Source organism: Choloepus didactylus, chromosome 8 (genome assembly GCF_015220235.1).
Source record: "Choloepus didactylus isolate mChoDid1 chromosome 8, mChoDid1.pri, whole genome shotgun sequence".
Taxonomy (NCBI): Eukaryota; Metazoa; Chordata; class Mammalia; order Pilosa; family Megalonychidae; genus Choloepus; species Choloepus didactylus.
In genome coordinates, this window is record NC_051314.1 from 88,228,030 (window position 1) to 88,300,118 (window position 72,089).

Consider the following 72,089-nt stretch of genomic DNA (forward strand, 5'->3'; position numbering starts at 1 on the left):
TGTGGAGTGGCCCCACCAATAGGTGCAGCAAGCAAGGTACCTAGATGATGACCACCACTACCAGGGTTCCTTCTTCTCTTGCTTTGGCTTGGCTTGCTAACTGTCTCTTCTGCTTGCTAGCGAGAATGCACCTTGAGCTGCTACTACTTGCTGGTTACCTTGCATTTTAAGCTATGCTCCTTTGTGCTCCATATGCTGACTTCTCTCAAGTCTCTCTTGTAGATTTAACTGACCTAAGTCAGAAATTTCATGACTGGATTTTAGCCACAGGAGTATAGGATTGAGGCCCTGGATCATGTGTCTCAACCCGGACCTATCTGTGTGTTTCCAGTTGAATTATGTTTCTCACTCCAACATAAGCCATGACTTATGCCAGGCTCAGGGGAAGACTCTTACCCTGTGACCACTGGTTGTGTGTTTCAATCAGGCCTTGGCCCCTATTCTATACAGTGCTTATGGGAAAGACTGGCACACTGGGTGAAATACTGGTCCATCAAGCGATCACTCATGAGAGACAGACAAAGAGCAATTACTATGTGGCATGCTGAGGTCATACTCCTAAAAGCAAATGGCTCACTACAATCCTGCAAAATGCCTTTGTTGCTGCTGCTTGAGGAAAATTTTGTAAGATCTCAGAGAGTTTAATTGAATCAATTCATAAACTGGGGAAATTCCAATCACCACAAGGTAGGAAGGAATTCCGCTGAACAAAGAGAGCAGTGGGCTTTTATAGACAGAATGAGGAGTAATTTGCAGGGAAATTTTCATTAGTTAGTGCAGAACACATTTCCTAATACGGTTAGTAGATGATGCTTAGCATAAGCAAATTAGCTGGCATAGGAATAGTGAGTTGGCGATAGCTGATTGGCTGATTTAAATTCTGTTTTCTCGGCGAGCTGGGCATTTACAGGGAATAGAAACTTACTTAGATTTTGGTTTTGTTGACATGGAGCTTAGCATGTATTCCAGTTTGCTAAAGCTGCTAAAATGCAAAATACCAGAAATGGATTGGCTTTTACAATGGGGGTTTATTACACAAATTTATAGTTCTAAGGCCATGAAAGTGTCCCAATTAAGGCATTAATAGGAGGATGACCTCTCTGAAGAAAGGCCAATGGCATCTGGGGTTCCTCTGTCATATGGGAAGGCACATGGCCAGAGTCTTCTGGGCCTCTCCTGGGGTTGGTTTTTTGTTTCTGTTGCTTTCTCCAAAATGTCTCTGGGCTTCTGTCTTAGCTTTTCTCTCCCAGCCCCTTTGTGTCCTTGCTGGTTTTTCCCAGGGCGTTTCTCTCCACGTGTCTGGGGATCCTCTTGCAGCTTCTCCAGGGCAAACTCTGGATTTCATCTCTCAGCTTCTCTCCTCGTTCTGGTTTCAATGGCTGTCTCCAAAATGTCTCTGGGTGTTTTCTCTCTAAGCATCTCTGAGCTCTCTTCAAAATGTCTCTGCCTTTTAAACTCTCATAGAGGACCCCAGTAAACTAAGACCCACCTTGAATGGATGGGGTCACATCTCTATGGAAATAATCTAATCAAAAGGTCCCACCCACAATTGGATGGGTCACATCTCCATGGAAACAACCTAATAAAAAGATCTCACACACAATAAATCTGTACCCATAAGATGGGATTAAAAGAACATAGCTTTTGTGAGGTACATAATGGATTAAAACCAGCACAGCATGGGTGCCTCAATTTGGGTCTACCAGATTTTATTTATCATGCTCCATGATAGAAGAATTCCAATGTAATCAACTTGCTACCAGGTGGCTGACTTGTCCTGCTGGATAGTGGTGGCATACTGGGGATTTGATGCTGACCTCTGCTGTGGCAGACTAGTCATTTAGCAGTAGCATTATCCAGGTCAGCCTTGAAAAGGGGAAGTCCATGTTGTTGATTCTATGCATAGACTCCATTGCTGTCATGAAGGTCACTTTTTTCGGGGCTCATTGAACAAGCACTGGGGTGGCTGGAAAAGAGATTGACTAACATCCACAAAGTACATTTCATTTTGTCCACCTGATTATTAAGAGCCCCCTCTGCCATGGATATTCACTGATGTCACAAATATCTTCACGTCCTTCCCCATTCTGAGAGTTCATCCACATATCTCTTCCTGAGAATATTCTGTCACCAATCTTCCAATGCTGTTCTTTCCAAATTTGTAATGATCCAACAAATCATTAGCAACAGTCTATAAATAAGTGTAGATGCATACTTCTGGGCATCCCTCATGTCAGACATAGTGGACAACTAAGTGTACCATTTGAATTTCTGCCCAGTGGGAGGATTTTCCTTCATGACTCCCCTTCACTGTCACCCACCCCTGATAGGAGTTCAACTGTTCACTTTCAGGTGGTCCATATTGTGCAAACTCACCTGTAAACCAGATTTGAGTTTTTTCATGCTCAATCTTTGGAATACTCCAAGTACAGATTGAGGGAGAGGATGCAACAGGTGGATCCAAAACACATTCTCATGCAAATAACTCATGTCCTCCAGATCTGCCATGGCTGGTCTCTTATGAACCATTTCTATTTCATGATGAATTTCTGCTGCACATGGCTACATTACGGCTAAGTGGATCATACAACACCCAGTTCATGATGGGAAGCTCAGGTCAAATGGTCATCTGAGGTCCATGGTTGGGCATTCAGACTACCAAAGCCCAGCAGCAAGCCAGAAGCTGTTTCTCAAAGGTAGAATAATAATCTTCAAAAGAGTGTATAATTAAAAGTTGCTTCCAAAACCTATAGATCTGTGCTATGATTTTCCTATTGGTGCTTCCCAGAAATTCCATTTGCATCTCTATTTGATAGACTTTATGTATTTGTCTTCTGGTAGAGTAGAGTGAACTTGCTGTAGCCCTTCTCTTGCTATAGTCTCCACTTGAAACTGGCAGTCTTATGGTGACTGGAAATGGAATGAAGTGGTACAAGCAAATGCAATATTTGTTGCCGCCAAAATCCAAAAAAAAAAAAGGCTTTAAAGCTTTGTGTCTCCTTTTTTTTTGTGGTAAAGAGTGCAAACTGAAACAACTTATCTTTTTCCTTGGAAGGTTTATCTTGACATGCTCCAAATAACTGAGTGACCAAAACTTCACTGAGACGATAAGCCCCTTAATTTTTGTGTGGTTCATCTCCTTCTGGTTCACAGAGTCTTACTAAGGAATCTAAAATATTTTCTACTTTCTGCTCATCAGATCCAATCAGCATAATGTCATCAATGCAGTGAAACAAAATAATTTTTTTATCAAATGTCAAGTTCATCAAGATCCCTGCAGACTATTTTATGACACAGAGCCAGAGAATTAACATGGCCCTGAGGCAAGACTGTGAAGATAGTCTGTTAGACCTGCCAGGTGAAAGCAAATTTTTTGATGGTACTTGCAAGTTAGTACAGAGAAAAAGGCATTAGCCAGGTAATAGCTCCCTGCCATTGTCAGGGTGCATGTTGATTTGCTCCATTAAAGATTCTACATCTGGCTCAGCAGCTATAATTGTAGTCATCATTTAACTAAATTCATGATAATCTGTGATCATTCACCAAGAGCCATCTGAAACCTGTACTAGTTAAACTGTGAGTTAAATGGGGATTTAATAGGTATCACCAGCCCTGATTCATTCAAGTCTTTGGAAAAATTTATGTCTGCAATTCCCCTAGGGATGGTTTACTATCTTGCTAAAGAGAGGTTAAGTCCAAAGACTTCCACTTAGCCATTTCTACCACAATGACCCTTATCATCTAGGGTCAGAAAGCCAATGTGGAGATTCTGCCAGTTGCCAAGTGTGCTGGTTTGGATGTATTATGTCCCCCAAAATTCCATTATCTTTGATGCAGTCTTGTATGGGCAGGAAACGTATTGATTGGGTTGGAGAGTTTTGATTGGATGTTTCCAAGGAGATGTGACCACTCAACTGTGGGCAAAATCTTTCATTGGATAATTTCCATGGAGGTGTGGCCCCAACCCATTCAGCATGGGCCTTGATTAGTTTACTAGAGCACTATATAAGCTCAGACAGAAGGAGCGAGCTTGCTACAGCCAAGAGGGATACTTTGAAGAACACATGGAAGCTGAGAGAGTAGCTGCAGATGAGAGAGAGTCTGAAGATGGCCGTTAAAAGCAGACTCTTGCTCAGGAGAAGCTAAGAGAGGACAAATGCCCCAAGAGCAACCGAGAGTGACATTTGAAGAGGAGCCGTGGTCTAGAGAGGAACATCCTGGGAGAAAGCCATTTTGAAACTAGAACTTGGGGCAGATGCCAGCCACGTGCCTTCCCAGCCAACAGAGGTTTTCCAGATGCCATTGGCCAACCTCCAGTGAAGGTACCCAATTGTTGATGTGTTACCTTGGACACTTTATGGCCTTAAGACTGTAACTATGTAACCAAATAAAGTCCCTTTATAAAAGCCAATCCATCTCTGGTGTTTTGCATTCCGGCAGCATTAGCAAACTAGAACACCAAGTATGTCTATTCTAATTATCCATTCAGAAGCTGCGGAAATAACCACGAAGTGATTGTGAACCAACTGGGCTAACTGTCAACCAGCCTTAGGGTAAGACTCCCATTTCTCACCTGACCACCCTAAGCCTCTCACTTTGACTGATGGACCACAGTGATGTTTCAGGGTCCCAGAAATTAGCAACAACTCAGAGTCAATGTCTAGAAATTTCCTATCACATCTGGTTATTACCTTTTTCCCAATGTGTAGTCACTCTAGTAAATGACTACAAGTCCCTCTGGAGAAGGCTTAGGGGAAGATTTACAACATGTACTTGAGTAAGTGGTGTGGAGTCCTTTCTCAAGGAGACCTGGCCTACTCTCAATCAAGGGGCTATGGGTTTGTGAATGGACTAGGTCTGAAAACTTACTGAAAAGCCATTATCCACTGTGGCAACTCAAGTCAGGCTTTTGGTTACCAGATCTAGAGTTTTTTCCTATTATATAGATGAGGAAAGACTCTAGTAGGATACCATACATTTTGTCTCTAGGGAAACCATTACCAATTAGCCACTGGCAGAGATCTCTGAGGGTCATAGCATTCTGCTTACTTGTATGACTCTGCTGCCCTTTACTGTAGGTGTACTGCACTGGTTTGAAACTGTTTTATACCCCAGGAAAGGCCAGGCTCTTTTAACCTAGTTTGTGGACTTATTGTGGGTGAGACCTTTTGATTAGGCTGTTTCCATGGAGATGTGACCCATCCAACCATTGGTAAGAGCTTTTGATTAGCTTATTCCCATGGAACTATGACCCCACCCATTCAGGGAGATTCTTAGTTAGAACACTGGAGTCCTGAAAAGAGCTGGGAGTCCTGAAGAGAGCTGAGAGCCCAGACAGAGCCAGACACAGAGAGATGCTTTGAGACACAGATAGAAAGACATTTGGAGATGCTAAATTAAGAGATGAAATCCAGAGTTTGCCCCAGAGAAGCTAGGAGAGGACCCCCAGACACTTAGAGAGAAATGCATTGGAAGAACAAGCAAGGATGCACAGGAGCCAAGAGAGAGAAGCTTAAAGAGACAGAAGCCCAGAGACATTTTGGAGAAAGCCATTTTGAAATCAGAATCTGGGAGCAAAGGACCAGCAGATGCCAGCCACATGCCTTCCCAGTTGACAGAGGTGTTCTGGGCTTTCAGCCTTTCTTCAGTGAAGGTATCCTCTTGTTGATGCCTTAGTTTGGACACTTATGGCTTTAGAACTGTAAATTTGTAACCTAATAAATCCCCTTTATAAAAGTCAATTCATTTCTGGTATTTTGCTTAATGGAAGCTTTAGCAAACCAGAACATGTGCTCACCTTGTCTTCAGTGGTTAAGTGTTGCCACTCACCTCTGCCACTCTGGAATCCCATCATTCCCACTGAAATCAGGAAGCCAACCTCAACAGTGGCATCCCCTACTGTCATACAGGGGATGACAAACACAGAGCAGTTCAAGGATTCAGGCATACCCCTTACTAATATCTTTCTCAGTGACTTGGTGAGGAGAGTGTCCTTTGGGCCTTATTGTGGAATGCAGTTGAGGCTTGGGTGTGAGTATCGTACATGATAAATTAAGTCCTAAATTTCTGAATTCCCTCTCTTACATCATACCAAAGAAGCACTGGCATTTCAACATCATTAACTGTAGCCCAATGGTTCAAGATTCAGTTACCCAGACAAGAGGTTAGAGCCACCACTAGCAACATGAGCTGACTCATTAAATCTAGAACCTCTAGTAAGTGCACCCATGTCAATGAATTTGGCCCAGTATGGTGCTATATTTTGCCCTCCTTAGTCTAACACTTTCAGAATCCACTCCTGCACATGTTCCCAAGTCTCTGCTAGTACATGTTCACAAAATCTTGCAATTATTTTGGTGTGTAAGCTATATCCTCCTGAGTCATACAGTGTACTTGTGCCTCTGGAGCAAACTGAGATTTGACTCCATTGATGGGACTGGTGACAACTAGGGAGTGGTAGTGATAGATTTTGAAGAGAATAAATATCCCCCTTCATGGCCTCTGTCTGCCCCTGTTGAGATTATCATGGAGTTTCAAGCAAAAGAAGATTAGTGTCCTCAGACACCAGAGGATAAGCTACTACTCCACTGGCAAAGGAGTGTGACTGGGATTCAACAATGTCAGTTTGACCTATATCCAACCACATGTCCCACTTCTGAGTTTCAGGATTTCTTGATCACATCCTCTTCCAATCTATGCCCTAACTTTCATTTAAGAAACTTGGTAAGACTATTAATTCAACTTTCACTGTGCTTCAGCAACCCAAACAATTAAATTTTGTGTCTTAATTTCAGCAACATCAGTTCTATGGCTAAAAACAATATGACATTTCTTTCAGGACTTGATTAGTTTCAAAACTGTTTTAGTATCACCAACTTATGTATTAGTTTCCTATGGATGCTTTAACAAATTACCACATACATAGTGACTTAAAACAACATAAATTCATTCTCTCACAGTTCTGGAGTCCATAAGCCTAAACTCAGGATCGCTGGCCACAATCAAGGTGTCAGCAGGGCCACACTCTAGGGGAGGGAATCCATCCCTTGCCTCTTCCAGCTTCTGGTAGCTGTTGGCCTTCCTTGGCTTGTTGCAACGTCACTCCAATCTCTGCTTCCGTGGTCACAATGCCTTTTCCTTTTCTGTGTGTCAAATATCCCTCTGATTTCCTCTTATAAGGACACTGATGATTGCAATTAGGGCCCACCTGGATAGTCCATGATCATCTCCACATCTCAAGATCTTTAACTTAGTCCCATCCACAAAGTTACTTTTTGCCATATATGGTAACACTGTCAGGTTCCAGGGATTAGGACATGAATATATTTTTGGCAGAGGGAGGGGGGCAGTCACTATTCAGTCACAGGGCTATCATGGAAGCTTTCTGGTTCTCAGATCATGACTTGAGCTGAAAGTTAAAGGTCTTAATCTTGTCATTTTCTTTCTCTAAGCATTAAAGTTCTCTAAGAAGAATTCATTCCACCACAGTCATTAGAGTCAACATTACTGCCAAGTTAGTTGGGTTCCCAAGGCAGGTTCTTCAGTTGACACTACATTGCAATCAACTGCAGGTGATAGCTTGATAACATATGATATCATATGTTATCAATGGATTACAAGCTCCCCATTTCCCGTTGACAAGAAGCTCAGCACTGCACTCAAACTCAAGAGCATGACCAAACCAATTTCCAAATCCCATCTTTGTGGGTCTATCTTCCAGGACCATTCCTAGTACTACTTTTTCAGTGAGGGTACAGTAAAGAGACAAATCACACAGTAATAAGAACAGGGAAAGTGTAATATAAAGAAATATTACTACAACAGGGAAATGGAGTAAGAGGAGATTGGCAGGAAAGGAGTAAAGACCATTCTAAAGAGCACAGAAATAGCATCCACCACTTCTAGGACTGAGACAGAGCACCCAAAAAAGAAATAAATCTGAAAGAACTTCCCTCCTCCCATCCCCTCAACCAGTTCAGAGATCCAGACTAGATGGCAGAGAAGTTAACTGAGGCTGAAAAGTCAACTGGGTGGGTACCAGAGAAAGAGACTCACAGGGAGGCACCAGACAAGCAGCATTTGACTGCAAAGAAACCCACGGGGTGCCAAGGGAAGCCATTCATGCGAGGTGCTGAGCCAGACACTACTGGAGCCAGTCACTTCAGAAGCCATGTGAGTTGCTGGAGCTGGGCACTGTATAAGCCACATGCACTGGAAGAGCCTGGCACTTCAGAAACCATGAAAGCTGCAGGAGACTGGTGCAGAAGCTGCAGAAGCTGAAGACACTGCAGGAGCCTGCATACAGAAGCACACCAGAACCAAGAACCCCTTCCTCTACCAGTATCCCTCTATAGCCCTCTACTGACAAAGGTTAACATCAAGTCAGCTGGCAAAGATTCCAACTTCATTACCACAGAACAGGCAATGAAAGGTGGGCAATGAAGGGGACAATACATGTAGAAATGGCACAATCAACTTGGGAAAGAATTGACATCCTTACAATATTATGTTTTTCAGTCCACTAAAATTAATTTTGCACATGAATTTAATTTCTCTAAGTAATGTATTATAGCTTTCTGTGAGGGGGTATTGAACATCTTTTTGTTAGATATATTTTTAGGTGTTTTGTGTTTGTTGATGCTATTTTAAGTGACATTTTAAAATTTCATTTTCTAATTGCTGCTCATTTATATAAATGCAATTTAAATTTTGTATATAGCTCCTGTGTCTGTTAAACGCTAAATTCACTTATGAATTCTAACAATTTATCTGTAGATTCTTTTCACTTTTTACACAGAAAATTGTGTTATCTTTCATGATGGCAGTTTTATATCTCCAATTCTTATACCTTTTATAAGCTAGGTATTTCTGGTACAATAATGAAGCTGTAACTCCAGGCATCCTTGTCTCATTACCAATCTATGAGGAAAGGATTTGAACATTTCACCATTAAGTATGATGTTTGCTTGAGGTTTGTAGACACCCTGTAGCAGAGTAAGAAAACTCCTTTTTATTCTTAGTTTCCTGATAGATCTTAAATATGAAAGGGTGAGGAATTTTATCTAATGCTCTTTTTGCATCTATTGCTATTATCTTATGATTTTTATCCTTTAATCTGTTATTATAGTGAATTATATTGATTTCCAAATATTAAACCAATGTTGCATTCTGGAAATAAATTCAACTAAGTCATGTTCAATTATAGTTTGTATCTATTACCAGATTAGATTTGCTAATATTCTGTGTAGGATTTTTAAATCTATGGTCATGAGTGCTATGGACTGAACCATGCCCCCCACAAAACATGTTCAAGTCCTAACTCCCAGTCCTGCAGATGTGAACTCATTTGTAAATGGGATCTTTAAAGAGTGTATTAAGGTGAGGCAAAATGAATCAGGGTGGGGCTTAATACAATGTGACTGGAGTCCTTATAGGCAGAGGAAACTTGGATATGGTAGGAGGAATGAGGAGGAGACTGAAGGAGACAGATCATCATGAGATGCAAGCAGGGACTGAGGTATAGATTTCTGACAAGCCACCACCAGAATGCTGAGACTTTAGAGAAGGCATGGCCTGCAGATACCTCAGTTTTGGACTTCTGGCTTCCAAACCTTGAGATAATAATTTCCTGTTGTTTAAGCCAACCAGTCTGTGGTATTTGTTATGCAGTCCTGGAAGACTAAGGCAATGAGAGAGACTGGCTTGTAATGATTTTGTCAGGTTTCAATATCAAGGCCATGTCAGCCTCGTAAAACAAGTTGGGAAGTTGTTCTTTGTAGTCTACAAGAGTTTGTTTAACATTTATGTCATTACTTTCTTAAATGTTTGGAATATTAATTGGCAAATGTTCCAGGCCTGGAGTTTTCTTTGTGAGAAGGTATTTAATCATAACTATTCAGGACTAGATACAGGATGATTCTAAATCAGAAAGTTTAAGAATTAAAAAAAAAAATAGAAGAAATCTGTCACTTAATTCATAGCGAAATTCAGATCATCAAAGACAAAAAGACCTTAAAATTTGTCAGCGAGTAAAAAAATTATTATCTACAAAGAAACAACAATTTGACCAACAGGTAATCTCTCCACAATAATGAAGCCTAAATAGTGGTATATCATCTTCAAAATGCTGACAGAAAATAACTGTGACATAACCCAAGAAATTCCATTTCAATGGTGAGTGTAAGATTAACTTTTTCAGACAAACAAGTTCTGTGAAAATTCACTTCCAACAGATCCTTTTCTGTGGGCATTTTTTGTAACCTAAATAGCTCTGCCAGTGTGCATGAAGTTTTCACCACAGAGGGGTGACCTAAATCTACAAAGGTCCCAGAGTCTGACTTCCATTCTTTAAGTGGAGCAACTTTGTCCAATTTTAGTTCCACACAGCTAGTGCTGAAGCTGAACCAGCTCAAAACAAACAGTAACAGATTTCAGCTTAGAGTCAGGTCTAGACAATTATAATTTATCAATTCAGGATTCAAAAACAAACAAACAAAAAACATCAGTTTTCATCAGTAGCAGCAAAGCAAGTTGCTGTAGGGCCTGACAGCCATGATCCAATTGCAAGTAACAAGCAAGGTCTCTTAAGCCCTTTTTATCTTCTCAGTCTTAAAATCCAAATGGACCCATTCAAAATAAACACTTCAGATTGGAAAATCATCAGCTTCTAAGGGTCAGATTTTATTTTACAATTTATAAGCTCTGATTTTACAAGAGCTTATTAGTAATCGAAAGTGCATTTTAAAACTTTTGGAGTTCTTCATCTAGAGATTTCCTCTCTTCGTGTTGTCTCCCTTTCTCCAGAGGCTCTGAAAAGCAAAAATCATAACAGAAAATATCAGTTATGGAGAATTATTCTGTCTCTAAGATGCAAGGAATTTAAATTCCAACCTGGCCACTGGCAGGGAAAGTTGTGTTTCACTAACACTTTTTCTTTGCAGCTTTGACTGATTAGGATGGTCCCTCTTGCGCTTAGGAAATTGCAAACATATGATATTTTAGATCAATTTTTATCAAACATCTAGTTGCAATAGCTACAAAATTAAAAGCGATTTTTAATCCCATTTTTCCCCATTGTAGTAAATAAAGTATTTACAGTGATAACATTATAGCTGCCATTAGAATGTAAGGAGGCTACTGCTGCAGCAGGGGCTGGAGTGATCAGGCATTCCTTTTCTTTTTTCCCCACTTCTGACAAGATAAAACTTTGCTCCAACCCTGAGAAGTGATTTAATCTTTTTTTCCTTCCTCTTAGAGGGAAGAGCAACACAAACTTAACATTTTTGGCCCACCCAAAGCTCACCTTTGGGAATATATTGGCTCTTTCTTCTCCCATATGGAGAAGAAAACAAAAACCAGAGGCATCACCAGGGCTGCACTCTTATTTTCCCCTCTCTTAACCCAGTACAGCCAAAAGGAGCCAGAGGATCTAGCAAGCCAATGCTCCTTGGGTGGTATCAGGCATTTACAAATTCCAAAGGCAAGTTTTGCCTCTCACAACAGACAGCAGTTAAGCTGTTGTTTCAGATCACGAGTAATTCCACAGTCATCAAGGAACCACAAGTTCATCATCACCAGCTCCTTCATCCTTTATTTTCCAAAATCATGCTTTTGTGATATTTCAGTGGGGCAGAATCTGATCTAGTGAATCCCCTTATGACACACTGTGTCTGAGGTACTCAAGACCTCCCCCAGGTATGGCATTCAATGAGAGGACTCACAGGATTAAGCAGAAAGTCATACTCGTGGCTAAGATTTATTACAATGGAAGCATACAAAGCAAAAGCAGCAAATGAAAAGGAGCATGGGGTGAAGTCTGGAGGAGTCCAGACACAAGCTTCCAAGAGTCCTTTCCCAGTGGAGTGACACAAGGTGCAAGTAATTCCTCCAACACTGCTTGTAACATGTGTGAAATGCTGTCTGCTAAATTTGCTCATTAAAGACTCAGTGCCCAAGGATTTTATTGGGGGCTGATCATGTAGGCACCCTCTGTCTATCACATACCAAACTTCCAGACTCTCAGAGAAAAGCAGGTGTTCAGGATAAACCATATTGTTGGCACAAACAGTTTAGGCACAATTCAATATTCCCAGTTAGGTAACCCTACTGAAATCCAACCGCCAAGGGCCAACCTTACAAGCAAGACTTTCTAAGGATAGACGTCTCAGGCCTCCTATGTTAACTTTTTTCTGCACAGTAGGTGTGGCCTTTTAAAAAGCTTTTCAAAATTTTGAGCAGAGGTAGAATGTGCAACTTCTTCATCACTGTTGTTGCACTTTAACTCTTCTCCCCTTCCTACATGCAAAAAGTAGAAGGAACTTGCATCACTTTGTGACCTCATAGAGCAATGCCTCCCTTTCAGCCTGGACACTTGGTTATATCTGGACTGTTACATTAGAGATAAGTAAATGTCTTCATTATTAAAGTCACTGTATTAGTGAATCTCTTTGTTAATAAATCCTTACTCTATTAATATTGTGTATAAATCCAAACAAATATTACAAATATCAATGATAAAAGTGCCTAATTTGTGAGACTGAATTTTTAAAAATAGTGCAAAAACACAGCATAAAAGTCAGAAAATGGGTAATTAGAATTAAATACTTTTAGAGACCTTACATTATTCATGAGTGTGGGAAAATAACTTTTTTAACAAATTAAAATTTTTATTATATAAATTCCATACAATAAAATGCACAGATTTTAAAGTGTATAGTTTGATCAGTTTTACAAATGGATACACCCATGTAACCATCACACCAATCAAAATACATAATATTTTCATCACCCCAGAGAGTTCTCTTTGGTCCCTTTCCAGTCAGTAACCTCTGTCCCATCATCACTCTACCCTAGAGGCAACCCCATTCTGATTTCTATCACCATAGATTAGATTTTTCTGTTCTAAAACTTCACATAAAAGTTTGTATCTGGCTTCTATCACTCAAGCAATTGCTTTTGAGATTCATCAATGCTGTTTTGTATATCAGTAGCTCATATTTTTTAATTGCGGAGTCAAGTTCCATTTATGAATATACAAAAATTTGCTTTCTCGTTTATTGACAGACATTCTAGTTTGGTGCTATTATAAACAAATCTGCTATAAATATGCATATGTGAGTCTCTTTGAGGACATGTTTTTATTTCTTTTAAGAAAATAACCTGGAGTGAGTGTGCTGGGATATAGGAAAGGGAAACAGTTAATTTTATAAGAAATTGGCAGACAGTTTCCGAAAGTAAAAGTACGATTTTCTATTCACACAATCAATGTATAAGAATTTCATTTGCTCCATGTCCTCACCAACACTTGCATTAGCCTGAGGACTAGTGATATTGAGCATTTTTTCATGTGTTTATCCCCATTTATATAAATTCTTTGTGAAGTGCCCTGTTCAAGTTTTGCCAATTTTAATTGAGGTGTTTTCAGTTTTTATTATTAAATTATATAAGTTTTTATTTCCAGAAACAAGCATTTTATCTGATTTATGAACTGCTAATATTTTTGACCAGTCTGTGTCTTTACCTTTTGTTTTCTTAATGGTATCTTTTGATGAGTTTATTTTTTTATACTGGTTGTTCCAGTTTGCTAATGCTGCCGTTATGCAGAAATGGATATTGGCTTTTATAAAGGGGATTTATTAGGTCACAAATTTACAGTTCTGAGGCCATAAAAGTGTCCAAACTAAGACATCAACACGAAGATACCTTCGCTGAAGAATGGCAGATGGCATCTGGAACACCTCTGTCACCTGGGAAGGTACGTGGCTGGCATCCACTGGTCCTTTGTTCCCAGGTTCTGGTTTCAAAATGGCTTTCTCCAAAATGTCTCTGGGCTTGTCTCTCTTAGCTTCTTCAGCTCCTGTACATCTAAGCATCGGGGTCCTCTCTTAGCTTCTCCAAAGCAAACTCTGGGTTAGCATCTCCACACGTCTCCAAGCATCTCAAAGCATCAGCAAGCATTTCTCCAAAAGTCTCCCTCAGCTGCTCTCAGCTTCTTCTGTCTGTGAGCTCTCTTAAAGGACTCCAGGGATTTAATTAAGACCCACCCTGAATGGGTGGGGTCCACATCTCCATGAAAATAATTTAATCAAACATTTCCACCCTAACAACAGACTAATCAGTCTGCCCCCACAAGATTGCATTAAAGAATATGGCTTTTTGGGGGACATAATGTATCCAAACCGGCACACTGATGAAATCCAGTTCACCATTTCTTTTTAGTTAAAGCTTCTGTGTTCTTCTCTAAGAAATGTTGACTTTCTACAAAGTCATGAAGCTATTCTCCTGTAATGTTTCCTAGAAATTTAGTTTTAGCTTTCACATTTAAGTCTATGACCCATCTCAAAATAAGTTTAATGCATGGTGTGAGGAAGGAGTCAAGGTTCATTTTTTCCACATGGTTTTTTGGTTTCCAGAATCATCTATTGAAAATATTTTCCTTTCCCTATTGCATTGCATTGGTGCCATTATTGGAAATCAACTAACGGTATATTTGTGGGCATATTTTTAGACTTTCTCTTCTGTTGCATTAATCTATTGTATATCTTTTCATCAATACCACACTACACTGATTATGTACTTATAAATAAGTCTTGAAATCATATAGTATAAGTCCTCCAAATAGTTATTTTTCAAAAATGTTTTGGCTATTCTAGGTCTTTGCACTTCCATATAAATTTTACAGTCAGCTCGAGAAGTTCTACCAAAAAAAAAAAAAAAAAAAAGACTGCTGCATTCTTGGTTAGGACTGCATTTGGATCTATGCATAAAATCAGGGAGATTCAGCATCTTAACAATATTGAACTTTCCAAACTATGAATATGGCATATCTCTCCATTTGTTTAGGTATTCTTTAAATTTCCTTTGGCAATGATTTATAGTTTTCAGTATAGAGGTCTTGAACACTTTTATTAAATGCATTCTAAGTATCTTATGTTCCCTAATACCATTGGATATTGTGCTGGTTTGGATCTGTTATGTCCTCCAGAAAAGCCATGTTCTTTTCATCCACTATTGTGGGTGCAGACCTATTGTGGGTGGAACCTTTAGATTTGGTAGTTTCCATGGAGATGTGATCCCACCCATTCAAGGTGGGTCTTAATCCCCTTGCTGGAGTCCTTTATGAGAGGATAAAAGGCAGAGACCTTTTGGAGAGAGCTCAGAGAAGCTGAGACAGAAGCCCAAAGACATTTTGAAGAAAGCCACTGAAATCAGAAGCTAAACCTGGGAGAGAAGGATCAGCAGAGCCAGCCATGTGCCTTCCCATGTGACAGAGGAACCCTGAAAGCCATCGGCCTTTCCTCAGAGACAGCATCTACCTCTTGATGCCTTAATTTGGACAATGCAAACAACAAAAGTCCTAGTTTCTAATGAACTTCTTTTAGAGAGCCTGTGTCTGGATCAAAGACCAAATGATTGCAATTCAGCCACCCAGTATCTTCTTGCTTATATAATTAATGTAATGCTCCCTTAACAAAAGGTAACAACAGTATTAAACTGAATTGGGAAAAATGCAGGCCAAAATCCTCACAGAAAGAATACAAGTGGATATGGGCTTGGAAAATACTTTCCCATTTCATGTTGTCTTTCTCACAAGAACAGCTCAAATAGGCACTCTATGTTGCCTACCTTTTTACTAACTGGGGAAACTCCTGCAGGAAGGTTAAACAGTGCAGCCAAGTCTGCAGTAGGAGAATCATACTGAAAGAGACAATGGAAATCACACTTTTGACTGCACTTGAATATTCACTTACCCCTAGGGACCACACCTGTATAAATTAAACACGATTTAGAGCACCCCTCTTAAGAAATTGCAGAGCAATTATCATTCTTAGGTATCAGATCAACCCTACAAATGAAAATGATCAAGGTGATTTTCTCCAATCTTGTCTCTAGCACATCTTTCTTTGAAGGATACACAGTGAGTGTCCCTCCCTTTTTGACCATTTGCAGTTTAGAAAAGGGAATTTAGAGATGTGAGCAGAGATTATTCAAATGATGACAAACAAATGATAACAAGCAGCAAAGTAAGTTACTTTTTGTGAGTGAAGTAGGTCAAATGTAAGATAATTCATCCACTTCTCCCCATTTCCACTGTCACCACCCTAGTCTAAACGAGTAGAAGTGACTTATGAGCTGGAGAGCTCATGCTTTGTCTAAAGGGACAGCCACTATAAGTTTGCTGCCATCCATTGCAGAGTTGCCACACATACAGTTCATGGTGTGAGACTGCTGGGCTCTGTCCCTTAGGTCTTGGAAAATTTCCTCAGACAACCCATTCTTCCCCCAGAAGCCAGTGTGACCTTTTTCATTAATTTTTATTTACAAATACTCTATACCCACCACACCACTCCCAACCCCTTGTAACCTCCAATCTACTTTCAGTCTCTGCAAATTTGCTAATTCTAGTTATTCCATATAAGTGATAGCATATAATATGTGTCTTTATGTGCCTTATTTATTTCACTGAGCATGTTAAGATTCATCCATTCACAGTCTATGTCAGAACTTCATTCCTTCTTATGGCCAAATAATATTCCACTGGGTTTATGTACCACATTTTGTTTATTCATTCATTTGTTGGTGGAAACTTGAGTTGTTTCCACATTTTGACAATTGTGAATAATGCTGCTATGAACATTGGTGTACATATTGCCTCTGTTTTCACATTCTTTGGGTATATACCTAGGGATGGAATTTTCAGGTCATGTGGTAATTCTCTATTTAACTTTTGGAGGACCTGCCTTATTGCTTTCCACATTGCATTTTACATTCCCACAAACAATGCACTAGAGTTCTAATTTCTCCACATCCTCTCCAACACTTGTTTTTTTTTTTTTAATAAATCCATCCTTGGAGGTATGGAGTGGTATCTTGTTGTAGTTTTGATTTGTGTTTCTGTAATGGCTAATGATTTTGAGCATCTTTTCATATGTTTATTGACTATTTGTAGGACCTCTTTGGAAAAATGTCTATTCAAGCCCTTTACCCATTTTTAATTGGATTGTTTGCCTTTTGCTTTTTGCATTGTATAATTCTTAATATATTCTGGATATTAAGCCTTTATCAGATAGATGGTTTGCAATTATTTTCTCCCATTCTGTAAGTTGTCTTTTAAATTTCTTGATAATGTCCTTTGATGCACAAGAAGTTTCCAATTCTGATAAATTCAAATTTTATTTATTGTTTCTTTGATTGTTTATGTTTTTGGTGTCATATCTAAGAAGACATTACTGAGTCCCAGGTCATAAAGATTTGCCCCTGTGCTATCTTCTAAGAGTTTTATGGTTTCAGCTCTTACATTTAGGTCCTTAATCCATTTTGAGTTAGTATGTGTAAGGTGTGAGGTAAGAGTCCAACTTCTTTCTTTTGCATGTGGATATCCAACTTTCCCAACATCATTTGTTAAAGTGATTATTCTTTCCCCATTGCACGTACTTGGCACCCTTCTTGTAAATTACTTGGCTATATGAGTGTGGGTCTTTTTCCGCACTTTAAATTCTATTCCATTGGTCTACATGTCTATCCTTGTGCCAGTACCAGGCTGTTTTGATTACTGTAGCTTTGTAATAAGTTTTAAAATCAGTAAGTATAAGTCCTCCAAACTGATTCTTTTTCAGGATGGTTTTGGCTGTTTGAAGCCCCTTGCAGTTCCATACGAATTTGAAGATCAACTTTTCCATTTGTGCAAAAAAGGATGCTAGAATTTTTGTAGGGATTTCATTGAATCTGTCTATCTCTTTGGGTAATATTGACATCTTGACAATATTAAGTCTTCCAACTCATGAACATGGGATATCTTGCCACTTATTTAGGAGTGTTTTAGTTTATAGTATGCAAGTCATCCACCCCCTTAGTTATATTTATTCCTAGATGTTTTATTCTTTGAAATGCTATTGTAAATGAAACTGTTTTCTTAATTTCCTCTTTGGATTGCTCATTGCTAGTGTACAGAAACACAACTGATTTTTGTATGTTGATCTTGTACACTGCCACTTTGCTGAACTCATTTATTACCTCCAATAGTTTTACTGTGTATTACTTTTGATTTTCCATGTATAAGATCATGTCATCTGCAAATAAAGATGGTTTATTTCTTCCTTTCCAATTTGGATAGTTTTAATTTCTTTTTTTGTCTAATTGCTCTGGCAAGAATTTCTAGTACAATATTGTTAGCAGGGATGAAAGCAGGCATCCTTATTTATTCCTGATCCTAGGGGGAAAGATTTCAGTCTTTCACTGTTGATTTCTATGGCAGTTGTGAGTTTTTCATAAATGGCTTTAGCAAGGGAGAAAGTTCCTTTCTATTCCTAATCTTCAATATTTTTATCAACAAAGAGTGCTGATTTTGTCAAATGCCTTTCTGCATCTTTTGAGATAATCATATGAGTTTTTCTCTTCATTCTATTTATGTGATGCATTACATTGATTGACTTTCATATGTTGAACCACCCTTGCATTCCTGAGATGAATCTCACTTGGCCATGGAACATAATCTTTTTAATATGCTATTGGATTTAGTTTGCTAGTATTTCGTAAAGGATTTTTGCATCTATATTCATAAGGGAAACTGGTCTTCAATTTCTTTTCTTGTGATGTCTTTATCAGGGTTTGGAATGTTGACCTCATAGAATGATTTATGAAGTGTTCCCTCCTCTTGAATTCTTTGGAAGAATCTGGTCCTGGACTTTTCCTTGAGAAGGTTTTCGATTATTGCTTAAATTTCCATATTGTTATAGATCTGTTTGTTCTGGTTTGCTAATGCTGCCATTATGCAAAATACCAGAAATGGATTGGCCTTTATAAAGGAGGTTTATTTGGTTACAAATTTACAGTATGAAGGCCTTGAAAATTTCCAAATTAAGACATCAACATGAGTGTACCTTCAGTGAAGGAAGGTCAATGGCATCCAGAAAACCTCTGTTAGCTGGGAAGGCATGTGGCTGGCATCTGCTGATCCCAGGTTGTGTTCCAGCTCATCTCTCTACTCCTGTGCATTCTTCAAAACGTTGCTCTTGGGGCATTTTGTCCTCTCTTAGCTTCTCTGGGGCAGAGTGTCAGAAAAAGTCTGCTTTCAGAGGATGTCTCCAAAATGTCTCTCAAAGCTGCAGCAGCAAGCTTCCTCTGTATGAGCTCTTATATAGGACTCCAATGATTAAATCAAGACTCACGCTGAAGGGTCAGGGCCACACCTCTATGGAAATAATCTAATCAAAGTTATTACCCACAGCTGGATGGGTCACATCTCCATGGAAACAACCTAATCTAAAGATTCCAGCCTTATCAACACTAATACATCTGTCCCCACAAGATTGCATTAAAGAACATAGCATTTTGGGGGACATAATACATCCAAACTGGCACATCGTTGATGTTTTGTATTTCTTTTTTAATCAGTCTAGGTAAATTCTGTGTGTCTAGGGATGGTTCCATTAATTTATATTACCTAATGTGTTGACATACAATCGTTCATAGTATTCTCTTATGTTCACTTTTATTTCTGTAAGATCAGTAGTGATCTCACCATTTTCATTTCTGATTTTGGTTATTTGTGTCTCTTCTCTTTTTTCTTTGTCAGTCTAGCTAAAGGTTTGTCCACTTTATTGATTTTTTTTCCCAAAGAACCAACATTTAGCTTTACTTATTCTCTTAATTGTTTTTCTATACTCTATTTCATTCATCTCCACTCTAATCATAATTATTTTCTTTCTTCTGCTAACTTTGGGTTTATGTTGTTCTTCCTTTCCTAGTTCCTTAAGAGGTGAGGTTAGGTTATTGATTTGAAATTTCTTCATTTTAACTATAAGCATGCATAGCTATAAATTTCCCTCTAAGTACTGCCTTCACTGCATCAAATAAGTTTGGGTATGTTGTGTTTTCATTTTCATTCATCTCTAAGTATTTTCCAGTCTCCCTTGTGATTTCAGCTTTAACCAATTAGTTGTTCAAGAATGTGCTATTTAATGTCCACATATTTGTAAATTTTCCAGTTTTCCTTCTGCTATGGATGTCTAGTTTCACTCCATTGCAGTCAGAGAAGTTGCTTTGTATGATATCAATATTTTAAAATTTATAGATATTTTCTTTGTGATTACCATGAGGCTTACACTTAACATCCTAAATTATTCACTTCACATTATATGGATCCCAACTTAACTTCAGTAGCCTAAACATATGTTGTTCCTGTATTTCTCCATCCCTCCACTATGTTGTTTGCATCTCAAATCACATCTTTATAATTTTGTGCTCAGTAACAAGGGTTTATGATTTTTTTTGTGCACTGGAATTTTAAGCCATGTAAGAAGTAGAAGATGGTGTTACAAATGAAAAATGCAATAATACTGGAATTGTATTTATTCATGTAGTTACCTATGCCGGAAGTCTTTATTTCTTCACACAGCTTCATGTTACTATCTAGTGTCCTTCCTTTTCAACATGAAGGACCCTGCATTTTATGTAAAGCAGGTCTAGTGGTAATGAACTCTCTCAGCTTTTACTTATCTGGAAATATCTTAATTTCTTCCTCATTTTTGAAGAACTGTTATGCAGGATATATTAGTCTTAATTGACAATTTTTTCCTTCAGCACTTTAAATATATCATCCCACTGCCTCCGTGGTTTCTAATGAGACATGGATGCTAATTTTATTGAGGATTTCATGTATGTGACATGTACTTTCTCTTTTGTTATTCTCAAGATTCTCTACTTGTCTTTAGGTTCTGACAATTTTACTATAATGTGTCTTAATGTAGATCTGATATTATCCTGCTTAGAGTTCATTGAGATTCTTGTATTTGTATATTCGTATCTTTCATCATTCTAGGGAAGTTTTCTCCCTATCTTCTGCTTCTGGAACCTATGTGTATATTGTGTCCCACAGGTTCCTCAGGCTCCATTCATTTCTTATCCTTTTTTTTTTTTTTCTTTCTGCTCCTCAGACTGGATAATTTCAATCATCTTATCTTCAAGTTCATTGATCCCTTCTTCTGCTGCTCCAATCTACTGTTGAACCTGCCTATTGAATGTTTCATTTCAATTATTGTACTTTTCCAGAATTATTTGATTCCTCTTTATAATTTATATCACATTAGTGAAAGTATCTCATTTTGTTTGTATATTATTTTCCTAATTTCCTTTAGTTCTTTGTCCATGTTTTCCTTTAGTTCATTTACTCTATTTAAGAGAGTTGATATAAGATCTTTTATTATTAATTCCAGTAACTGGACTTCCTCTGGGATAGTTTCTGTTGAATACTTCACTCTTTTCCTGGAATTGGGCCATACTTTCCTCTCTCCCTGTATGTTTGTAATTTTTTGTTGAGAACTGGACACTGAGTATTATACTGTGGTCTATCTAGAAATGTAGTTCTCCCACCCATTCAGTCTTTCAAACAAAGAAAAAAGAAAGGAAAGAAAGCAAGAGAGAAAAAAAAGAGAAAAAATACAAACTAAACACCCACACAAAAGGGGAAAAAATGAAAAAACAAAAGTTGCACTGTCTCTTCAAGTCTCTCAGTAGATGCCAGTGGGAAGTCAGCTGCTGTTGAGGCAAAACCAAGGCCACCACCCACAATGGTCCCTCAGGGAGCCACCAAACCAAAAATAAACACAAAAAAGAAAGAAAATGAACCCCCCAAAAACCCCCTCTCTTAGCTTCTCCAGGGCTCTCTGCACTGTTTCTGTGTGTCCTCAATCCTCTTATAAAGGAGTCCAGTAAGGGGGTTAAGACCCACTTTGAATGGGGTAGGTCACAGCTCCATTGAAATAACCTAATCAAAATGTTTCACCCACAATAGGCCTGCTCCCATAGGAATGGATTAAAAGAAGCATGGCCTTTTCTGAGGTATGTAAGAGCTTCAAACCACCACATTCCCTATGCATGCATTATCAAGAAAATGAAAAACTGGCACACAATGTATTAGTTTTCCATTGCTGCATAACAAATACTACAAATTTAGCAGCTTAAAGCAATTCAAATTTATAATCTCAAAGTTTTATGGGCCAAGAGTACAGGCATAGGTCAGCTTGGTCATCTGCTCAGGTTCACAAAGCTGAAACCAAGGTGTCAACCATGTCTCCAATCTCATGTGAGGCTCAGAGTCCTCTTCCAAGCTCATATGGTTGTCAGAAGAATGCAGTTCCTTGTAGTTGTAGCACTGAGGTCCCTGTTTTCTTGCTAGCTGCAGCTAGGAAATCTCCTCAGCCCCAAGGGGCAGTGCTCAGGGCCTAGCCACATGGTCCTCTCACAACATGGCAGCTTACCTCTCCAAAGCCAAAAGGAAAATTCTTTATGCTTAGACTCTCTCTGACTTGAGGAAGAGCCCACTTTTATAGGCTCACCTGATCAGTCAGATCCACGCAATAATCTTCCTTTCGATTAACTCAAAGTCAACTGATTCGTAATGCAATCATGAGTGAAATCCCATTATATTCACAATCCCATGCACATTCAAGGGGAGGAAGAGGATTATCAGGGAATGGAAACTTGGGGGACATTTTAGAATTCTGCCCTATCATACACACCCTTCTAATAAGAGAATATTCCTAACTTAATGTGGAAAACAACTTTAAGCCTACATTTTCCAGGCCATTATATGCTATTGGCTTTTATACTTTCAGAAAAACTTTTAACCCATTGTTCTGGTTTGCTAATGCTACCAGAATGCAAAACACCAGAAATGGATTGGCTTTTATAAAACGGTGTTTATTTGGTTACACAGTTACAGTCTTAAGGCCATAAAGTGTCAAAGGTAATGCATTAACAATCAGGTAACTTCACTGGAAGATGGCCAATGGCATCCGGAAAACCTCTGTTAGCTGGGAAGGCACATGGCTGGCATCTGCTCTGGAGTTCTGGTTTCAAAATGGCTTTCTCCCAGGACGTTCCTCTCTAGGCTGCAGCTCCTCTTCAAAATGTCATTCTCAGTTGCTCTCCAAAAATGTCAGTGTCAGCCTCCAATGACCGTCTTCATAACGTGTCTTTCAGCTGCAGCTAGCCGTGAGCTCCTTCTGTCTGAGCTTTTATAGGGCTCCAGTGAACTAATCAAGGCCCACGCTGAATGGGCGGGGCCACACCTCCATGGAAATTATCTAATCAGAGACATCACCTACAGTTGGGTGGGTCACATCTCCATGGAAACAACCAAATCAGAAGGTTCCAATCTAATCAACACTACTATGTCTGCCCCCACAAGACTGCATCAAAGATAATGGCATTTTGGGGGACATAATACATTCAAACTGGCACACCCATTTTCTAGCTCTTCCTGCCACTTTGTACTACATGGTGCCAAGTATTTGTCTACAATGACTTAGCAATCTTGTCTACTTAAAACATAAATTAAGAGTCAGATATAAGAGAAGTAAAGATCATACTTTCTATAAATAAACAAAATGTGTTGTTAATTAACAAAATAGCTAAATTAAGAAAATATAATATAAAGTAAATGACAAGTCTGCTTAGAGCAAGTTTTTGTACTATAAAAATTATAGTTCCTGAGATCAAAGCCCTTAGAAGCTGACTTAGTCTGACTCTGATTACACTACCAGCTGTCACTAACCAACAGCTGCCTGGTGTCCACTGTCCTCACTGGCTACAAATTATCTTTGCCAAATAATATCCATTCCCAACATCTTGCATTTGAATAGTGCGTTATAAATTTTAGATCATACACATACTTTTTACTTAATTTAATCATCACAACAGTTTTTTTGTTTGTTTTTTGTTTTTTTTTTTAATTAAATTCAGTTTTATTGAAATACATTCACACACCATACAATCATCCATGATATACAATCCACTGTCCACAGTATGATAACATAGTTATGCGTTCATCACCACAATCTATCTCTGAACATTTTCCTTACATCAGAAAGAACCAGAACAAGAATAAAAATTAAAAGTGAAAAAAGAACACCAAAATCATCCCCCCATCCCACCCCATTTGTCCTTTAGTTTTTATCCCCATTTTTCTACTCATCCATACACTAGATAAAGGGGGTGTGATCCACAAGGTCTTCACAATCACACTGTCACCCCTTGTAATCTACATTATTATATAATTGTCTTCAGGAGTCCAGACTGCTGGGTTGGAGTTTGGTAGTTTCAGGTATTTACTTCTAGCTATTCCAATACATTAAAGCCTAAGAGGTGTTATCTATATAGTGCATAAGAATGTCCACCAGAGTGACCTCTCGACTCCATTTGGAATCTCTCAGCCACTGAAACTACTTCGTCTCATTTTGCATTTCCCTTTTGGTCAAGAAGATACTCTCAGTCCCACAATGCCGGGTCCGCATTCATCCCCGGGAGTCATACTCTGCGTTGCCAGGGAGATTTACATCCCTGGGAGTTGGGTCCCACGTAGGGGGGAGGGCAGCGAGTTCACCTGTTGAGATGGCTCAGTTAGATAGAGAGAGGGCCACATCTGAGCAACAAAGAGGTACTCAGGGGGAGACTCTTAGGCACCATTACATACAACTTTAGACTCTCCTTATCACAACAGTTTTTAAGGAAGAATGACATTATACCAAGTTAACAGATGAGGTTAAAGCTCTGGCCTATCACCCAAAAGCACAGCCATAACTAAAGAACAATTTTTTTTGTTCTTATTTAGTGCAATTTCATTATACCATCCCACCCACTACTTAATTTAGATTAGCAAATTTTAATTAAACTTTTCCTACTTAAAGAATACATAAACTGTTTCCTCCTGGTAAGGCTACTCCTCTCCTCCCCCTCATTATCAAGGACAGCAGTATTTAAGAATGGTCACAGAACTCCTTAAGCTTTGATACCACCCCCAGCCACCAAGAGTGGCTTAAGGGACCCTCAGAGCTTGGTACTGACAGACCTCCTCTAGCCTTAATGCTGTCCACAATGGGATTGAAAGGGGGCCCGCAGAGCTTAGTAGACTTCTAGTGAGACCATCACTCTACCACACACACACCATCCACGCAACCTCAACCAACCCTGACACTTCACCTCACCCCTGATAAGCTAAGGAACCATTCCCAAGAAGTGGGCTATAATTAGAACCGATTATCTGCCTCCCACTAAGAGTACTTGAGAACTAATCCCACCAGGCCCTATTTCCTTGTTTACCACACTCACCACAAGAAGTTTTGCCCTCCAGGTCACCCCTCGTCATAGAGATCATTACCCCATTATAGCTCTGTATATCACCGAATCTGAATCAGACTACAACCCCCAACACAATCCTTAACTCCTTCCACTGGTGACCTATGGAATTCAGGGTCTGACCACTACAAAATACCTTAGATCTTTCAATTCTTTGATGGATGTTTCTTTCACCTCCTTTATCTAATGGAAACCTGGCTCTCCCTTGAGGACAAAGTGTGCTTCCCTTGCAGCCCTCTCAAGGGACGGCTACTTTTTCTTCCACAACCTACATACAAATGCTTTCCAAACTGTGAATTGCAACCCATTAGTGGGTTGTGCAATCAATTTTGTGGGTGGTAAACAGAAAACTTTTTAAAAAATACATAACAGAAAACAAAGTATATTGCACGTAGTTAAGGTGAGTAGTGTTTTATGAAAGCTTTGTTTCAGTTATCCAAATGATGGGCATGTTGGAGCACAATGTAAAACATATTTCCTATTTTACATCATGGTGATTTTATGTATATATATATACACAGAATTTGAAAGCCACTGCCTTTACACCACCTAGGACTAGAGGTGGAGTAAGTGCTCTCTTTGTTCCTCGCTTCTGCCTCTAGTACCGTTTCCCTCCCTCTTCCCTAAAAAATGCCGGGCTCCTTTGAAGTACATGCCATGAAATCACTCCATGAACTACCCCTCCTTGTTATACTCACCTACTGTACTCCTGGTTATTCACCCTCTTTCATTAGTTACTCAAACACCAGGCTTATTGTCTCACTCTCCATAACCCATCATCATTCCTGGTGACCTCACTAGCCATGTGGATAATCCATCTCACATTCTGGGCTAGATTACACCAGTATGCACAAGTATTATCATATGGCTTGTTGAAATACTGAAATATTCTCATAGTCACTGCCAAACCCCTTGAGAGTCATCCCCCAATGCTCTGGCCTCTCAACCAGTACCCACAAGACCACTCCACAATTTAGAAACTAAAGGGAATCCCCTGGCACAGCACCTTCAGTTACCAGCATCAGTGCTGTAGGCTACGTCCATTTTGATGGGTTCATGCTTATGTGGGTACTGATGGTTAAATATTTTGAATACTATCCCTGTTAACCCCCTAGCTTCTCATTTTCTTAACTTTCTCTTGCCTTATGTGATCTTATCAACCAACAACTGCAACCCCACCCTAATCTCCATTTTAAGCACCCCACGCTGTTACCTACACCTCCAGCTGACTACTAGTCCTCCCATTCTAACCAATTCTTCTACCTCCCTAAGACCCTGAAATAAAATTCATCTTTTCATCCCTCCTTTGCACTCTCCCTCACCCCACTAAAGTCCTCTTTTCACCCATTATCCAGCTTTGTTTCCTAGGTCTTATTATCATTCATTGAATTCTTACTATGTGCTAAGTTGTTTTTTATAAGATTCTTTTATCCCTCACAATAACCCCATGAGGTAGGTAGAATGATACTCATTTTATAGATAAGGAAACACTTAAATTTGGTTCTTATTTAAATCAAAACAGAACAAGAGTTCAAAAATGAAGAGAGGACCCAAGGCCAATAAGCAAAAGATTGACTCTCTTCAAGGTCTTTTGAAGTTCTGTAGAGAACCTGGAACCTTAAATATATGGAACTTCTCCCTGAGTCCCAAGAGGAACATTGCTCTGTGCTAAGGAACTCTGTATTCCACAAACTAGAATCTGGGTGTGGGCTCATTCCATTCTGTTTTTACCTGAACTCCATCAAAAGTGCAGCTCTGGACCACCAAGGTCCCTTAGGATGACATAATTGGACCCACTGGATTATAAAAGGAATATATCACTTCCATATTTATATACTAAACGTAACAACTCCCTTTTACCTGACACAACAAAAAATCCTTGATCCACTAATCTATACTTTCTATCAATTTTCTCCATTCTGTTCTAATATTGACAGACAACCCCATCACCAATGCATTCATCCCTCAGCATACCACAGCATCTCCATTTCTGCCTTCTGGTTCTATCTACGATGCCCTTCCCAGATTTCACCTTCAAAGCTGACCTCAAAACTCTTCCACCAGAAAAACTTAAAAAGATGGAATCACCTACCTGCTACTCACTGCATATTTAATTACCCCACCTAATAACATTGTGTAGGAATTCGAACTTGTCCATATATTACTGTGAAAGGTAAGTTCCCATTATGGTGACAGGTGTACCAGATCAGAAGACTGAGATCAGGGCTCAAGTCCTAATTCTGCCTCTTGGCTCCTCTAATGCCCCTGAACCCATGCTGACATTATATTTACACCTCACAGAGTTTGTTGATTGATAGCTAAAGAAACAGCACATAATATAAAGGCATTTTACATTTTTTCTGTGGAGTTTAAGACAAAGTTCTGGCATAAAGCAGAGGTTTGTTAAATATCAATGGCCCACTATCATGCCGTTGGTTCATTTCCCAAAGAGAAGCAGAGTCTGGGCTGCCTCTAATATCTGCCAGCTCTCCCCCAAGCATCCCTTTCAAGTAAAGTTGTGGCTATACATTTGGTTGTGTTCAATTTATCATCATGTGTCAGAGGCAATGCTAAGTGTTCATTAATTCCCAAGTCCTTTTCTACATGCTTTACTTCCCAGCCATCCCTGCGGTTAAGGTGGGACCATGTGCCATGCACCTGAATTCTAACTAAGAGAATGGAGTGAAAATGATGTACACCACTACAGGGCTATCCCCTAAAATCTCCTACAAGTCCATCATGGCTCTCCTCCTTTATCTGAAGCCCACAAATTAATGATTCCAAAGCAACATGGGATATCAGAGCCTCTAGGTGGAAGGAGCCTGGTGGACTTTCCATGACTACAAGGAGCAAAGACCCCACTCCTTACCCCAACCAACTCTCTATACACTGTTACTAGTGTGAAAAATAAGCCTTTATTGTGTTAAGCTACTGAGATAGTGGTGTTGTTAACCTACCCTGATTAACACATCTTGTGTTTCATTTTACCAATTCTTCTCTTATTCAGCTTCTTTCCTGAGCTATCACCAGTAGAATAAATGAAAAGAACCCTTGGATTCAGTTCCAGGACCTAGGTAAAAATTCTGGTGCTACTTCACCCCACACATCCTATGATCTTTCCCCACCAAACCTTGCTCTGCTCCTAGAATACGCTCTATACCTTTTCCCAATTGCACATCCAATACAGACTCTTCTTTCTTCTTATAAATCTTCCCTATTCTTCTCTACCCCAAGACTCCATTATGCCTTCTCCATCTCCCATATGTGCAGAGCACATCCTTCCATTTTAGCATCTATCACATTTTATTGCAAATATTTGTTTACATGTGTTTCCACACAGACTGAGAGTCCTTGAATCCATTGACAATTCCTTTGGGACCTTTGCCTTTCTAGTCCTTAGTACAGTGTCTGGCACATAGCAGAAACTCAATAAATATGTATCAAAGCAATGATTGTCACCCATGACCTTAACTGAGTCACTTATTTTTTAAGTCTTGGTTTCTTCAATAAAATTAAGTTTTACAGAGGACTCGGGCAAGATGGCGGCATAGAGAGGAGTGGAAGCTAAGTAGTCCCCCTGGAACAACTACAAAAAACCAGAAACAACTAGTAAATAATCCAGAATAACTGCAGGGGGACAAACAAGACCATCCATTCATCATACACCAACCTGAATTGGGAGGAATGCCCGAGAACACAGCATAAAATCTGTAAGTAAAACCTGCGGAACCAGGTCAGGAGACCCCCTCCCCCATAGCCTGAGCTGCCGAGCCTCGTGGTGCCAGAGAGAAGCTCTCTCCCAGCAAGCGAATATAGCTCAGCTGAGCTCCAACTGGGGTTTTAAGTAGCGAGTGTGAACTGCTCACTACAGGTACGCATCCCCAAAAAACAGAAGCTTTGGGTGACGACTGACCTGGGAGAGCCGGAGGGTCGCCTTGGACTGGGTCTGAAGGGGACTATCTGTTTCTTTTTTTGGCTCAGTGGAGAAAGCCCCAGTCATTTTCAGTTTCCAGGGCTGTGACTCTGGGAAGGGTGGAGACAGCACAAGCAGAGAGAGAGACCATTGAAATGCTAATGACCTCCACCTGGGGGGTCTGTCTTCTCTAGGAGGAAAGGGGTGGGGCCCTTTCCATTCAGAACCAGACCCCAGAGCCTGGGGGAACACGGCCACACCTCCTCACACCAGGCAAGAATTATAGGCTAACAGGCGCCACCTGCTGGGCAGAAAAGCACAGTGACCCGAGGCATCAAAGGGTGGAGCAGTTTTCTAAGACACACCCGCAGGGAAACCAGATACTGAATATTTCTTCCCTCTGGGACCTGAGCCTATTCTGGTCTGAGAAAACCTGATTTGGATAACCAAGGAAACCATGCCTAGACAACAGAAAATTACAACCTACACTAAGAAAAACAAAGTTATGGCCCAGTCAAAGGAACAAACATACACTTCAATTGAGATACAGGAATTTAAACAACTAATGCTAAATCAATTCAAAAAGTTTAGAGAAGATATTGCAAAAGAGATAGAGGCTGTAAAGGAAGCACTGTACATGTATACGGCAGAAATCAAAAGTTCAAAAAGCCTACTAGTAGAATCTATGGAAATGAAAGGCACAACACAAGAGATGAAAGACACAATGGAAACATACAACAGCAGATCTCAAGAGGCAGAAGAAAACACTCAGGAACTGGAGAACAAAACACCTGAAAGCCTACATGCAAAGGAGCAGATGGAGAAAAGAATGAAAAAATATGAGCAACGTCTCCGGGAACTCAAGGATGAAACAAAGTACAGTAATGTACGTATCATTGGTGTCCCAGAAGGAGAAGAGAAGGGAAAGGGGGCAGAAGCAATAATAGAGGAAATAATTAATGAAAATTTCCCATCTCTTATGAAAGACATAAAATTACAGATCCAAGAAGCGCAGCGTACTCCAAACAGAAGAGATCTGAATAGGCCTACGCCAAGACACTTAATAATCAGATTATCAAAGGTCAAAGACAAAGAGAGAATCCTGAAAGCAGCAAGAGAAAAGCAATCCATTACATACAAAGGAAGCTTAATAAGACTATGTGCGGATCTCTCAGCAGAAACCATGGAGGCAAGAAGGAAGTGGTGTGATATATTTAAGATACTGAAAGAGAAAAACCACCAACCAAGAATCCTGTATCCAGCAAAGCTGTCCTTCAAATATGAGGGAGAGCTCAAAATATTTTCTGACAAACAGACAATGAGAGACTTTGTGAACAAGAAACCTGCCCTACAGGAAATACTAAAGGGAGCACTACAGGGTGATAGAAGACAGGAGTGTGTGGTTTGGAACACAATTTTGGGAGACGGTAGCACAACAATGTAAGTACACTGAACAAAGGTAACTATGAATACGGTTGAGAGAGGAAGATGGGGAGCATGTGAGACACCACAAGAAAGGAGGAAAGATAATGACTGGGACTGTGTAACTTGGTAAAATCTAGAGTATTCAACAATTGTGATAAAATGTACAAATATGTTCTTTTACAAGGGAGAGCAAACAAATGTCAACCTTGCAAGGTGTTAAAAATGGGGAGGCATTGGGGGAGGGATGCAATCAGCATAAACTAGAGACTGTAACTAATAGAATCATTGTATTATGCTTCCTTTAATGTAACAAAGGTGATATACCAAGGTGAATGCGGATAAGAGGGGGGGATAGGGGAGGCATGTTAGACACTTGACATTGGTGGTATTGTCTGATTCTTTATTCTACTTTGATTTAAGGTTATTTTTCCTTTTGCTGCTTCCTAGCTGTCATTTTTTGTTTCCTCTTTCTTTTGCCTCTCTACCTTCTTTGACTCTCCCTCCTGCCTTGTGGAAGAAATGTAGATGCTCTTGCTTAGTATGAGCAGAATGTTCAATTAGGATGAACTTAAATGTTTGGAAATGAACAGGGGTGTTGGTAGCAAGATGTGAGAATAACTAACAGCGCCGAATGGTGTGTGAATGAGGTGGAAAGGGGAAGCTCAGAGTCATATGTGTCACCAGAAGGAGAGTTGGAGGTCAAAAGATGGAAATGTATAAAACTGAATCCTATGGCGGGCAATGTCCATGATCAACTGTACAAATACTAGAAATCACTTCATGAACCAGAACAAATGTATGCAATACAATTAGAAGTTAATAATAGAGGGGCATATAGGGAAGAACTATATACCTATTACAAACTATATACTACAGTTAGTAGTATTTCAACATTTTTTCATAAACAGTAACAAACGTACTATTTCAATGCTAGGAGTCAACAATTGCGGGGGGTTGGTTAGGGATAGGGGAGGTTTAGAGTTTCCTTTTCTTTCTTTTCTTTTTTCATCTTTCACTTTATTTCTTGTCTAGAGTAATGAAAAGTTTCTAAAAATTGAACAAAAATTAAGTGTGATGGATGCACAGCTGTATGAGGGCACCCAGGGGCAAGTGATTGTACACTTTGGATCTTTGGATAATTGTATGGTATCTGAACAATCTCAATAAAAATGAAAAAAAAAATTAAAAAAAAAAAAAAAATTAAGTTTTACAGAATTGTTGTGATGCTGAAATAATGAATGTGAACGTGATTTATGTACTATATACAGATTATAAATATAAATAAGCATATAAATAATATGCTCATTCGCTGTTTGGTAGGCCCTTTGCATCTTTTCCGGGCAAATTCATCTTAGTCTTTCAAGGTGATACCATCAAATAGAAGTATATAATAGAAGTCACATATGTAATTTAAAGTTTTCTAGCAGCCAAATTAAAAAATAGTAAAAAGGAGGTGAAATTAATTTTAATTATATATGTTATTTAACCCCATATATCCAAAATATTGCTAATGAGCTTTTTTTTTTTTTTTTTTTGTCTTCTGAATCTGGTGTGCATTTCATGCTCACAGCACATCCCAATTTGAATTAGCCACATTTCAAGAGCTCAGGAAATAATGTGGCTAGTGGCTCCTGAAATGGACAGCGCAGCTGTAAGGCCTATTTCAGCTGTCACTGCCTAAGTGAAGTCAACACGACTGTCCCTCATTCAGAATTAATGACTCCTCAAATGCTCTCTTAAGCTTTTTATCCTCGCTGTCTTGAAGCCTTGCCTTATGATTTGTTTTATCTCCATACTAGAGGGTACGCTCCTTGAGGAATTCCAAACTTGTCTCGTGAAATCGCTCTCTCAGCGACTGTCTGGCCCATAATGGGCAGTTATTAAATGTCGAGGTAATTAATGATCCCCTGTGCAACGAACCCCGCGGGAGGCCGAGTGGCAGGGGCGGAAATGGCCAGTCAGGGAGCGGCTGCGAGCAAGCGGCCGTGGCAGGCGGGGACCCGGGCACCGGCCGCCCCGCCAGCTCCTCCTCCCCTGCTTAGCCCGGCAGTCCGGCTACAGCTCGCGGCGTCCCTAGGGCAGCGGTCGCCTGAAGAGGGGGATCAGCCGGCCATGGCTGCGCCCGGCTGGCTTCGACCCCAGAGCTGCCAGCCCACCCCCGCCTTCGCCCTCGTCCCCACCCCCGCCGCCGCCGCCGCCGCCGAGCCCCGGAAGCGGGCGGAGATTTCCTGTGCCCGCCCCGTCCGCGCCCGCCGGGCCACCGTCACCGCCTGTCCCTGGCTCCGCCGGCCGCCGGCTCCGAAACGCGAGCGCAGGGCGGAGGGGAGGGGCAGGCGGCGCCCGGGAGGGAGGCACCGGGCCGCAGGCCAAGCAGACCGGGGGTGAGTGGGGCCGCGCCGGAGGGAGCCGCGGCTGGAGGGAGGGACGCCTGGCTTCCCGGGGCGGCGGTGGGGGCCCGGTCACCCATGGGGGCGGGGGGAGGATCGACGCGGCCCCGGGTCGCTGTCTTTCTCCGGGGAGCGGCCCCACTGACATTCTGTGTCCGCCCCTCGCCCCGACTTCCCCGTCCCCATCGTCGCCGTCAGGCCCTGCGGGTTCCCGCTGCTGTCACTCGCGCACAGGTTACCCATGGCTCCCTTTCTCTTCACTTGCTCATGCCCCTGTTCTCGGGAAACCTGTTTTCTGACCTCACTTCCCCTGCTCCAGTTCAGGCTCTCTCGGATTCTCTGAAATCCGACCCTCTCCTGGGGCACTGTGAGAAGAGGGAAGAAGCAACCTTACTCTGGAACTGGCTTCTGCCCCGCCCACGCCCCACCCCGGTCAGGGGCCAGTGTACTCTGACAGAGCCAGACTCAGTCCCTGTGTCCTTGGACTACTCATTTTGGTAACATGGCCCTTCCTCTGTCCAACAGCACTGGCTGCAACAGCTTCCTTCTGCAGGTGCCTTGTCACCCAGATATATGAGGAAAAGAGGAAGATGGAAGCCCTAGAACCCAGACCCCAGTAGGCATGGAATCATCTGGAAACCAGGAGACCCAGTTTAGGGCTGCCAACTTAACTGCTCAGGTGCTAGCTCTGACACAGTTGACATCTTAGGAAATGTAGCCTGGGAACAGGAACCCACCCTCTCCTTTGCTGAGATTTTTGCCAGCACTGTCACAGGTTTTCTGTCAGTGATCTGGAGAAGCTCACAGCACCCAATAGGCTCTCCCAAAAGAGGCTTCCCATCAAGGGACTCTGCTGCTTGTGAATCAGGTTTGAGACCAGTGTCCAGCTATTTAGCTAGAGTTAAAGCTGTGGAGGAAGATAGGCCAAGAGAACTAGGTTATAAGGAAGACTTTAGGTGAAGAAGGGAAATTGGTGCCCAGTGTGTTAGAAGTAAAGAGAATGCAAGGGCTGAAAGAGCTAAGATAGGAGTTTCCTGTTATTGCTTTATCAGGAATTTTCCTTTCTCACGAGAAGTCTCTGAGAAAGGAGGTTTCTCCTAAGCTGGGAATCAGTCCAGGATGCTCCCATGAGGCCCTGAGACATCTTTGGACTTCTGAGATGAAAGGAAAATTTGTTCTTGCTGTGAGTGGGTTTAAGGTTCCTACCTACCTCTTTTGACAGAGACAAATAGGGAAGAAAATAAACAATTGTGATATGTCATTGTCTATCCTGGCTTCTGGGTTCTTGCAAATTTTGTTGGATGGATGTTTGTTCAAGAGTGGACCTGAAAAAATAAAAATAAAAAAAAAAAAGAGTGGACCCAGATAGTTAACCAAGGTTCTAGACTGTTCTTGGAAGCCTTTCACTGGCTCTAACTGATATTGAAAAAGAATCATAAAAAGCATGATGTTGCCAAGCAGGAAGGAATTCTGTGCAGTCTTATAGAGTATATTTCAACCATAAGGCAGGGAGGTCCCTATCACAACACAAAGTAGGGCATGTCCTGCTCTTAAATTGTCCAGAGAAAAAAAGAGCCCACAACCTGGTCCTGTGTACTGCAAGATTATTGTTCAGAATTTTTTTTTAATCTAACCTAAATCTCTTCTGGTTTAATCAAATCCCATTTCTCCTGTTTGTTCTATATAAAGATAAAAACTCCTCTCTTCTTATTCATCAGCCTTCTCTAAGAAAAGAAAATTACGTTCATCATTTTTAACTTTTCCCCAATGGTCCTATCTCTCATCCCTTTCTTCACTTCTGTTTCTTCCTCTGAACACACTCTGGCTTCTCCACAGCCTTCTTTAAAACTGAATATGTTTTTCTAGTGAGCTCTGACGGTGCCTGCCAAACAGACAGGTTCATTCCTGTGTCTCAAATCACAGAGTCATTAGTTCACCCCAGGGTTATTTTAGCAGCCCTGCTTCTTTTTCCATCTCTGGTTCAAACCATTTTTGTTCTTACTGCTTTTCCCAATTAAATATCAGTTCCTCACTGACCAACACTTTGCCTTATCTGTTGGGGTTGCTTTGGAATCTTTTGGAAACTCTCCAAGTTATTGGTCTTTCTACCATATTTACTACCAGTTCTTATTTTTCTGCATAATGGTAAAATACATGTATCTCTTTACTGAGGCTTGTCCTAGGTGAGGCACCATTTGGTACAACCTCATGAAAGAGATGTGTACTCATGACACACCTAAACTCTTTGCCTGGAACTTCTACCTATAGCAATAATTCCATTCTAATCTAGTTGTTGAGAATGGGATGTGTTGTAGAAAATCTTATGTGTGACTACATCCATCTTTGTTGAGTGCAAGTCTGTGTGCATTCCTTCTTGCATGTTTCCAGACTGGTTACTTTTCTTGTATTTTCAGTCATTGAAATTAAATGGATATCTTTTTAATTTTCAGGATTGTTCTTTAAAAAAAATAAAAATGAACTTCTTTTAGCCTTCAGGGTTACTGTCTGTCAAGAGGTCCCCAAAATAACAGTTAGTGCCTTTGCTAGGTAGCATCTGCCAATGTCTTAATTCCTCCAAGAAGCCTGATGTCAGGCGCAGTTGATTGAAATACACCAAGCTTTTAAGTTCATTTTCCATCAAGCTCCTCCTATTCAGTTTCATTTTTTATCCCTGGGGCTGTTCTCCATAACTCCCTTAGAAATACCACCCCTTTCCATTTTCATGAGCACAGCTGATACAACTTTGTTTCAGGTCACAATTTGGGTTTGCAGCAAAAATGCTTTCAGAACAGACAGCAGCCCTGGGGGCAGGATGGGAGTCAATGAATGTCCAGCTGGATGGAGCCGAGCCCCAGGTGGAAAGGGGAAGCCAGGAAGAAGGGCCATGGAGAACAGCGCCAGGGCCACTGGAGCACCTGTGCTGTGACCTTGAAGAGGAGCCACAGTCCCTTCAGGAGAAGGGTGAGAGCCCTTAGGGTATTGTGGGAAGCACAATGCAGACAGTAGTCTCCCAATCTCTGTTCAAAATGTAGAGTTAAAAAAAAAACAAATTACCATGGACCAAACAGCATAACCAATACCAGGACTAGTTAATTCTTCCTAGGCCATAATCACAGGAACAGAAGGAGCTTCTAAATTCTCCAAACCATGTGACTGGGCTTCTCCTCACTCCTTGCATAATCTCTCTCTCCACACACTAAAAGGGCATAGGTTAGTGGTAGTGAATGTGGGAGAAAAGGAAGGGATGGCAACACTGATTACTGTTGGAGAACACACACAATAAGGTGCATTTTACTAGGTGAAAATTACATTCAAATATAGAAATTCAAACCACAGCATGGCTAGTAGAGATGGATGACATAAAGCACTACTAAAGCCACCCAATGCCCTTACAGAACATTTTGAGTGAAGGCCTCCTCATCTACATTTATGTTCTTGAGTGTTGTCAACTAGCATAAATATTAGAGAAGCTGTGACCCTTAATAGACCCCTCTAAAATGGGGCCCAGGCTCTCAGGGGGCAAGGGTGAATGGTTCATCTCTAATGACTTCTCTCCCCTCACCAGCTCAGTCTGCTCCCTGGGTTCCTGCCATTCCTCAGGAGGGGAGCACCGGAGACTGGGAGATGGCAGCTGCACTTCTTGCAGCCGGATCACAGGTGGGCTGTGCTTTCCTTGGCCTCTCCCAGGGCCTCATCACTGCTGCCTTTCTATACCTTTATTATCATCCCATTTATTTGTTATTTCATATGATCCCTAATGATATGTTCATCCTATAACTGAGCAGATTCTATCCCTGCCTTGGGGCTCATAATACCCTTGGAAATATGAATGGAAGCATAACAAGAAGAGGAGAATTCCTTGGCGGTTAGGGTTTGTTAATGGATGGCTGTGCTATCCATGGGGGCCATTTTAAGCCCATTAATTAACTTCCTTTAAGAAATGAATGTGGAAAGATTAGGAAAGGGGAACAGAAGGGGGCTTGGAAGAACATAAAGTGGACACGATTGTGTGGATGATGAAGTGCTTATAGAAAAGAAGAGAAGAAAAAGAGATATGCAGATGGGGAAAGGTAGAGAGAGAAAATGTCTTTCTATTCAGAAAGCAATGGGAGAGCCAAGGAAGGATAGTGATAGTAATAACTAGCTACACTCGCAGAGTGTTTACCGTATATGCTGTTCTCTGAGGGCTTTACATATACTAGCTCCCTTAATCCTGAGAGAAACTCAATTATCCCCATTTTACAGATGAGACAATTGGAGCAGGGAGAGATTAAGGCACTTGTGTCAGGTCATATTGCTTGTAAGTGGTAGGATTAGGAATCATGTGGCTATAGAATCTAAGCTCCTAACTACCGTACTATACAGCCTCAAAAGATAAAGATATGGCATGGCATGACATTAGAGGCAAAAGAGAATGTTTTATCTGCATCATTTTGTGCTGATGGAAACAGAGAGGTCAAGAAGAGGAAGGAGGAGATGGTATGGAGTTTCTGCAATAAAAAGAGTAAGGCAGGTGAGAAGAGACTAGCCTGACACCTGTAGTTAAACAGAGGGAGCAATGAGTTGGTGGTGCCTCTGATTTCTCATGGTCCCACTTGGGAAAATCCTCTAGAGACATTATCTTCAGTCTTTCCCTGACCATCTACCTCTACCCCTCTCCTTATTTCCCCCTTTACCAAAACTGTGTGCCCTGCCCAGGGACCTTGGGGCATTTCCTTTCCTAGATCCTCTCTTGCCCTCTCTCTCTACTACGTTGGCCTTTTATACCACAATCACATTTTCCTTAGGGATCAGCTGCTGACAGAAGATGCCACGTTTTGTTTCAGGGCCTGGTAACCATCAAGGATGTGTCGCTGTGCTTCTCTCAGGAGGAGTGGCGGAGCCTGGACCCCTCTCAGACAGACTTTTATGGAGAATATGTCATGCAGGAAAACTGTGGGATAGTGGTCTCTCTGAGTAAGCATGACCTTCCCCAGCCACTAAAAGATTGCACTCTGGGAGGATGGAGCCATCTGTTCCAGGGCTGTTGTAGTGTCTGTCTCAGGTTCTGTCCTTGGCAGGAAACCTTTCTGGATTTGCACCAGAGAAAGAACACTGGGGCTAATCCAGAGAGAATGGCAGTGAGGCATCATTTTTAAAAGCAGCTGCAAAATAATTGTGAATTGTGATGAAAAGAACTTCAGGCTCTTCTTGTTTGGGAATTGGGAAATTCTTACAAAGCAGAGAGAGGGATGTCTGTGAGATTGAAGTAGGTCCTCAGAAACTCAGGAACCATGTTGGGGGAAATGGAGGTGTGAAGGGGGAATGACTGTAGTAGGGCTAATCAAGTGAAGTTATGACCAGAAAAGAAAGTTGGGCTGAAAGTATTTGAGTGGAAGAGGACAGACTCAATGGGGAGGAGAATGTGATTTTCTAGGTGAAAGAAGAGGGACTTAATACAAACGGGGAAAACAAAAAGGCCTGTATCTGCCCTTCTTTTATCTAGAGTTCCATGGCATAATCTAGGAAACAGCTTTTTTTCAGAAATATAGAATTACTGTGGAACTAACTGACATCTCTATGTTTCTTTCCCGTGGACAGGATTTCCAATTCCCAAACTGGATATGCTTTCTCAACTAGAAGGTGGGGAAGAACAATGGGTCCCTGACCGCCAGGATTTGGAAGAGAGGGACATCCTGAGAGTCACATATACAGGTAAGGACCTGGTGTAGACTTCCAGCCACTGCCTTCACCTCTCTCAGAACATCATTCCATGTCCTTCTGTTCCCTCTGCTGCCTCAGAGAGTTATAGAGCTGAGAGGTTTAGAGATCTTTGTCTTCAAACACAAGGCAGCATAGCAGAATGGTTTAGAGGGTAGGCTCTGGAGCCAGACTTTGTGGATTTGAATCCTTGGCCATAGCTGTGGGTCCTTGGAAAAGTAATTAACCCCTCTTTGGTTTCCTCATCTGTTAGTTATTATGAGAATGGCACGTGTTAACATATTAGGACAGTATAACAAAACCAAGCACATACTGAGCACTTAATAAATGTTCGTTGTTATCGTTGTTGTCATTCTTATTATTGTTGCTGTTCAACCTCCCACCCACTGCAGGGATTCCTTCTACAATATCTCTAATACTGCTGACAGCAATACTAGGTCACTCAGCTTGTGAAGATCACAGCACATTCCTTAACCCTCTTTATCTTCCTGTTTAGGCAGAAAGATGGTGATTCATTGTAATGAATATAGTAAATAAATAATAGTAATAAATAAATAATAATAACATAGCATATACTATTTACTTAGTGCTTACTGTGCAGCACATACTGCACTATCTATCCTATAACAACCTTGAGAGAAGTGTCAACAGAAGAAGAAATGGAGGCTTAGAGAAGTTGAGAGCTGAGATTCCAACTTGGTTAATCTGCCTCCTGAGCCTCTATACCTATTGTACCATCAAATACAACATTATAATGTATTTTCTCAGCCCTGCTGGAGTGAGGCTTGGGTCCTAACAGGCATCATACAGCCGCATCTGTGACTTGGGTCCTGGGGTACTCTCATGACTCCCCTCTTGAGGTCGTATTTTCCCTTCTCCATAGGAGATGGAAGTGAACACGAGGGAGACACTCCTGAACTAGAAGCAGAACCTCCCAGAATGTTATCCAGTGTGTCTGAAGATACTGTTCTTTGGAACCCAGAGCAGGAAGAGAGCTGGGATTCCATGCCTAGGAGCTCCAGAGGAATGCTTCTAGGCCCACCTTTTCTTCAAGAAGATAGTTTCTCAAACCTTCTGTGTAACACAGAAATGGATTCCCTATTAAGACCCCACACATGCCCTCAATGTGGTAAACAGTTTGTGTGGGGCTCCCACCTTGCCAGGCATCAGCAAACCCACACTGGGGAGAGGCCTTACAGCTGCCTTAAGTGTGAGAAGAGCTTTGGGCGAAGACATCACCTGATCCGGCATCAGAAAACCCACCTGCATGACAAGCCAAGCAGGTGCTCTGAGTGTGGCAAGAATTTCCGATGCAACTCCCATCTGGCCAGTCACCAGAGAGTGCACGCAGAAGGCAAATCCTGTAAGCCCCAAGAGGCTGGGGAGAGCCCTGGGACTAGGAAACGGCAGCGCACCCCACCAGTGCCAAAGTGCCACGTGTGCACTGAGTGTGGGAAGAGCTTTGGTCGCAGGCACCACCTGGTGAGACACTGGCTGACCCACACTGGGGAGAAGCCCTTCAAGTGCCCGCGCTGTGAAAAGAGCTTTGGCCGCAAACATCACCTGGACAGGCACCTGCTGACCCACCAGGGACAAAGTTCCCGGAGCAGCTGGGATAGAGGAACATCTGTCTTTTGAAATGTTTCAGCTGTGGTCAAGCCTATCAGTTGGTGCTACCAGGAGTCTCTTCCAGGGCTGCTCCTCTCCCATACCCAATGGCCAGAATCATGAACTCTGGTCCCATCCCTAGAAAGATGAGGTTCCAGCATTGGCCAGAGCATTTCTGACCATTTCTGTGAGACACCACACAAAATAGGATTCTTTGGGCAAAAACTTTTGGGAAACAATGCATACTACATGGGCTGATATTTAACCTGAGCCCTTTCTCAAAGGTACAGTGGTACCAGCAGTTTATGGCTGAGGTCCATTCTGATTAGTTGGAGCCCATGCCGTACTAGTTGTTAAATACTGAGTATCATCCTTGTATATTATAACTACTATATTTCTATATATACACATATAGAGAAAGAGCATATTAGCATATTAAAGACTCTGAAAACTTCTGCAGCAGAGCGAACTGTTAAACCTCTTTTATACATTGTTTCCTAAATTTATTTGGCCTCAGTATCCTTTCTCTTTCCCATCCCATAGAACTGGTGACTCCATCCAACACACTTTGGTGAACATCGGGTTAGAGAATAATGAGGAAACAGGAGAGGAAGAGGAAAGAGATAGATAGTGATCAGGCACCCAGAGCCCCCTTGATTTATCCAGATGAAAGCTGGTGGCCAGAGCTCATGCCTGTTTGTGTCAGTCCCCCTTACTCACATCACCCATATATACAGCCACAGCTCTCATCTCCACCTACTGAAAAATAGAAAGATTAATCTCTCCACCCCCTTATCCCTATTGCCTTCATCCTGTACATACGTATATCCAGCTGCAAGATCACACTACAATGCTAAGAGATGAACCTTATACCTGCAAGTAATCCAGGCCCACACAGAAGAAGAAAGGAAAAACTTTATCCCCTTGAACAGACCCCTCTACTCTTGACTGTGTCTTTATGTGTCTATGTGTATCTGTGTGCAGGGTTTTTGAAGAGAGCATGCTAAGTGCAAACTGCACAAGCTAGGTTTTCTGGGGTCTGTGTTCTAGGGATGAGGGTAGTGGGGATTGTATGGAATTTTTTATTTGTTTTGCTTCAAGATAGGAAGTAATCTGGGTGACTAAGGGAGCCCGAGTGGAAGGGATTAAGTGATGAGCTAAGTTGTGGAGTTGAGGGATAAAGCTTCCCAAGCATCACTGAGAGCAAGACATACCTGTGGATATATGTACATATCTGGGTCCAAATCTCTGGACCCAGTTTGTTCTTGGCTGGGAGGAAAGAGGAAGAAAGATCTTCACTGAAGTGAGCTGTTTCTTGTTGATTTCAGGCAACATACATATACAAGCTATGTACTGAGGGAGTTTTTTTGTTGTGTTGTGTGTAAGTGCTTGGCAGTTAAGACAGGGATCAGGGCACTTGCAAACTGTTGTCAACACTCTTCTTTGACTTTGATTATCTTGTCAAGGGGACAGATTCATCTTGAGGATCTCATTCTCCCAAAAACAAAACTTTAGGGGAAATGCCTCTTGCTTAGCTTTTCCCTCTAAGACTTTTAACTCCAGTACTTGCATAAGCATTCTAGCATCTGTTAGTTGATGAGTTGGTCATTGTTTCTCTTTATTGGTGATTGTGTTAATACCAATCTTATAACTTAAAAGTTATCTTGTAACATATAAGAGCAGTTTGGGGTTAGGGAGGGAGAGAAACAAAGAGGATGAAAGTGAGATATTTTTTCTGTAATGCTTAAATTCTGGTTTTTCCCTAAGACACTTATTTTTCAGCCACAGTTGGTTAAATTAACCAGAGAGGAAAGAAGAGGTACACTGTAACCATCTAGTTTAATGACTGCCCCATTTGCATAGGAAAAAAGAGGTGAATCACAGTTTCTACAGTCCCGGACCCAAATGAACCTGGAAATAGGGTCATTTTGCTGACTGGGCTTCTTGGAGTGGATGTGACTTGGGCAATTCTGTCTGCCCCCACCTCCCTTCTGCTGCTTCCTTTGCTTGGAATGCATTTCCCTTGCATGTGTTCCCATGAATAGAGCAAAATGGCCAGCCTTTTTTAGGCAAGCCTTGTCCTCTGTCCTCGGAAACACGACCATTTTTAGGATCAGTATTAAAAGATGCCCCAAGGAACAGTAAAGTATTGGGCTCCAGTGGTGAAAGTGGACTATACCATTTTCTTTACACTTCCACTTTGTCTCAATTTTTACTGCATATCAGCTCTGTGTAAGCAAATGTTTAACACCTGTTTTGGATCACAGACCATTCTGAGAATCTGTTGAAAACAAAAACTCACATTTGAGAAAAATGGACATTTACAGTTCACTTAGTTCTGTAAATACATTTGTTTTAGCAGATTCAGAGCCTATCCTTGGAACTGCTGAACGGGAGTCAAAGAAAGGGCGTTACCCTGGCCAATATGGTCATTATGCATTTGTGTCAAGAATTACAGAGCAAAGATCACTAACTATTGTAAGAACTAAAATACCAGAGGCAGTAGGGTATAAAGATAGCATCTGTTCTTTAATGACTACAAGGTTACTGCTTATATTCTATGTCTTAAAAAAGATCTGACATGCTGAGAAACCTAGCTCCTCATAAACCTTGTTTTAAATACCTGTGCAAGACGGCATTCCTTACACCCAAAGGGCAGTACATAGGGTTCTTCTAGACTGGAGGTATGACATCATGCCTCCTAATAGCCACATGTTAAGCTCCAGCCTTTTAACCTTTTTTGGTAATAGCAAAGATAGAAAATGAAGCCCCCAAAGCATAGGTGCAGACAGTCATAACACTCACCTGAAAGATTTCATGGATTCTAAAGGCCTCTGCTGAAGGGGCAACACTTTGGGTCATTTCTGATGTACCATTCTCTTCTCTACCTCGGTCTATGCCACCTCCTCTTGGATGAAAAATAAAACAAGCAACAGCCATCAGATGGGTGAATAGATTTGAATGCTTTTCCCTATTGGGAATCAGCCTCAAATGCTCGTCTCTCTCCCACTCCCTTCTGCCACATATCCAACCTAACTCCTTTAAATAAAAAGCATCTGTGTTCTCCCTCAGCAAAATGTAAAATAGAGAAGGCCAACTTCAGGAACCTGCCTCCTTTTTCTCTCTACCCTCCCTCTAGGAAAGGGTAGAATAGGGTAGCAGTGCCTCTACCCTAATCAGGGCCCAAGTATCTCCCTTTCCACCTTGTAAAAGTATCTCTACAAAGAATCTCTTACATAGGAAAATATAACCTAAAGAGCTGTTTACATTTTAAGCCTTAGTTCTAACTGTGGAACGAAGAGCTTTTCTCTTGTTAAAGCAATGTCAGGGAGCTAAAAGGGTGATAACTGAGACAAAATCTCTCCCTTTCTAGCATTACTGCCATCAAACCAAGGGCAACTTGAGTCTTGGTTCAGATCCAGAGGGGCCAGAAGACAAGTTCTTTCCATCCCTGTTCAGATAGGTGCAATGAATGGGAGCAGGGCTGGGCAATAACAACAGAAAAGAGAAAGCTATTCCCCTAGATCCGTTAGGGAGCCTGAGCTGAGAAAATGTCCTTTTATTCCCCAGAATGCCGCACTGGGCCACAGTAGCTTCTCAAAATGTGGTCCCCAGATCAGCAATAATAGCATCGCTGGTTAGAAATGCAAATCCTCAGGCCCTATCTTGACCTACAGAATCAGAAACTCTGGGGGTGGAGCCCAGCAATCAGTGTTTTAACACACCCTCTAGAATAGCTGATATATGCTAAAGTTTGAGGATCACTGGTTAGGGAACTCAAGTTCCATTTCAAGCAGTGGTCCCTTACCCTCTTCAGATGGGGAAGAACAGGGTATCTTCACATCTCTGTTGTCAAGTTTATTTTCTGCACCCTCACTAGGCTTGTAGCTGCTCAGTTCTGTTCCCCTTGAGTCCCAGGGTCTTCCCCAACACTTGAATCAATGAAAGGACTATAGTCAGCCATCAATTTTAGAGACTGATAAGACAACTACCAAGTTCCCTTGGTTGGTTGGACCTGGATCTTCCAAAATGGGCACTAAAGATACTAAGGGTCCAGAAATCTGAAAGTGCAGAAAGGAGAGAACACCCCAAAGAAGGGAAATAAATGCAACGTATAACTGAAAAGTTGGCCAAAGAAATGGCCCTCCTTTGCTAGTTATCTGGTCCTTTTCTATGCCTTTTAATAAGTTGCCTTGGAGGAAGAGTGGTAGGCATTCAGCACAGAGGCAGCGAGTAAGGCCATCTGTGCCAAGCTGTTAAGGACCCATTTTCCAACCTCACAATAGGATTGGAGACTAATAAGGGGCTCCCTTACCATGATTTGGCCTACCCTATGGACAAGGTCAGCAGGAGCATCAGAGTGCACTTGGGGTGCAAAAGAGAACAAGGCCCATCTAGTAAGGTATGACGCAGACCATTTACAAGATAGAGGTTGTAACCAATTAAGCCACGGCACCCACATAAAAAAATGCATTATCCTAATTTGAAGATTGTGTCCCATTCAAATAGCAAGAAAGTTTCAGTCTTGGAGGACCATGTCACCTCCTCCAGCTCCTCTTCCATGCACCCCCACAGTGACAGAACTCAGCTGACAGTTGCAAAACTGCCACCCCTGTCAGGCTCTCAAAGATCAAAAAAGTTAGTGGGAACCTAAACCTTTTTGGAAGAGATGTTCAGCCCCTCTCCCCCAGGGCAGAGGGAAACTTGGCTGCTTTCTTCCACACCAGGCCTCATGCTTGCTTTCTCTTTCCTGTCACTGCCTCCATTTGCTCAAAAGACAGTGCTCTTCCTCCACTCTGCACTCTCACTTCTCTTACAGTTTGATTTGGTTTGGTGGTTTTTGTTTTGCTTTTCTTGGGAATGCTGCATTCCCAAAGGGCATTTGTTCTCCCCAATCCTTGTCCTCCATCATAGTTTCTCTTCAAGCTTTTAGCAAGTTCCATTCCACTGAGCCCACCAACTGTTCCTCTGCCTGTTACACAGTTTCTTTTCTATCTACTCTAAGCCCACTAAGCAGGGGTCATTCTCAGACTTCCACTCTCATCCCTCTAATTCTTGCCTTGGCTATAGCAGCTCAGCCACCATCTCTTCATCTCTTTCTCTCATAACACACAGCTCACATTTGGACCTGGTGAAGTTCACTGGTATGAACCGTACTGCCAAATCCCAACCCTTTACTCCATTCTCCAGAAGCTCTTCTGTGATGTAGCTTCAAAAATTGCTTTCCATTTTTTGTCATTTTGGTTTACTCTGCCCCATTTGTTTCTTGTGGCTCCTGAAAATAAACACAGTCACAATTCTACAAGCAATTTTTGGCATACTTACCACGTGCCAGGTGCTGGCTATTCCAGGCCTGGGGTATCCAGTGTGTACAGGGTCCCTGTTTTCAGTGTATTCCTCAGTGGAGCCCTCCCCTGCCACACCTCATGCCACTGCATGCCAAGGTGCCCTCTCTGGGGGTATATGCCAATTGTGATCCATCCCAACACTGGCCCTTCAAATCTGATGCGTCTCTGTACCTCCTTTGGGTTACCCAATGGAGGACCTTACTTTATATCCTTAGGGATCTATAATATGCTCCTTATGGTCTTTGCCAGTTGAATAAAAGACATGTTGGCTGTGTCACTGATTTCCTCTCTTGGTCCGCCCCTCCATTCCCCATTCCTCTCTCCTAAAAAAAAGACTGCAACAGAGTGGGGTACACCAAGCTTTGGGGGAAGTTGCAGAGCCATGAGCAGGCACTCTCACCACCACACCTCCCAAAACACCCTGCCATACCCACCTCCCTCCTGGTGTCCTGCCCAATTAGGGTGGGATGGGCAGGAGTAACCACCTCCCAGTCAGCTGTGGACTCAACCCAACCTGGAAATGCTGCCCAAAGCAGGGAAGCTGAGGCAACAGCACCACCGGTGGTCTGCTCCCACCAAGCACAGCTGTGGGAGGGTGCTGAGCAGGGCCGGGACTAGGGTGAGGCCAGCATGGCACCAAGGGCATAAATTTGAGACATTCTGTTTCAGGATCATGAAAGTACTGACCCTGCTCTTGCCAGATCCTAAGAATGCCAAGACTGAGTTTCAAGTTAAAGGTGACAGTGGTGACTGCAAATTGTCCTGCTAGGCATGTTTGCAATAATTGGGGATTTCTTGGGAGCCACAGGAGGCACCACTATCACCCAGATGAAGTTAGGCAGGCACCAGGTCAAGCCAGATGCATTCACCACCGAGGGTGAAGAGACCGGCATCTGGCAGAGGGTATTGAGAGGGTACTATAGGAAATGACTGTAAGGGAAAACGTGGAAAATATGGCTTGGGGAAAACCACTGGCCAGTGCCCACAGGCATGGGACTTTTCTGGGACTAGGAGAGGGAATGGCTTTGAAGGCACTGATTGCAACCCAAAGGCTTTGCTCTTGCTGGATAGAATTTGCCTCAAAGAGCTTCCCGCCTGATTCCCACAGGATAAGCCTCAGGTATCTTTACATTAGCCAGAATGTTTTGTCTCTTCCAGTATTATGTTTGCTCATTTCCTTTGCTTTTACTCTCAGTTCCTCCCAGCCACTTTGAGCAAGGCACTTTTGACAAGTCTATTCTTTTCCGTAACTAAAAGGTAGGGAGGAAAGAATTGAAGAAAGGGAGAAAAGAAACACAGCTGTGATTGTTCACTGGGGTGCCCCTCTCAGCCAGTTCAAGTGGGCTATTGAAATTCCTATGTGCTTCTCCTTACCCTACTACCAATGCCATTCCCGGCCTCATCCAAGAATGTTGGCAACCCCTCAATCTTCAGTTCTACTCCTTTCTCCAAATTCTTTGGTTTTTGACATGGTGCCCCTATAACAATTTCCCAAACAACCTGTCTCCCTATTCTAGATACTTAGGTTTTGGCTGGAATGATCTCCAGCCCAATCACATATCCTTTTTGTGTTACAACTCTGCAGAAGAAGAACAGTAGGGATCCACTAATTTGAGACCACTAACAAATGGAGATGTTTGCATTATGCTGTTTGCATGTTCTGAAAAATAGGTTGAGAATTTGAGAACCAGCCCCCACCCCAATGAAACCTCTAAATCATTAAAAGACTCACTGTAGAAATGGATTCTACACTGCTCACTTTGCCTACATAAAAAAGATGTCTCATGGAGTCAATGATTAGATGGTGAGGCCCCATTCAACAGCTATGACTGTAGTGCAGAGAGCACTGAATTTGCAGTAAAAAGTCTCATACATTTTCTAAACGCTGCCTTTTTTACCTATCTTAAGAGATCGAGGTGAAGGTGAAATGAAATCATGCATGCAAAAGCACAAACCACCTTATCAATGAAAGAGCTACAATAGACAATTAAGTAGATTTTTTTTTTATTTTGAACAAGCTACAATTTAAATGATTTAGAAAACAAACACAAAAAAAGATATAGTGCAAAGTCCTCTTCTACCTATCCCCTACAGTTCCCTTCCTCTTCCCCTCAAAATATGCATTTAGAGTGTTTATTCTTTGAGTTTCTTTCTGCAATTCCAAAGAGATATGCATATTTCCCTTTTTTATATAATTACAAAGAGATATTCATATTTTCCCACTTTTTTCACCTAAAGGTAGCATAGTATACCAACTTAATTTTTTTTGCACTTACTGTATCTTGGGAAGCTTTTCATAACAATACATATCTCCCCCTTTTTACAACTGCATGCTACTTCATTTATGAAAGGTTCAGTTTCATTGGTCCCCTAATGATATTTGGGTTATTTCCACTTTTCTGTTAATGCAACACTTCACTTTCAGAAGTGTATAAATATCTAAAGGACAAATTCCTACAAGTTTTTCTGGATCAAAGAATATTTCCATTTGTAATTTCAATAGCCAGATTCCCTCCATTTAGGGGTTAAAGCGACTTACACTCCCCTTAGCAGTGTATGTGAATGCCTATTTTCCCTCACCCTACCAGACAGTTGGTTCTCCAACATTTGGATTTTTGACCATCTGATTGATTTAAAATGTTGTGTATTCCTCATATAAGCTGCCCTGCTTTCATATTTTAAAGACCATTTGTATTTCTTTTAACCATTTTTTAAACAACCATCCAATATTTGATGACTAAACAGAGGGCATTTTAAGTTCATTACAACTCTAAAGTCCTACAACTATCTGATCATCACTGGAATAGGCAGTTGAGGCAGAAAGTAAGAAAGCAAAGAACTGAGGTCAGGGACACTCCATTTTCTCAGCCAAAAAACTTTAATACCTAAATACCAAGCTAGGATATAAGCACTCAAAAGTGGGGATTATATTTTATCCATCGTGGTATGCCCAGCACAGGATCCAGAATCTTGCAGGCAGTTAGTCATTAATGAACACTAGGGATGAGGTAGCTATTTATGGGAATTCTTTCCAGAAGTACTCAACTAGCATTATGATTTGGAAAATTTGGACAGCTTGCCAATGAGTTAAGATCATTTCTTATATGTTTTTGGGTCTTTGGGGTACAGCCACCCTAAACCTTATCAATGAAAAATCTCAAATGAACATTGTTATCTATGTAAGGTCAGGGTCTGGGTCTGTCTTGTTTGCCACTGGTCCCACTCAAATTTGATAGTTTGCTTAAATGAAGAAACCATGATAATACAAACAGAAGGGTGATGATCCCCAGGAAATCTAGAAAACAAATTGGCAAGACTTTACCAGTGTCCTTCCCATCCTGTTTTGGGGGGGAGGGTGGTGCTTTCCGATTCATAAGGGCATTTGATTAATTTTGTCCTAATTGTATTCAATAGACAATGTTGATTTTTCTTACGCCTCTATTCAGATGACTCCCTATTCCTTTATTCTATTTCCTGCATTCTACCACTCACAGACAATTCAAATGCATAGCTAAATTACAGCATGGGGAAATTTCCAAGTTCAAATCATCTATAGAGATACACTGCAAGCATTTTGCTGATACTGAGCTTTTCCAAAGACTTACAGCAATTGTTTTCAATTAAGGGAGTGAGAGGGTGAATATTAGCATGACTTAAGCTTCTTTTTTTAATACACATTCCCTGTTCCCCCTTCCAAAGATATCAGACTCCTGGGAAAAAGCTTGGTCCAATATACTTTGAAAAACCTTCCCAAGTGATTCTAGTACTTTTCCACCTCCCACCTTCACTCTTACCTCTTTTTAAGAATAAGAAACACCTCCCAGCTATTCCCTTTTCCCTATTCCTTTGGCTTCGGCTGGAAACAGCCTGTCATTTCCCTGACTTAGCTACTCTGGTATTTTACTTCCTTAGGAATTATTTCCATGTTCTGTTATAGCCTATGGCACAGAAACTGCTCCCATGTTGTTCCTAACCCCTGAACTTAGAACTAAAAGAAACCACACACTTGCTCCACGCTTGGGACATAGTCCCTGTGGTAGTTTGGAACTGTTATGTGCCCCAGAAAAGGCCATGTTCTTTTAATCCATTCTTGTGTGCTCAGACCTATTGTGGGTGGGACCTTTTCATTAGTTTGTTTCAATTGAGATGTGACCCAGCCCATTCACGGTGGGTCTTAATCCTTTATTGGAGTCCTCTATGAGAGGATAAAAGACAGAGACATTTGGAGAGAGCTTTTAGAGAGAAACACCTCAGAGATGCTAAGAGAGGGCCCACAGATGCTCAGAGAGAAAGCCACTAGAACCAGAAGCTGAAAGTGACAAAACCCGGGAGCAAAGGACCAGCAGATGCCAGCTGTGTGCCTTGCTGGTTGAGAGAGGAACCCAGGAGTGAAGGACCAGCAGACGATGGCCATGTGCCTTGCTACCTTATAGAGGAACCCCAGATGCCAGCATCCTGTCTTCAGAGAAGCATTAGCAAACTGGAACAGTGCTCAAGACATGGTTGCTGGTTTTTTTTGTTTTGTTTTTTTGTTTTTTAAGAAAAGCAAAACACCTACATACTCATTATCTCGTCTTCTCTATCTCCTTGTATTTCTCAAATCTCCAGAGTTTCTTTCCTCAGGAGTTAGTACTTTCTTAATTGATATTTCCCTTACTGAATTTTGTCAAGCAAAGCATTTCATGATGCTTAAGCTCCTCTTATTTTACTGACACCTTAAGTCACCTAAAATCACCCTAGCCCAATCCCAAATTTTCACAAAGAAGGAAACCAAGTCATGAAAGACTGAGTAATAACTCAGGTAAGGTCAGAGGAATCCTGGCCTCATAAGAACTGATTCAGTATAGTTTTCTGCTCTACCACATTCCCATCCTATCATGAATTATTTATACACATATTTAGCTCAGTGATGAGCACCTACCCTGTGCCAAGCCCTGAGCTAGATGCTTTCACACAATATCTCATTTAACTGAAGACTATCATATTAACACATTTTTTAAGTTAAAATGCGTTATCAACTCATCAAGGGAAAAACTACAAATTCATTACAATCAATTTTGAGAGACAAAATGTTTTTCCTAAAAGGAATTTCAGAAGAGAACACTTTCGATCAGTGGTATCACTTAACTTAAAGACTGTCTCTTCTACTCTTGTCCCAGCAGTGCCCCCACCCCTTCCCTCCTCCCCAGAATTCAATTTGTATTTACTAGGGTGTTAAACATTAATTCGATACTTCTGACACTATTAAATTGCTGCGTTTTCTTCTACCTGTTTTCTTCTTTCCTTCTGAAAGGGGTTTTCCTGGATCCTGCAGCAGACCCCAGTCTCACCTCAATACCCACCCTTTCCCTTCCACGTACGGCAAACAGGAAAACAGACACAAAGCAGTGGAAAGATCTTGTAAATAGTTCTGTCCATTTCAATGAACGTGAGAGTTGCTCTCCTTGGAGCCCAGTGGCAATGGCATCTATGCCTGGAGAGAGATTAGCAGCTCCCGCGCTAGGAATTCCCCGTTGCGTTCCGAGGACATTCCGATTTGGCAGACACCTTTGAGCGAGCTGCCTTTATTTCCAAGGTCTTCCCCTGCTCGCTAGAAGTCTGATCGACTTTAAGCGGGGTTGGCTTCTGGACGGTGCGTTTCACCAGTTTCTGGACGTCCTGATTCTTCTCTTCCTTTGGCCTGGGGCCCGGTCTCCTCTCCTCTCTTGTCCTAGGCTTGCTCTCTCCCTTGGTGGTCCGTGATCTCCCCCCTTCCATCGCCTCTCCGGTACAGGAACGCCCCAAGCCCCTGGCTCTTGACCTCACCCTCTTCGTCTTCCCGTCCGCCTTGCTGCTCTGCCTCCAAACTTCTCTGGCCTTCCTGGCCGCCCTGCGACGACGCGTGCGTCGCCTCCGTGGGCCCGAGGTCCCCGCTCGAGTCCTCCTCGAAGAGCGGTGTCTCTCATCAAACCTCGGGTGATCCGGCTTCTTCTTTGGCCTCGGAATCTTCCAGACCCTGAAGTAGCCGGCGGCGTCGCTGCCGCTGACCCGGAGGAGCGTGCCCTTCACCTCCGGCCGGGGCGCTTCGCCCCACGGGCGGAAGTTCTTGCTGCGCACTTCGTAGCCAGCGTTTCCCAGCTCCTTCTTGAGAGCGGCCAGAGTCAGCCCTCTGTGTGAGGTGATGGCCTGGAGTAGCAGCTGGGACACTTTGAGCACGGAGCGCCGGCCCCGCCTCGGCTGTCCCCTAAGCAGTTTTTCCGCGGGCTGCTGGATTTTAACTTCAGCGCCATGGGATTCCCCATGGGGTTCCGCCGCCTCAGCCATGGCCCCGCTCCCGCCTCCGCGGGGCCGCTGGCAACTGGCTTTGAGCCTCACCCGCCAAAGCTTCACCTAATGCTGAGGCTGAATGGGCCACGTCACAAAGGCCGGCCCAGAGGAGATTTTGAGGGCCCTCAGATCCCACCCAGGTAGAGGCCATTTTCATTTTTAATAACCAAGCATACACCACTTCTTCTCCAATCTAAAGCAATCCGGATCTTCAGCTCCTGTGCACTCCTAATAATCACAGTTCTTTACAAGCTCCAGGACTTTGTTCCTACGCATAATTCTCATTGATTTTTATCTCAACAGTTTTCTGAAGTCCACTGGTTAACTGTGGCTCTGCACAGCATCCTATCCACATTTCCCAAAGGTGAGAGAAGCTGCTCCCAACTATTACAAAACAAACAATACAATGCCTGAAAAAAGTAAATGTAGTCCTCTATGAAACACAGCCGTCCCAGCAACTCCTAAATTTGCGTCCCCCCAGTTAGTCCTGTCTCTCTGACTCTACCCAATGGATTCTGAGGCAGAGAATGAGACAAAGAACAGGAGATACTGTTTCCCCCACGTGGGAAGTCTGAATGCATCATTCATGTGGTCTGGAACTATCCAGATTTCAACTAAGCTAAGAATACAAGTCCGATGTTATTCTTTGAACATACTTTGTTATTTTCTGCTTCCCCTGTCCCTCCACCTTTGCTATTCCCTCTTCTTGGATCACCTTTCTCCCCTCAGATAAACCCTACTCATATTTCAAGGTCCTCTAAATTCTTTTTCCGTTGAAGCCTCCTCAGTCTTCCAAGCCAAATGATTTCCCTCCTCGTAATTACTGCAGTTACTTTTGCAGCCTATACTATGTTTTTATTTTAATTTATTTTGATATCAGAGGGTATAATGTGGCACAATTATCTTTTTTAAAAGGAAAAAACCTGCCTTGGAGCTGGAAGACATGGAGACATATCCGTAAATGGCAATGATAAATACCTTACTATCTTTGGATTTGTCTTCTTTATCTAAAAAATTAGGCTGATGATCCCTTCCTACAAATATCACAAAATTATTGCAAAGGTTCAGAAGAGGTAATGGCTCTTTGAAGATGAGCAAGGACCATCCAAATGTAAGTGATAAAATTATTTAATAGGAATGTTTATGTCTTATTTTTCCCACCAAATAAAAAGGTCTCTAAGAGCCAGATACCCTTTGAACTTCTCCTTTGTCCCGTGCAGTCCCTAACACTATCCTTCATTATACATAGCAGAATTTGATTCTCCTTATGGTCTTCCTTGGTAAAGAGGCTTTCTCCGAGGAAACTCCCAGAAGATCAAGAGAAAGAAGCAGAGTGAACTTCAAAAGGGTGGAAATTAAGGGAAACCAAGTAAGAACTAGCTACTCAGGGAACTCTTTCTTGGACTTAAGTTTAGTTGGGAATAATACAAAGAACACTTCCAAGTACAAAACTTTTTCAGAGGACATTCACATATATACAGCAGTCATAGGCTACATTGTGATACAATTTTTTCCAGGGATAAAAGTTCCAGGAAGTAGCTTAGACCAAAGCATCTTAAACTTCAATGTGAACATGAATTTATTTATAAATATATATATATATATATAGTTTATGATTCAGTAGATCTGGGATGGGGCTAGAGGTTTTACCTTTCTAATAAGTTCCCAGGTAGATCCATCTAGCAAAAAACACAGGTGTTAGAAGGAAGAGGCGGGGGTGGGGGTGGGGGGTGGACAATGAGAAGAAGAGTAATAGGAGATGAGACTGGAAAGTACGTTAAAGCCAAGTTGTGAAGGACAAATACCATGATAAAGACACAGCAGTCACACAGCAGTAAGTGGTAGAGTTAGGATTCAAACCTTAGTCTATTTAATTCTAAGGCCTGAGCTCTTTAGTCTGCTAGGTTTCCTTTTCCCCAAGTTGAAACTCTCCCCCTTGTATAGCTCCTCTACAGAGCAGGGAGCAGTTTATCTTCATAATCATAGCTCAAATTCAAGAGTATCTACAATCCTTATTGTACCTTCTCCCCAATCTTTAAGTCAGGGCAGAGTACTGTGACCCTAAGGATCTCAATATTTTGTCAGGAGACTAATATATCAGTACAAGGGAGGGTTGCCAGGTGGAGAGGAAGAAACATACAGAGCAGGATTTCTCCCGTTTATGTAGTCTCTTGGTCTGGCTACACTTTCTGCTTGCATAGGCCAGTGGCCACAAGATGGGCAACCACCAGAATGAAAAGAAGCAGTTGCTGTTTGCTTTGGGAACAGGAGAAAAATAAGTGAAGCCTAATACTTGAAGTCAATTGACACTGGGTTTAAAAACAATTTTTTTTTTAAATGCGTGTCTGCACACGATAGTATAATCACGAAACACAAAAACAAAATCATAGCCATGTTTGTTAATATCCCTGTGATAAGAAGGGAGACCAATTAGAAACCTTTTGGAGAAGCTGAAATCAAATGAAAATAAAATATGTGGAAAATATAAAAAACACCTATAGCAAAAAAAGAATAAACATTTTCATTTATACATAAACATTCGTTTCTACATAAATTTCTATATAAATATGCTGTAAGTGATAGAAGAATAACAAAAACTGGGAGGTGGAAACAAATGACCCACTTCCACGCAGCCAGCTCAGAACAAGAAGGCCAGCTAACAGACATTTTTCCATAGCACCAATACATTAATAATAGAGTTCTTTCCTCTCCCTTTGGTAGAAATCCACTTGCCAGCCCTGTTCTTCTGGAACTCCAAAAGGAAACTTTTCTCATATCTCAAAAAAGAGATTTCTTTAGGAAAAGCGTCGGTACAATCCAGCACTAATCAAGAGGCACCAAACCCGGTTCCAGAAAGCCTGCCTGCACTATCCCTTCCGTTTTTAATCGTCTGTGATCATAAACCAGAAATTATTGCCTAGAAAGGCAGCACTACACTGTTGTGGGAAAGAGCAATAGCTCTTGTTTTCCTGAAGCCTTGTGGGGAGGAAGGAAGGATGAAAAGACACTTGGGCATGATGTCTAGCTAAAATCCTTCTGATTCAAGTTCCAGAGCAAAATTGTTTTGTTTCAGGTTGGTAAGAAGACTTTACCTCTAGGTATTCATGAAGTCTCTGGAGGAACTTGGTTGATTTCAAGAATAAAAAGGCAACCTTTAATTATGATACTAAGTTCCAAGAACATTGGAGGTTTCATTAATCTCACTGCCTCATATAAGATTATACAGCTTTAGCATCACCAAGTATAACTCCATGCCAGAACACAGCAAAATTTAGTAGCACACTCTGATCTGACCTCAATCCATATCTCACTTCCCCTCCCTGATCCACAGGCCTGATGTTCCAAGATCCTGGGCCTTTCTGATTCAATTGTCTTCTTTTAATTCAATTTATCGCTCCCCAAACTCAATGACAGAAACCTATTCAACAGTCTATTACAACACCCCCACTAATCTAAAGAACCACGAGTTCTTCTTTCCCAAAAGCAAACTGCCTGCTCATTTTGTTTTATATTCTATGACCCCTTTTTTATATTCTATGACCCCTTTTCCTCTCCTGAACTATCTGCCTTTACATCAATATAAGTGATCCCAACAACAGTCATCCTACAAGCCCACTCACAGCTTTGGGGTTGACTAAAGTGACTCACAAACAGGAATACAGAAATAAAATAACAAGTTTCCTTAAATTCATGGAAATAATTTGGCAAGTGTGTGTTCATTCTTTTAATCCTCGGCCCAATTGTTTGGAAATGAATCCAGAGGGTTTAGAAGGAGGGAGCCTCACTGGAGTATCAGGTGGCTCTCTAGGTAATTAGCCTGAAAATATGAAGATCTGGTCTCTCTGGCCCCTCCGTTTGAGGAATAACAAGAGCTCTGAAGTCCCTGTGTATCATATGTACACACACACACACAAAATATGTATCCCTCCCAAAAAATATAATGACACCAAGGGGGGTGTCTTTGAGTGTTACCAAAACCCTGCCCAAATTCTTTTTTTTCAACCAAACAGATGAGCTATATCTACTGTCCAAGCATTATTAATAGGTCATAAGCTCATGTGTCTGGATCTCTAAGAAATATTCTACTAAAGACAATTAAGAGGCGGGGCAAGATGGCGGACTGGTGAGCTGTATGTTTTAGTTACTCCTCCAGGAAAGTAGGTAGAAAGCCAGGAACTGCGTGGACTGAACACCACAGAGCAATCTGACTTTGGGCATACTTCATACAACACTCATGAAAACGTGGAACTGCTGAGATCAGCGAAATCTGTAAGTTTTTGTGGCTAGGGCACTGCACCCCTCCCTGCCAGGCTCAGTCCCGTGGGAGGAGGGGCTGTCAGCTCCAGGAAGGAGAAGGGAGAACTGCAGTGGCAGCCCTTATCGGAAACTCATTCTACTGATCCAAACTCCAACCATAAATAGACTGAGACCAGACACCAGAGAATCTGAGAGCAGCCAGCCCAGCAGAGAGGAGACAGGCATAGGAAAAAAAGCAACACAAAAAACTCCAAAATAAAAGCAGAGGATTTTTGGAGTTCTGGTGAACATAGAAAGGGGAAGGGCAGAGCTCGGGCCCTGAGGCTCATATGCAAATCCCGAAGAAAAGCTGATCTCTCTGCCCTGTGGACCTTTCCTTAATGGCGCTAATTGCTTTGTCTCTTAGCATTTCAATAACCCATTAGATCTGTGAGGAGGGCCCTTTTTTTTTTTTTTTTTTAATCCTTTTTTCCTTTTCTAAAACAATTACTCTAAGAAGCCCAATACAGAAAGCTTCAAAGACTTGCAATTTGGGCAGGTCAAGACAAGAGCAGAACTAAGAGAGCTCTGAGACAAAAGGCAATAATCCAGTGGCTGAGAAAATTCACTAAACACCACAACATCCCAAGAAAAGGGGGGTGTCCGCTCACAGCCATTATCCTGGTGGACAGGAAACACTCCTGCCCATCGCCAGCCCCATAGCCCAGAGCTGCCCCAGACAACCCAGTGTGACGGAAGTGCTTCAAATAACAGGCACATACCACAAAACTGGGCGTGGACATTAGCCTTGCCTGCAACCTCAGCTGATTGTCCCAGAGTTGGGAAGGTGGAGCAGTGTGAATTAACAAAGCCCCATTCAGCCATCATTTGAGCAGACTGGGAGCCTCCCTACACAGCCCAGCAGCCCAGAACTGCCCTGGGGGGACGGCACTCACCTTGACATAGCACAGTTCATCCCTCAACAGAGGACCAGGGGGTGCACAGCCTGGAAGAGGGGCCCACTTGCAAGTCTCAGGAGCCATACGCCAATACCAAGGACTTGTGGGTCAGTGGCAGAGACAAACTGTGGCAGGACTGAACTGAAGGATTACACTATTGCAGCAGCTTTAAAACTCTAGGATCACCAGGGAGATTTGATTGTTAGAGCCACCCCCCTCTTCCTGACTGCCCAGAAACACGCCCCATATACAGGGCGGGCAACACCAACTACATACGCAAGCTTGGTACACCAATTGGACCCCACAAGACTCACTCCCCCACTCACCACAAAGGCTAAGCAGGGGAGAACTGGCTTGTGGAGAACAGGTGGCTCATGGATGCCACCTGCTGGTTAGTTAGAGAAAGTGTACTCCACGAAGCTGTAGATCTGATAAATTAGAGATAAGGACTTCAATTGGTCTACAAATCCTAAAAGAACCCTATCAAGTTCAGCAAATGCCAAGAGGCTAAAGACAATTAAATCTCAAACTGAAAACCCATTTCCCTAAAGATTCATACTTTCAGTATGAGGTTTGGGGCATCCTGGGTCCAAGGCACAGCAAAGCTGCAGCCCCACAATGACATTCTAAGTATCACTCAATTCTGTTGTAGTAATTCCCAGCAACTACCCTTGACAAATTCCCAAAATATCATACAAATGAAACCAAAGGAGAAACACAGCAAATTGCAGAGTATCAAACACTTGTCATATATAAGTAAATCTTGTTGTAGTCTAAGACTTAAAACATCACAGACCTACATACCCAATTTGACACTGTATGATGCTACAACCACTCTCCGAGAACATTATTTCTATCCTAACCACTAAAAACCTAAAATTCCACAAAATCCAAATTCACTAATCAACCCCCCCCAAATTAAGTAACCATGTAAATAAATGACTATGTTGAAGGATATAATGAAAAACAGAGGCCATTTTCACTCCCAATCTCACAATACAGATTTTACAATTGTGCTATATAGTTTCCCACATTTTTTTCCTTCAAAATTGCAGTTCTAGATGTTTCAATTCCAAAGACCCTAAATGTTCCATTTCCTGGGAAAGTTATACCTGATTTTCAATTTTAACCCAGTTCCTATCTCCGTGGTTTTTCTCAGCCTTTGATCCTTCTAGGGAAGAAGAGCCACCATTATTGAAGGCCTAGTTATTGGGCATTATATATAATTATTGCAAATCCTTTCAATGACCCTGAAAAGTGAATAATATTATTCACATTTTACAGATGAGGAAACTGAGGCTCCAAGAAGGTCAATGATTTATATAAGGAAAAGCTCAGAATGAAAATTCTCTACAATATCTCATAGGTAAACCCAACAGAGACAAGGATCCTACTTTTTCACTTTACCCAGAGAAGAAAATTGCCACACCAGCTCTTTACTCTCACCATCTCACTAATCAAAGCTTTAAACAAGCAACCCAGCTTCTCTTTTCCATGTACCAGTTAATAATTTATTGCCTCTCAGCATCAAATGCATCCTTTTTTGCCTGACTTGTGAAAATAAATCTGGGCCTTTTAGATATTTTTCCTTTGCCAGCTAGCATGATGTTACATTTGACAGTAAAGGTGCCTTCAGCTGCAGGAGGAAGGGGTTTTCCTCACTGGTTCTGGTGTCTCCTTCACCAGGCACATAGAGCAGAGGTTGACACTATGGTCCATGGGCCAAATCATCCTTCTGCCTATTTTCATAAAGCTCATGGGTACTGCTCAAGTACACTGGCACAGAGTCCCAGGGAACAAGATGGGACATTTCCCTCTGCCTTTCTTTCCCACTCCACTCTCAGCACATACCTCCCTGGCCTGGGGCCATGCCTCACCACTCCCCAGGGTCTGCACTGAGGTGCCACCTACCTGCCATCTTCTGGTGGCAAAAGCAGGGCACCAAACTGTGGAATCTGAGTCCAGGAGTCCATGACTTGATGAGTTGCCTTGCCTCTAGTCAGCTGCCCAAATTGAAATGACCAAACTGTGGGAGGAGAGAAAGGTATCCTGAGATCTGGGTGGCACTGAGGCACAGAGTGAAACTGATGATGCGCCACACCCCACCCACCTAACACGTCTCTTCCCTTTGGGCCAGTCACTGTTTGTCCTGAGAATGTTTCCAGCTGATGGAAAACAGAGCAGGGTAGTGCAGGAGTTTTATTTCTTGTTATATAAGTATCTACATGATATCCTCAATTTTGTGTCTTGGTCCACAAAGCTAAAAATTATGGCTTTGTGGACCAAGAGGCAAAATTAAAGATATCATGTAGATACTTGATATCCTGGACCTTTACAGAATAAGTTTGCCAACCCCTATCCTAGAGAGTGTACTTTTTTACTCCACTGATTGTATGTTCCAGTTTTCTCCACTGCTAAGTGCCTGCCAGGCAGCTTTCTCCAGCATTTGTCACTACGTTTTTCCCAGCTCTTGACTTAGGCAGCAATAGTGTAGCCAGGAGGGCAAGACAGCAAAGCTTGTGCCCCAGACCAGGCCACTGCTCCACACATTTTCTCTTCAATTCTCACCCCAGACCAGGCCACTGCTCCACACATTTTCTCTTCAATTCTCAGGGTGTGTATGCCAGTGGACTGACCACCGACACTGCATTATGTGGTGGCTCAGAGATGACCTGGACCATGTCACTTCCTACACCCTCTCCTCAGCTTCAGTTCAGTACCCACTGGGATCCTTACACAGCTGGCCTTGTAGTAAGCCAGCTGCCCTACCTTTGTGCCACATAGCTTGTCCAAAGCAGTCCTGGCTCAAGCTGTATGCAGAAGTGTACTAGGTTCCTGCAAAGGGAGGCTCTCCAACTCCTGGTTCCAGGAGCAACCACAGTGGAATGCCTGACACCCTCTGCATGCCTACCTATCAAGCTTGGTTTATCTGCACCTGAGAGGGTTATTCCTGCTTACCTCAGTGCCCATGGACCAGCTCTGGTCTGGGCAAACAACAAATATCTGCATCATCCAATGGGCTGTAAGCATACCTTCTTCAACAAGTTTGAACTCCATTCCAATCTTGTTCTTTGTTTTTCTCCTAACAATACTTAAAAATTCTTTATGCTAACTTTCCCTTTTTGTCTCCTGATAGGACTCAAGCAGATACAGTAGCCCTCTTATCACAGGTAATTTATAGGCATGGGGCTGTTCAATAAATTCAGCCTGGAAAACAAATTTACAGCTTTAAAATGAAGCTCAATTCTTGAAAACCATTTCTATTCAAGAGAAGACCCTGGAGTTTCTATCTGTACATCATTAGGATTAACTTTTAACAAGTTAGGAATAACTTTTAATGAAAAAACATATGAGACCATAATGATCGAACAGGATGGCAGCATGAAACCCACCGGGGTGCTCTTCTCAACAGAATTTTTTGAACAACTAGCAAAAATGATGGCGCTATCTTCCTCAGAACTCCAGAAAACAGTTAAGAGGTTGCAGTAAATGGACAAATGCAGAATCAAGAAAACACAGATTTTAAAAGCAATAGAAGAACTCAAGACACCTTTGCTGGCCCCTTCCCTAACCCCTCACCAGGAAGGATTACCTCCTTTAAATCTTCCAATAGAGCACCAGGGAGGGGGAAAAGTCTATTTCATAGGGAGTAGAGACGGCATTCAAATTTCTGTAAATGGGGGAGTTCCAAAGGCTATGAGCAAGCACAAGCTCGGGTGTAGATGCAGGACTGGAAAAGACAGAGAAATTGTAGGTTTACAAAAAATCATGCCTAAATACAGAGTTCCATATACCACCCTATTATAAACATCTTGCATTAGTGTGGTACATTTCTTAGAATTTATGAAAGAACATTTTTGTAACTGTACTATGAACTATAGTCCATCATTTACAATTGAGCTCATTATGTTGTATAGTCCTATGTTTTTGTTGGCTGTTTTTTTTTTAATTTTTATTCTAGTAATATATATACACCTGAAAATTCCCCTTTTAACCATATTCAAATATATAATGGTGTTAATTACATTCACAATGTGCTACTATCACCTCCATTACCAAAACCTTTCCATCACTCCAAACAGAAACTCTGTACCAACTGAGCATTAACTCCCATTCCCAACCCCCACCCGGAGCCCTGGTAACCTATATTCTAGTTTCTGACTCTATGAATTTGCTTATTCTAATTATTTCATATCAGTGAGATCACAAAATATTTGTCCTTTGTATCTGGCTTGTTTCACTCAGCATGATGTCTTCATCTATGTTACATTTATCAGAACTTCATTCCTTTTAAAAGATGACTAATATTCCATTGTACGTTCTGCCAGTTTGGATGTATTATGTCCCCCAAAATGCCATGTTCTTTGATGCAATCTTGTGGGGCCAGATTTATTAGTGTTGATTAGATTGGAATTCTTTGATTGTTTCCATGGAGATGTGACTTAATCAACTGTGAGTGAAATGTTTAATTGGATAATTTCCATGGAGGTGTTACCCTGCCCATTCCGGTTGGGTGTTAATTGGATCACTGGAGTCGTATAAAGGACTTCACAGACAGAAGGACCTCAGAGCAACTGAGAGTGACATTTTGAAGAGGAGCTGCACTTTGGAGGATGCCATTTTGAAACGCAACCTGGGAGCAAGCAGACACTAGCCACGTGCCTTCCAAGCTAACAGACGTTTTCCAGACTCCAATGGCCATCCTTCAGTAAAGGTACCCTATTGTTGATGCCTTACCTTGGACACTTTATGACCTTAAGACTGTAACTTTGTAACCAAATAAACCCCCTTTATAAAAGCCAATCAGAGGCGGGGCAAGATGGCAGACTGGTGAGCTGTAAGTTTTAGCTACTCCTCCAAGAAAGTAGGTAAAAAACCAGGAACTGCGTGGACTGGACACCACAGAGCAATCTGACGTTGGGCATACTTCATACAACACTCATGAAAACGTGGAACTGCTGAGATCAGCGAAATCTGTAAGTTTTTGCGGCCAGGGGACCCGCGCCCCTGCCTGCCAGGCTCAGTCCCCGGGGAGGAGGGGCTGTCAGCTCCGGGAAGGAGAAGGGAGAATTGCAGTGGCTGCTCTTATCGGAAACTCATTCTACTGATTCAAACTCCAACCATAGATAGACTGAGACCAGACACCAGAGACTCTGAGAGCAGCCAGCCCAGCAGAGAGGAGACAGGCATAGAAAAAAAACAACACGAAAAACTCCAAAATAAAAGCGGAGGATTTTTGGAGTTCTGGTGAACGCAGAGGGGGGAAGGGCGGAGCTCAGGCCTTGAGGCGCATATGCAAATCCCGAAGCAAAGCTGATCTCTCTGCCTTGTGCACCTTTCCTTAATGGCCCTGGTTGCTTTGTCTATTAGCATTTCAATAACCCATTAGATCTCTGAGGAGGGCCGTTTTTTTTTAAATCCTTTTTGCTTTTTCTAAAACAATTACTCTAAGAAGCTCAATACAGAAAGCTTCAAAGAATTGCAATTTGGGCACGGCAAGTCAAGAGCAGAACTAAGAGAGCTCTGAGACAAAAGGCAATAATCCAGTGGCTGAGAAAATTCGCTAAACAACACAACTTCCCAAGAAAAGGGGGGTGTCCGCTCACAGCCACCATCCTGGGGGACAGGAAACACTCCTGCCCATCGCCAGCCCCATAGCCCAGAGCTGCCCCAGACAACCCAGTGTGACGGAAGTGCTTCAAATAACAGGCACACACCACAAAACTGGGCGTGGACATTAGCCTTCCCTGCAACCTCAGCTGAATGTCCCAGAGCTGGGAAGGTGGAGCAGTGTGAATTAACAAAGCCCCATTCAGCCATCATTTGAGCAGACTGGGAGCCTCCCTACACAGCCCAGCAGCCCAGAACTGCCCTGGGGGAACGGCACTCACCTGTGACATAGCACAGTCATCCCTCAACAGAGGACCCGGGGTGCACGGCCTGGAAGAGGGGCCCACTTGCAAGTCTCAGGAGCCATACGCCAATACCAAAGACTTGTGGGTCAGTGGCAGAGACAAACTGTGGCAGGACTGAACTGAAGGATTAGACTATTGCAGCAGCTTTAAAACTCTAGGATCATCAGGGAGATTTGATTGTTAGGGCCACCCCCCCTCCCCGACTGCCCAGAAACACGCCCCACATACAGGGCAGGCAACACCAGCTACACACGCAAGCTTGGTACACCAATTGGGCCCCACAAGACTCACTCACCCACTCACCAAAAAGGCTAAGCAGGGGAGATCTGGCTTGTGGAGAACAGGTGGCTCGTGGACACCACCTGCTGGTTAGTTAGAGAAAGTGTACTCCATGAAGCTGTAGATCTGATAAATTAGAGATAAGGACTTCAACTGGTCTACAAACCCTAAAAGAACCCTATCAAGTTCAGCAAATGCCACGAGGCCAAAAACAACAGAAAATTATAAAGCATATGAAAAAACCAGACAATATGGATAACCCAAGCCCAAGCACCTAAATCAAAAGACCAGAAGAGACACAGCACCTAGAGCAGCTACTCAAAGAACTAAAGATGAACAATGAGACCATAGTACGGGATATGAAGGAAATCAAGAAGACCCTAGAAGAGCATAAAGAAGACATTGCAAGACTAAATAAAAAAATGGATGATCTTATGGAAATTAAAGAAACTGTTGACCAAATTAAAAAGATTCTGGACACTCATAGTACAAGACTAGAGGAAGTTGAACAACGAATCAGTGACCTGGAAGATGACAGAATGGAAAATGAAAGCATAAAAGAAAGAATGGGGAAAAAAATTGAAAAACTCGAAATGGACCTCAGGGATATGATAGATAATATGAAACGTCCGAATATAAGACTCATTGGTGTCCCAGAAGGGGAAGAAAAGGGTAAAGGTCTAGGAAGAGTATTCAAAGAAATTGTTGGGGAAAACTTCCCAAATCTTCTAAACAACATAAATACACAAATCATAAATGCTCAGCGAACTCCAAATAGAATAAATCCAAAAAAACCCACTCCGAGACATATACTGATCACACTGTCAAACATAGAAGAGAAGGAGCAAGTTCTGAAAGCAGCAAGAGAAAAGCAATTCACCACATACAAAGGAAACAGCATAAGACTAAGTAGTGACTACTCAGCAGCCACCATGGAGGCAAGAAGGCAGTGGCACAATATATTTAAAATTCTGAGTGAGAGGAATTTCCAGCCAAGAATACTTTATCCAGCAAAGCTCTCCTTCAAATTTGAGGGAGAGCTTAAATTTTTCACAGACAAACAAATGCTGAGAGAATTTGCTAACAAGAGACCTGCCCTACTGGAGATACTAAAGGGAGCCCTACAGACAGAGAAACAAAGACAGGACAGAGAGACTTGGAGAAAGGTTCAGTACTAAAGAGATTCGGTATGGGTACAATAAAGGATATTAATAGAGAGAGGGAAAAATATGGCAAACATAATCCAAAGGATAAGATGGCCGATTCAAGAAATGCCTTCACGGTTTTAACGTTGAATGTAAATGGATTAAACTCCCCAATTAAAAGATATAGATTCGCAGAATGGATCAAAAAAAATGAACCATCAATATGTTGCATACAAGAGACTCATCTTAGACACAGGGACACAAAGAAACTGAAAGTGAAAGGATGGAAAAAAATATTTCATGCAAGCTACAGCCAAAAGAAAGCAGGTGTAGCAATATTAATCTCAGATAAAATAGACTTCAAATGCAGGGATGTTTTGAGAGACAAAGAAGGCCACTACATACTAATAAAAGGGGCAATTCAGCAAGAAGAAACAACAATCGTAAATGTCTATGCACCCAATCAAGGTGCCACAAAATACATGAAAGAAACACTGGCAAAACTAAAGGAAGCAATTGATGTTTCCACAATAATTGTGGGAGACTTCAACACATCACTCTCTCCTATAGATAGATCAACCAGACAGAAGACCAATAAGGAAATTGAAAACCTAAACAATCTGATAAATGAATTAGATTTAACAGACATCTACAGGACATTACATCCCAAATCACCAGGATACACATACTTTTCTAGTGCCCACGGAACTTTCTCCAGAATAGATCATATGCTGGGACATAAAACAAGCCTCAATAAATTTAAAAAGATTGAAATTATTCAAAGCACATTCTCTGACCACAATGGAATACAATTAGAAGTCAATAACCATCAGAGACTTAGAAAATTCACAAATACCTGGAGGTTAAACAACACACTCCTAAACAATCAGTGGGTTAAAGAAGAAATAGCAAGAGAAATTGCTAAATATATAGAGATGAATGAAAATGAGAACACAACATACCAAAACCTATGGGATGCAGCAAAAGCAGTGCTAAGGGGGAAATTTATAGCACTAAACGCATATATTAAAAAGGAAGAAAGAGCCAAAATCAAAGAACTAATGGATCAACTGAAGAAGCTAGAAAATGAACAGCAAACCAATCCTAAACCAAGTACAAGAAAAGAAATAACAAGGATTAAAGCAGAAATAAATGACATAGAGAACAAAAAAACAATAGAAAGGATAAATATCACCAAAAGTTGGTTCTTTGAGAAGATCAACAAGATTGACAAGCCCCTAGCTAGACTGACAAAATCAAAAAGAGAGAAGACCCATATAAACAAAATAATGAATGAAAAAGGTGACATAACTGCAGATCCTGAAGAAATTAAAAAAATTATAAGAGGATATTATGAACAACTGTATGGCAACAAACTGGATAATGTAGAAGAAATGGACAATTTTCTGGAAACATATGAACAACCTAGACTGACCAGAGAAGAAATAGAAGACCTCAACCAACCCATCACAAGCAAAGAGATCCAATCAGTCATCAAAAATCTTCCCACAAATAAATGCCCAGGGCCAGATGGCTTCACAGGGGAATTCTACCAAACTTTCCAGAAAGAACTGACACCAATCTTACTCAAACTCTTTCAAAACATTGAAAAAAATGGAACACTACCTAACTCATTTTATGAAGCTAACATCAATCTAATACCAAAACCAGGCAAAGATGCTACAAAAAAGGAAAACTACCGGCCAATCTCCCTAATGAATATAGATGCAAAAATCCTCAACAAAATACTTGCAAATCGAATCCAAAGACACATTAAAAAAATCATACACCATGACCAAGTGGGGTTCATTCCAGGCATGCAAGGATGGTTCAACATAAGAAAAACAATCAATGTATTACAACACATTAAAAACTCGAAAGGGAAAAATCAATTGATCATCTCAATAGATGCTGAAAAAGCATTTGACAAAATCCAACATCCCTTTTTGATAAAAACACTTCAAAAGGTAGGAATTGAAGGAAACTTCCTCAACATGATAAAGAGCATATATGAAAAACCCACAGCCAGCATAGTACTCAATGGTGAGAGACTGAAAGCCTTCCCTCTAAGATCAGGAACAAGACAAGGATGCCCGCTGTCACCACTGTTATTCAACATTGTGCTGGAAGTGCTAGCCAGGGCAATCCGGCAAGACAAAGAAATAAAAGGCATCCAAATTGAAAAAGAAGAAGTAAAACTGTCATTGTTTGCAGATGATATGATCTTATATCTAGAAAACCCTGAGAAATCAACGATACACCTACTAGAGCTAATAAACAAATTTAGCAAAGTAGCGGGATACAAGATTAATGCACATAAGTCAGTAATGTTTCTATATGCTAGAAATGAACAAACTGAAGAGACACTCAAGAAAAAGATACCATTTTCAATAGCAACTAAAAAAATCAAGTACCTAGGAATCAACTTAACCAAAGATGTAAAAGACCTATACAAAGAAAACTACATAACTCTACTAAAAGAAATAGAAGGGGACCTTAAAAGATGGAAAAATATTCCATGTTCATGGATAGGAAGGCTAAATGTCATTAAGATGTCAATTCTACCCAAACTCATCTACAGATTCAATGCAATCCCAATCAAAATTCCAACAACCTACTTTGCAGACTTGGAAAAGCTAGTTATCAAATTTATTTGGAAAGGGAAGATGCCTCGCATTGCTAAAGACACTCTAAAAAAGAAAAACGAAGTGGGAGGACTTACACTCCCTGACTTTGAAGCTTATTATAAAGCCACAGTTGCCAAAACAGCATGGTACTGGCACAAAGATAGACATATAGATCAATGGAATCGAATTGAGAATTCAGAGATAGACCCTCAGATCTATGGCCGACTGATCTTTGATAAGGCCCCCAAAGTCACCGAACTGAGTCATAATGGTCTTTTCAACAAATGGGGCTGGGAGAGTTGGATATCCATATCCAAAAGAATGAAAGAGGACCCCTACCTCACCCCCTACACAAAAATTAACTCAAAATGGACCAAAGATCTCAATATAAAAGAAAGTACCATAAAACTCCTAGAAGATAATGTAGGAAAACATCTTCAAGACCTTGTATTAGGAGGCCACTTCCTAGACTTTACACCCAAAGCACAAGCAACAAAAGAGAAAATAGATAAATGGGAACTCCTCAAGCTTAGAAGTTTCTGCACCTCAAAGGAATTTCTCAAAAAGGTAAAGAGGCAGCCAACTCAATGGGAAAAAATTTTTGGAAACCATGTATCTGACAAAAGACTGATATCTTGCATATACAAAGAAATCCTACAACTCAATGACAATAGTACAGACAGCCCAATTATAAAATGGGCAAAAGATATGAAAAGACAGTTCTCTGAAGAGGAAATACAAATGGCCAAGAAACACATGAAAAAATGTTCAGCTTCACTAGCTATTCGAGAGATGCAAATTAAGACCACAATGAGATACCATCTAACACCGATTAGAATGGCTGCCATTAAACAAACAGGAAACTACAAATGCTGGAGGGGATGTGGAGAAATTGGAACTCTTATTCATTGTTGGTGGGACTGTATAATGGTTCAGCCACTCTGGAAGTCAGTCTGGCAGTTCCTTAGAAAACTAGATATAGAGCTACCATTCGATCCAGCGATTGCACTTCTCGGTATATACCCGGAAGATCGGAAAGCAGTGACACGAACAGATATCTGCACGCCAATGTTCATAGCAGCATTATTCACAATTGCCAAGAGATGGAAACAACCCAAATGTCCTTCAACAGATGAGTGGATAAATAAAATGTGGTATATACACACGATGGAATACTACACGGCAGTAAGAAGGAACGATCTGGTGAAACATATGACAACATGGATGAACCTTGAAGACATAATGCTGAGCGAAATAAGCCAGGCACAAAAAGAGAAATATTATATGCTACCACTAATGTGAACTTTGAAAAATGTAAAACAAATGGTTTATAATGTAGAATGTAGGGGAACTAGCAGTAGAGAGCAATTAAGGAAGGGGGAACAATAATCCAAGAAGAACAGATAAGCTATTTAACGTTCTGGGGATGCCCAGAAATGACTATGGTCTGTTAATTTCTGATGGATGTAGTAGGAACAAGTTCACTGAAATGTTGCTATATTATGTAACTTTCTTGGGGTAAAGTAGGAACATGTTGGAAGTTAAGCAGTTATCTTAGGTTAGTTGTCTTTTTCTTACTCCCTTGTTATGGTCTCTTTGAAATGTTCTTTTCTTTTTAACTTTTTTTTTCATACAGTTGATTTAAAAAAGAAGGGAAAGTTAAAAAAAAAAAAAAGAAAAAAGACAAACAAGGAAAAAAAAAAAGATGTAGTGCCCCCTTGAGGAGCCTGTGGAGAATGCAGGGGTATTCGCCTACCCCACCTCCATGGTTGCTAACATGACCACAGACATAGGGGACTTGTGGTTTGATGGGTTGAGCCCTCTACCATAAGTTTTACCCTTGGGAAGACGGTTGCTGCAAAGGAGAGGCTAGGCCTCCCTGTATTTGTGCCTAAGAGTCTCCTCCTGAATGCCTCTTTGTTGCTCAGATGTGGCCCTCTCTCTCTGGCTAAGCCAACTTGAAAGGTGAAATCACTGCCCTCCCCCCTACGTGGGATCAGACACCCAGGGAAGTGAATCTCCCTGGCAACGTGGAATATGACTCCCGGGGAGGAATGTAGACCCGGCATCGTGGGATGGAGAACATCTTCTTGACCAAAATGGGGGATGTGAAAGGAAATGAAATAAGCTTCAGTGGCAGAGAGATTCCAAAACGAGCCGAGAGATCACTCTGGTGGGCACTCTTACGCACACTTTAGACAACCTTTTTTAGGTTCTAAAGAATTGGGGTAGCTGGTGGTGGATACCTGAAACTTTTAAACTACAACCCAGAACCAATGAATCTCGAAGACAGTTGTATAAAAATGTAGCTTATGAGGGGTGACAGTGGGATTGGGAATGCCATAAGGACCAAACTCCACTTTGTCTAGTTTATGGATGGATGTGTAGAAAAGTAGGGGAAGCAAACAAACAGATAAAGGTACCCAGTGTTCTTTTTTACTTCAATTGCTCTTTTTCACTCTAATTATTATTCTTGTTATTTTTGTGTGTGTGCTAATGAAGGTGTCAGGGATTGATTTAGGTGATGAATGTACAACTATGTAATGGTACTGTAAACAATCCAAAGTACAATTTGTTTTGTATGACTGCGTGGTATGTGAATATATCTCAATAAATGATGATTAAAAAAAAAAAAAAAAAAGCCAATCAATTTCTGTTGTTTTGCCAAATGGCAGCATTAGCAAACCAGAACATATGTCTATACCACATGTTGTTTATCCATTCATCAGTTGATGGACACTTGGGTTGCTTCCATCTTTTGACAATTGTGAATAATGCTGCCATGAACATCAGTGTGCAAATATCTGTTCAGGTCCCTGCTTTCAGTTCTTTTGGGTATATACCTAGAAGTGGGATTTCCAGATCATATAGTAATTCTATACTTAACTTTCTGAGGAACTCCCAAACTGTCTTCCACAGTGATTGTACCATTTTACATTCCCACAAACAAGGAATGATTATTCCTATTTCTCCACATCCTCTCCAACACTTGTTATTTTCCTATTTTTTAACAATAGCCATTTTAGTGGGTATCTCATTGTGGGGTTTTCTTAATTAAATTCAGTTTTCTCATTGTGGTTTTGGTTGCATTTCCCTAATGGCTAAAGATGTTGAGCATCTTTCCACATGTTTACTGGTCATTTGCATCTTCTTTGGAGAAATGTCTATTCAAGTCTTTGGATGATTTTTCAGTTGGATTGTTTGGTTTTTTGTTGTTGAGTTATAAGATTTCTCTACATATTCTGGATATTAGACCCTTTATCAGATATGTGGTTTCCAAATATTTTCTCCCATTCTGTAGATTGTCTTTTTAATTTCATAATGAAGTCCTTTGATGCACAAACATTCTTAATTTTGATGAAATTCCATTCATCTATTTTTTTGTTGTTGCTCATGCTTTTGGTATAAAGTCAAGAAAAATCATTGCCAAACACAAGGTCCTAAAGAAGGTTCCCCATGTTTTCTTCTAGGAGTTTTATAGTTCTGGTTATTATATTTAGGTCTTTGATCCATTTTGAGTTAATTTTATATATGGTGTGAGGTAGAGATCCACCTTCATTCTTTTGTGTATGGATATTCAGTTTTCAACACCATTTGTTGAAGAAACTATTCTTTCCTCATTGAGTGGATTTGGCACTTGTTCTGGTTTGCTGATGCTGCCATTATGCAAAATACCAGAAATGGATTGACTTTTATAAAGGGGGGTTATTTGGCTACAAATTTACAGTTCTACATGTCCAAACTAAGGCATCAACAAGAGGATACCTTTACTGAAGAAAGACCAATGGTATCCAGAACACCCCTGTCAGCTGGGAAGTCACATGGCTGGTGTCTGCTGGTCCTGGGTTGTGTTTCAGCTCCATTCTCAGCTCCTGTGCATCCTTAGTTTAGCATCTCCAAATGTCCTTCTTTCTGCAACTCCAAGCATCTCTGTAAGCTCCCAAGCATCTCTCCAAACATCTCTCTCAGCTTCTCTTAGGGCATTTTGTCCTCTCTTAGCTTCTCTGGAGCAAACTCTCGGCTAGCATCTCAAAGCATTAGCAAGCATCTCTCCAAAAGTCTCTCTCAGCTTCCCTTGGGGCATTTTGTCCCCTCTTAGCTTCTCTGGAGCAAACTCTGGGTTAGCATCTCAAAGAGTCAGCAAGCGTCTGGACCAGTGTCAGCTCTTTTTAAAGGACTCCAGTAAACTAATGAAGACCTACCCTGAATGGGCAGGGTCAAATCTCCATAGAAACATTCAATCATGAGGTCATACACCCTAATCAAAAGATTAATCAATCTGCCCCCACAAGACTGCATTAAAGAATATGGCTTTTTCTGGGGGACATAATATATACAAACTGGCAGAGCACCTTTGTCAAAAATCAATTGGCCATAGCCTCTCTCTCTAAGCCAACTCGGCATGTGGACTTGCTGCCTTCCTTCCTACGTGGAACATGACTCATGGGGGTATAAATCTCCCTGGCAACATGGGATACAACTGCTGAGGATGAGCTTGGACCCAGCATCATAGGATTGAGAAAGCCTTCTGGACCAAAAGGGGGAAGAGAAATGAAACAAAATAAAGTTTCAGTGGCTGAGAGATTTCAAATGGAGTCGAGGTCATTCTGGAGGTTATTCTTATGCAATATATAGATATCCCTTTTTAGCTTTTAGGGTATTGAAATAGCTAGAAGAAAACACCTGAAACTGTTGAATGGCAACCCAGTAGCCTTGATTCTTGAAGATGATTGTATAATTATATAGCTTACATGGTGTGACCATGTGATTGTGAAAACCTGGTGGCTCACACTCCCTTTATCCAGTGTATGGATAGATGAACAGAAAAATGGGGCAAAAACTAAATGACCATTGACAACATAACAGTATATGGGAAAACTCTACCTACTGCATTAAAAAAAGTAAATGAATATAGTAGGAGGGAAGCTTGGAAATAGGATGTTTTGGCTGTTCTTTTTACTTCTATTTTTATTCTTATTTTTATTTTTATGTTTTGGAGTAATGAAAATGTTCAAAACTTGTGGTGATGAATGCACAACTATATGATGATACTGTGAACAATTGATTGTATACTTTGGATGATTGTATGGTATGTGAATATAACTCA

At 41.4% G+C, this 72,089-nt stretch overlaps 2 protein-coding genes across 5 annotated transcripts; one reads left to right on the forward strand and one right to left on the reverse strand.

The window, feature by feature from the left end:
• The first annotated feature begins 32,724 nt into the window (after window positions 1–32,724).
• On the forward strand, window positions 32,725–43,109 carry ZNF641 (zinc finger protein 641). Of its 4 annotated transcripts, none has more exons than XM_037846846.1 (6): window positions 32,725–32,853; window positions 35,612–35,820; window positions 36,425–36,516; window positions 37,686–37,815; window positions 38,440–38,553; window positions 39,443–43,109. In XM_037846846.1, the coding sequence occupies exons 2-6, from the start codon at window positions 35,637–35,639 to the stop codon at window positions 40,195–40,197; spliced, it is 1,275 nt and encodes a 424-aa protein (XP_037702774.1). In that variant the 5' UTR covers window positions 32,725–32,853; window positions 35,612–35,636; the 3' UTR covers window positions 40,198–43,109. The 4 variants fall into 4 exon arrangements, with proteins under 4 accessions (XP_037702774.1, XP_037702776.1, XP_037702777.1 ...); XM_037846848.1 differs by lacking the exon at window positions 32,725–32,853 and adding an exon at window positions 33,008–33,093; XM_037846849.1 differs by lacking the exon at window positions 32,725–32,853 and adding an exon at window positions 33,488–33,538.
• Window positions 43,110–51,014: 7,905 nt separating this feature from the next.
• On the reverse strand, window positions 51,015–51,818 carry LOC119542825 (testis-specific H1 histone). Its single transcript, XM_037847466.1, has one exon. The coding sequence runs from the start codon at window positions 51,816–51,818 to the stop codon at window positions 51,015–51,017; it is 804 nt and encodes a 267-aa protein (XP_037703394.1).
• Window positions 51,819–72,089: the final 20,271 nt, after the last annotated feature.

Coding starts and splice junctions, on each gene's coding strand:
- ZNF641 (XM_037846846.1), top strand. CDS start 35,637: ATGCTTTCAGAACAGACAGCAGCCCTGGGGGCAGGATGGGAGTCAATG. Junction 36,517..37,685: donor TTCTTGCAGCCGGATCACAG/GTGGGCTGTGCT, acceptor GTTTTGTTTCAG/GGCCTGGTAACCATCAAGGA. Junction 38,554..39,442: donor CCTGAGAGTCACATATACAG/GTAAGGACCTGG, acceptor CCTTCTCCATAG/GAGATGGAAGTGAACACGAG.
- LOC119542825 (XM_037847466.1), bottom strand. CDS start 51,818: ATGGCTGAGGCGGCGGAACCCCATGGGGAATCCCATGGCGCTGAAGTT.